The sequence below is a fragment of the Urocampus carinirostris genome, chromosome 3 (genome assembly GCF_059441175.1).
Source record: "Urocampus carinirostris isolate Australia breed hairy pipefish chromosome 3, RoL_Ucar_1.0, whole genome shotgun sequence".
Lineage (NCBI taxonomy): Eukaryota > Metazoa > Chordata > Actinopteri > Syngnathiformes > Syngnathidae > Urocampus > Urocampus carinirostris.
Genome location: NC_142351.1, coordinates 8210436 through 8282016, shown reverse-complemented (window position 1 = coordinate 8282016; position 71581 = coordinate 8210436). Strand labels below are relative to the sequence as shown.

The following is a 71581-nucleotide window of genomic DNA, read 5'->3' as shown; positions in this document are numbered from 1 at the left end:
CTTCATCTTCCCTATTAAATACATTTTACAGATAGCTCCTCTTGTGTCTACTATAACATAGTCTCACAGATATACATATTACATAGGTCAGATATCAATAATTATAATAATAACAATCATCGCATAATTTATACACTAATCATCGTAGTACCCATCTAATAATGTTATAATGCTACTAGTCACTAAATATCATAGTGACACCAATGATAAAAACAATAGCAATAATAACAGTTAATATACAATAATAGTAACAATAACAACAAGGTTAACTATAGTTGTAAACGCAGTATTTCCAATCTCTAGTATCACTCATACCCCATTTTCTTCAGCTCTGTATTCTGCCAGTAATTTTTTTTATTTCTATTTGAACACGCGAATTGTTTAATCTCGTTTTGTAAATGTATAAATCGGGTCCCTTAAAACAAAAACTAAAGGGTTCAGATATGGTTTCTTTAACAGGGCCTCTAAACAAGCAAAAGACTGTAGGTAACTTATCTTACTATAGAAAACTAAGTATTCACATTTTATTCCTCTACTTCTATTTCGGAAATATGTTTTTTTTTTGGTTTGAACAATTTTATTGACACTAGTAAGAGCAAATAAACAATGTGAGGTTTGAACAATTATTCTCGACAATCTTAACAGCAATTAAACACACAATTTCGTTATATCTGACAATATGACGTTTAAACAATTTTTTCCCGACATTTTTAACAGCAATTAAACACACAATTTCTTTATATCATATCCCAACAAGATGAGTTATTAATCGACACTTTTAACAGCAATTAAATACATTCACAATTTCATTATATCATATTCTAACAATATGAGGTTTGAACAATTTTTATCGACACTTTTAACAGCACCAATGTGTAAAGGGCAATACTACACATTTTTTTTTTGGTTTGAACAAATTTATTGACACTAATAACAGAAAACAATCTTGACAATCTCAACAGCAATCAAGGCCATTCACAATATTATATTTCAATATGACGTTTAACAGCAAACACAATGTGAGGTTTGAACAACCCATCTCGAAAATCTTAATAGCAATCAAGCGTATTCACAATTTTGTTATATAACATCTTTGTTAGTGTCAATAGATCCGTCCAGGCCAAAGTCGATTTTTTTTGTTCTGAACAAATCCACCGACACCAACAGCAGCAAAACAAACACGACAATCTCAACAACCATCAAGCATATTCACAATTTTGTTATATCTGACAATATGACGTTTTAACACCTTTTCCTGACATTTTCAACATCAATTAAACAATTTCAGAGTTATTATCTTTTAATAGTAGTTAACCAAAGTGTAAAGGGCAAAACTATTGTGCAAGGGCATAGCTCTGCCATCCCACCCTCCCAAGCAGCATCCTCCAGTCCTCTTTGTGGGTCCTCTCCCTTCTTACTTCTACTTTCCACAACCCAGGCCGTTGCTGCTACACATCTGGAAATATGTTGCTGCTATTGCAATTGTACTTTTTTTCAATGCAGTATTGTTCTGATGCACTTACCATTCAGGCCAGTCCCTATTAAATGTTTGCCTATTTATAATACCTTTATTTCTCTGTGACGTTTTTCTCTGGCATTTCTACTAAAGTGCAAGGTCTGATCGCGTTGCACCAATGTTCACTGCGTTGTAATGAATGACAATAAAGAATAGTCTATTTTATGGAATTCAAATTTAAAAGATCACTTACCTGACCGATGACTTTTAACTTGATATACTCTCCTCCATCTTTCTTATCAGCACCGTCTTGGCTCGATGGTTTTGTCTCCTACAAAAATACAAATAAAGTTTTGAAGTTGCTCGTAAAAAAAAAGCAACACAAAGAACCGACATCGTGAGCGGTGGATGATAAAATAGCAGCAGAAGCTTGTTTTTGAAAACATGTTTAAATTGTAAAGTGACAAATGACTGTTTAGAAGTTCGATCTAGATTATAAATGGGATTGTTGTTAAGAGGAGTTGAAGGCCTCTCGCTAGTTACGTGAGCTAGCAGTTAGCATAGCATAGTACACAAGTAAGCTAACACGGTGTTTCATTTCGTTAGGTACAAAACCAACAGCTATTTATAATTATTTTCATCTCACCGTATCTGACATTTTCGCCTTTTTGTTCAAAAGCAATAATAAAAATTGGCACTAAAAATCAAAAGTCTCCTTTGATCTCACATAAGCACGGTTAGCTTAGTGGAGGGATATCGTAAATGAGTCAGGCGAAACGGAAACTACGTCATGTCATCTTACTTTCAAAATAAGATTTGATTTGAAAGGGGGAAATTCAATAAACGATGTGTTTTCATAACAAACTTCTCTCGTAGCTTAAGTCATGGTTTTATTAGTCGTAAAGTTTTTAGTCACTAGTTTATTCATAAGGGGACAGTGCAATAAAAACACACACATGAAACATGGTGGGGGAAAAAAAACATATTAGCCTGAATGCTAATTTTCGTCTAACATATGCATTAAACAAATCAGACAGATCAAATATTCCAACTTTCAGGAATATTAAACTGATAAATAAATAGGCAAAATAATTATATACTAGGTTGACGAGGAATAAACAAGGACAATAAGGTATTTCCGGAACATCGCTGCACTTTCAGTATAAGACGTTTTGCGTGGCAGGCAACACGGGAAGCATCAAACGGAAACGGAGGGTTTTCAAAATAAAACTGTCAATGTCGTTCAAGATCGGATTTCAATTGTTAAGAAGTTTTATTCACTCTCCTGGTGAAAAAATAAACCCAGTAAACAAAATCAAACAATCGATACAAGCTGGGAGAACAGCTGTAGTCAAGAAAACATTAAAGAGAGTGATCAACCCAGCCCACAAAATCATGGGCTGCTCTTTGCCCAGTCAGGAGGACATTGTTGACAAAATTGTAACAAACTTGTTTTTCCTGTTATCTGGTTGCCAAGACAAAGTATATAAGGTTGTTTCCCATAAAAATAAATATACTTTGTCACTATATATGTATTTGTTGTTTTTTAGCATATTTATCAAGATGTTGGTGGTCAGAAGTGGGTAGAGTGGTCAAAAATTCTACTCAAGTAAAATCACCGTTACTTCAGAATAAAATGACTCAAGTCGAGGTAAAAAGTAGTCATCCAAATAATTACTTGAGTAAAAGTAAAAAAGTAATTGGTGAAAAAACTGCTTAAGTACAGAGTAACTCTAGCAATTTCTTATCTATTTGTTTTTTTCTTTAGGAAAATAAACATTCAGTCAACAAATTATTACGTTTATTTTAAAAAGAGATTAAAATAATCAAGATAAATCCCAGTACTTGATTAAGGAATCAAATAATAATCAAAATAATAATTTCCATACGGGGATGAATAAAGTATCTATCTATCTATCTATCTATCTATCTATCTATCTATCTATCTATCTATCTATCTATCTATCTATCTATCTATCTATATCTATCTATCGATATCTATCTATCGATATCTATCTATCTATCTATCTATCTATCTATCTATCTATCTATCTATCTATCTATCTATCTATCTATATATGGTATCTATCTATCTATCCATCCATCTATCTATCTATCTATCTATCTATCTATCTATCTATCTATCTATCTATCTATCTATCTATCTATCTATCTATCTATCTATCTATCTATCTATCTATCTATCTATCTATCTATCTATCTATCTATCTATCTATCTATCTATCTATCTATCTATCTATCTATGGTATCTATCTATCTATCTATCTATCTATCTATGGTATCTATCTATCTATCTATCTATCTATCTATCTATCTATCTATCTATCTATCTATCTATCTATCTATCTATCTATCTATCTATCGATATCTATCTATCGATATCTATCTATCAATATCTATGTATCGATATCTATCTATCTATCTATCTATCTATCTATCTATCTATCTATCTATCTATCTATCTATCTATCTATCTATCTCTCTCTCTCTCTCTCTCTCTCTCTCTCTCTCTCTCTCTCTCTCTATATATATATATCTATCTATCTATCTATCTACATGTGTGTGTCTGAGATAAAAAGACTGGGGAAACAAAGGGGAAACAAAAAAAGACTGGTTTTTGGAGGCCCCCCTCAATCTGTATACTACCCTGACTAATGTAACATTATGCATAAAATGAATATTTTAGAAAAAAAATAATTATTCTACTGAACTATCATAGTATTTATGTTTTCACTCTACCACAAGAGGTCGCTGTGTTGTGTAACTCAATTAAACCTTCAACTTTATTATATTAAGCAACTCTATTATCAACTTCAAGCAACTCAGAATCTCTAAAAAATACACACAACAAAATGTTAATTAAAATATTGACGATTCAATGCAACAACAAATAAACTGTGTGATACAAGAATCCGCTTTACATTTGTTGTGTAAACCACATTGAAATAAAAACATAGAAACCATGGATTAAAATATATACAGATGTAAAATAATATCAAATACTATTTTTTTAAAACCTTTCTTATACTCAATCACCAACACACAATTTGAGCTGGTTTGTACGAGGACAACATATCACTAATTTAGACTGGAGTGAAGTGTAAACCGCATAGACAACCACAAAGATAGACTGACATACGTACTTAAGTAACGGCTTCAATGAAGCCTAATGTAGCGGAATAAAAGTACACCTTCTTCCTCACAAATCTTCTCAAGAAAGTAGATAGTAGTAGTAGTCGAAGGTTATAACACGTCAGGTGTTTCATTGTAATTCATTCAGTTTCCTGATATTTGATTGCAAAGTAAAACTCATAACGTTGTTTTCCTCTAAACACTTTTATTTTGTTACTACCGTATAGCGATTTCCGTCACTCAATAAGAAAAAGCCAGACAGACTGACTTACGTACTCAAGTAACGGCTTCAATGTAGCCTAATGTAGCGAAATAAGAGTACACTTTCGTTCTCACAAATCTAATCAAAAAAGTAGAAAATACAGTGATTTAAAATACTCTTAGAAGTACAAAATGTCCCAAAAGTTACTCAAGTTTCCTTTTAATTATTATCATTATTTTGGTTGCGTTTAGCTACCTTTTTCCAAAGAGGTCCAATGTCATGACACATCAGTTATCATTGTAATAAACTTAATTTTCTGTTATCCGGTTGCAAAGCAAATTCAATAATATTGTTATCCATCAAAAAATGTTTAATTTGTTAATATATTTGTTCATATTTATATCATATATCTTATTATTACGGTTGTGTTTTGCTACCCTCTTCCAAAGAGGTCGAAGGTTATAACATGTCAAGCGTTTCATTGTAATACATTCAGTTTCCTGATATTTGATTGCAAAGTTAAAGCCATAATGTTGTTTTCCTTTAAATGCTTTTATTTTGTTACTACAGTATAGCGATTTCCGTCACTCAACAACAAAAATCTAACAATTGATGCTGGTTAAGGCCACAGCAAGCAAAAGCTATCGTAGTCAGCTAACCCGTCGGAAATTAGCATCAAATATTTTTCCTTTTTATTTTTATTTTTTTGCATTAAAGATATTTTAGAAGGCCCAATGCTCAATTCTATCTCGTTTTTTAGGGCTTAAAGTGCCAGTCCAGGGCCTCGTCGTCGAGTCCCGGAGCAGCTTCCGAGCGAACTTGGCCAAACTTGGGGTCTGCTCCCGGTGGTTCTCCGCAGGGTTAGGGCCGCGAGGCTCCGGCCCTGTGGTTCGGATGAACGGCTAAACTCGCTTCAGGTAAGCTAGTGTCAATACGATCAGCAATGGAGAGACATTGGTCCAGTTTGGCTCTAGCTAGCTCGACAACTTCCCTCTCCTGACAGCTAGCCGAATCTTTGCTAACCTTTATTAAAAATCTCATATTTGTATTATCATAATGTGTCATGTTGACATGGACGCGCAATTGTAGGATTCAAGTATTAGAATCTAACTAAAGTTGTCGTTCAAGTCTTTAGCTAGCCGTATCTAATCAAGCTAGCAAAACAGGCCACAATCGCCGCTGCAATGTTTTGCTGTCAGAACGAGTGTCGTGCAGAACGTGTTGGTAAAAAAGCCCTACAGTAAATTAATATCCATCCATCCATTGTCTGCACCGCTTATCCCCAGTAGGGTCGCGGGGGTGCTGGAGCCCATCCCAGCTATTTTCGGGCAGGGGACACCCTGAACTGGTTGCCAGCCAGTCGCAGGGCAAACACAGACAACTCACTCGCTCATTCACACGCAGGGAAAATGTGGACCGTCCAATTCACCTGACATGCATGTTTTTGGAATGTGGGAGGAAACCCACGCAAGCACGGGGAGAACATGCAAACTTGTTTATGGTGGTGATTGAATTGTATTAATTGTGATTGATAACATACAGTACATTGTTCGCAACAAGATGAGACACGGCACTCCTGAATAAACTCATAATAAAGATTTACAAGAGAAAAATAGGACGAAGGAATGTCACGCCAAAAACTTTTACAAGGTAGTGCTGGGTGATTGACCTAAATTTTTATAATAATGCAATGGAAAATCGCCCAACGTAACAGTAGTACAATCTGAATGAATGAAAACTTTATTTCGAACATTATAAAATAAAAACAGGACAAAAACAGTGACTTAACAACAAAAATGTTAACATAACATGTTCGAAAAGGGGTAATAAGAAGCAGACGCTTATTTCCCCTATCCCTTCATCTTCCCTATTAAATACATTTTACAGATAGCTCCTCTTGTGTCAACTATAACATAGTCTCACGGATATACATATTACATAGGTCAGATATCAAGAATTATAATAATAACAATCGTCACATAATTTATACACTAATCATCGTAGTTGTCCAATTCACGTGACATGCATGTTTTTGGAATGTGGGAGGAAACCCACGCAAGCACGGGGAGAACATGCAAACTCCACACAGGAGGTTCGATCTCATGACCTCAGAACTGTGGCGCACACGCACACTAACCACTGCACCGCCGTGCTGCCCAGTAAATGCATATGATCGCTTAAATTCTGCAGCCTTCTGCGATCGAATGGAATACGAGTAAAGGAGAGTGGGGATCGTAAGGTGAAATTGACGAATGGCGGTGGATAGAATGTTTTAGGGAACTGGCTAAAGCATTCCATACCCCCGGCACCCAAAATGGTAAACGGTCTTTTCAAGGCAATGAAAAAGCGCTTTACAGGGTGCTTCACACTTCCTCATTCACACTCACACACCAATAGGGAGTCAGCCATGCAAGGCGCCTACTAGCATATTGAGGGCATTATGGATTCAGTGTCTTGCCCAAGGACACTTCGACGTATAACACGGAGGAGTCGTGAATCGAACTTGCGACCTCTTGATCCCAAGATGAGCACTCTACCTCCTGAATACTCAAATTCTGTAGCCTTCTGCGACCGAATGGAATACGAGTCAAGGAGATACGACAGATATCATTTCTGGAGTGCTGACCGTAAGGTGAAAATGGCGTATCGCGATAAATAGAAAGTTTTAGGGAATTGGCTAATGTATTCTATACCCCGGGCAGCACGGCGGCGCAGTGGTTAGTGCATGTGCGGCACAGTTCATGTCTTGGGAACCTCCTGCGTGGGTTCAAATCCAGCTCCAGACTTCCTGTGAGGAGTTTGTATGTTCTCCCCGTGCTTGCGTGGGTTTCCTCCAGGCACTCCGGTTTCCTCCCACATTCCAAAAACATGCATTTCAGGTGAATTGGCCGGTCCAAATTGTCCCTAGGTGTGAATGAGCAAGTGAGTTGTCTGTCCCCGTGTGCCCTGCGATTGGCTGGCAACCAGTTCAGGGTGTCCCCTGCCCACTGCCCGGAGATGGCTGGGATGGGCTCCAGCAGCCCCGCGACCCTACTGAGGATAAGCGGTGTAGCTAATGAGATGAGATTCCATACCCCTGGCACCCAAGATAAAAACATTTCACACACACACACACACACACACACACACACACGTTTTTTCTTATTTTTTAGGGAAGTCTGAGTAAAGTCCCCAGCAAAGATGATAATAAAGACAAGTAACAAAATAGTTCAGTGATATAAGAATGACACCAGGAAAAGTGGGAAAACAATTTAACATGGGCAATTGAAAGGAAGCAAATACTAGAAAGGTGGTGAATGAGAAAAGATCATTTTCAAACTGTGGAAAAAGCTCAAGGAAGAATGGTTAAGAGATTAAGTATAATCAGGGTTGGGTAGGGTTACTTTAACTGGATTACTTTCAATGACTTTTGGATTACTCCAATACCAAATATGCTAATAAAAGACAAAAGAAAGTACCGTATTTTCCGCACTATAGGGCGCACCCCCCAAAAAATAGTTTTTGGTCCTATATCTTCCATGTATAAGGCGCACCGGATTGTAAGGCGCTACAATGGGAACGTGGACAAAACAGTCAGATGATTCAGTCCAACTGATTACCCCCTTAACATTCCCAAATCTTGCAAAGAAGCAAATACGTGTCGTAGACACGTGCGGATGCGGTGTCCGTACGATGTCACTCAAATGCATCGTTCCATCATTCGGAAGGTTAAAAATCTTGGGATTCAAGAAATGCCAACCATTCCTTAGTTTCTATTTACTTTTTCGCTCGCAACTTTACTGTGCATATGACAATAAACACTTGGAATTGAGTTGAATTCACTCAACTCATCACAGCAACATCAAGATCGTTCTAAAACAAGATACCGGGAAAATATAAAGCCGCATAGCTCACCTAAGTTCTCACGTTCAATAATGATACGCAACCATGGTCTTCTTACAACCGTGAGTGTAGTAAATCCAGGAGAGTCAAATATTTACAAATACAGACTAATGAAACATGTTTCTTTATGGCGTAGTTTAGCAAGCTTGCTATTCAGTCATCTTTTTCGGCCAATTGCAGGGTTTGTTTCGGCCCTCTAGCCTATCCGAGGCTCCGAATAACTTCAGCCAATAGCGATCGATTTAACGGATGATTGACACATCTTTTTTGGCCAATTGCAGGGTTTGTTTTGGCCCTCTAGCCTATCCGAGGCTCCGAATAACTTCAGCCAATAGCGATCGATTTAACGGATGATTGACACATCTTTTTCGGCCAATTGCATGGTTTGTTTTGGCCCTCTAGCCTATCCGAGGCTCCGAATAACTTTAGCCAATAGCGAATGATTCAAATGATGATTGACACATTGTTTAACCAATGAAACGCCGGTATATAAATCCCAGCATACACCGCGGAGTACTCCACGTTCGGGGGAAAATTGAGTCGGCGGCTGTTGCGTAAGTTGCGAGACCTTGCGATTTAATATTGAGCCATATATAAGGCGCACTGTATTATAAGGCGCATGGTCAGCTTTTGAAAAAAATTAAGACTTAGGTGCGCCTTATAGTGCGGAAAATACGGTAAATATGAATAAAATGATGACTCACAACACGTGGTAAGCTTTCTCTCCTGGCTTTGATCTCCGGCAAAACTAACATAAAATGCAACAGAAACAAAATGAAAATAAATCCAAACAGCTTGCCAGCATCATTTTTGCCGTTCCATGTATTCCGTTACTCCCCAAGCCTCCACAAAATGTAGTCATTTTATTCATATTTAGTTTCTTTTGTCTTTTATTAGCAAATTTGGTATTGGAGTCATCCAAAAGTCATTGAAAGTAATCCAGTTAAGGTAACCCTACCCAACCCTGAGTATAATGCATGCAATGAAAAAGAATGAGCCTCAAGTGATTAAAGATGGGAGGAATAGATTTAAATGATGGCTAGAAGACTAGATCGAGGGCTCTTCAAATAAAAGTCATTTGACCTGTGATACACGTTAACAGTGATATATTCGTGGTCTGATTTTCCCACTAGGGCAGTAGGGGCCCCATTTTCTCTGGTGTGTCTTGGGCAATTACACCCTAGTGGCGCCCATCCCTCTGCAGGCCAACATATGTTACCACCCGGTCTCGAACCAGTGACCTTCCGCATGCTAGGTTTAACAACCCTCAATCATGCGTGACACAAGGGTTCACAGTCACTCGGTTTATTGCCTGCATTCAATAAACAATACAAAGAAGTCAGGGTGTCCGTGCACGACTGCATACATCTTCAGCACGAGGTGATAGAGCTGAAGGTACGGCAAGCGTAGAAGCCCATAAAGCCCATGGCTTAACAAATGAATGCGGTACCAGAATTTTAACAGTAATGCAACAAAAACACAGATTTTGTGAGAATTAAAAAAAACTATAAACAATCAAATTTCAACTCCGTTACATACATGTTAAGTTTTAAAAATGGGAAATCGGGAGATTTTCTTTTCGACGCGGTTATTATGATGATTATTATTATTATTTGAAAAGACAACAATAAAATTCGTTTTTCAATCTACTTTATTGTTATTTTATGTTTACATGTGATTATTACAATGTTTAATTATTCCAAATTTTCTGGTGTTCTTTAACATAGTCATACGTAGCACTCTTATTCGTCTGGTGCTCTCGAAGGAATGAGATCACGTGGAGTTCGAGATTAGGATTGCCGAGTCTCGATCAAAGCTTTTTCCGGTGCAGAACGGCGAAAAAGACGATGATAAAGACTATGGATAATTCGGCTACATTTTAATCGGCAAAACTTTGTTCACATAAAAATTTCGGAGACCAAAAAAAATTTTTTTTGGGGAAATCGGTAGATGTTGCTCTCAGATCGGTAGGCGGGAGAATCGTAACCAAAGTGGTAGTCTCCCGACCAAATCGGTGTGCCGTTACATAGGCAAACGTGTTAACAACTGCACTACTCTACTATAATCCATCCTAGATCAGTGACTAAAACTAAAAAAATAAATACTTTCCTACGCATTCTAATATAATTAAAATATGGATACAACGTTAACAGTAATGGCAGTCATTTAAATGTGTGGATAATAAAGATGAGGCAGCACGGCGGCATGTGCGGCACAGTTCATGTCTTGGGAACCTCCTGCGTGGGTTCAAATCCAGCTCCAGACTTCCTGTGCGGAGTTTGTATGTTCTCCCCGTGCTTGCGTGGGTTTCCTCCGGGCACTCCGGTTTCCTCCCACATTCCAAAAACATGCATTTCAGGTGAATTGGCCGGTCCAAATTGTCCCTAGGTGTGAATGAGGGAGTGAGTTGTCTGTCCCCGTGTGCCCTGCGATTGGCTGGCAACCAGTTCAGGGTGTCCCCTGCCCACTGCCCGATGATGGCTGGGATGGGCTCCAGCACCCCCCGCGACCCTACTGAGGATAAGCAGTGTAGCTAATGAGATGAGATGAGATAATAAAGATGTATATTCAGGTCATGTTTATTCATATATCCCTTAAATCACAATAAGTCACAGACTGCATACTACCATCAGACCAGGGGTGTCAAACTCATTTTAACTCGGGGGGGGGGGGGCGCCACACGATAGAACAAACATTCTGTCAGGGGTTCAGTTTAGTACATTAAAGAGAAAGAATAAGAGAAACAGGGAGGGAAAAGGAGAGAGGGCAGGACAAAGAAAGAAAAAGAGAGAGAGAGGGAGAGAGCGTGAGAAACGAGATAAAAAGTCGTGATAGAGGGGAAAAATTAAGAGAGAGGAAAAAAGAAATCCAAAGAGAAATAGAAAGACAGAAGGAGAGAAAAGAGAAAAGAAAGCGCAAAGGGTAGGAAAAGAGAAAGAGAGAAAAGGAAAAAATTACGTTAGAGCAAAATAAGTTAAAAAGACACAGAGAGAGCAAGAAACAAACAGCAACAACGGAAGAGAAAAAGAGACACAGAGTGAAAGAGACAGAGACGGAGAGTGGGAGAAAAGGGGTGGAAGAGAGAGAGAGAGAGAGAGAGAGAGAGAGAGAAAAAGAAATGCAAGTACAGTGTCTTTGTTGGAGGCACCTGGCTTTGGCAACATCAAGTTGACATATTTCAACCTGCAGCTTGTTTTTCTCTTGCGCTTCTCTGAGTGTTGTCTCGCGGGCCGAATTCAATCCCTCAGGGGGCCTGATCCTACCCCGCGGGCCGCCTGTTTGACACCTGTGCATTAGACTATCCCCTGAACTACAACTTACCGTACATGATGGCAAGCGAAAACTCAAAAACCGCAACATGAGGTAAATGAAGAAACCAGTTAAACAATGTGCACGATTACTTGTCTACCACACCCTGAAATATGACAAACTTCAAATATATCAACTGGAACATGTAAAAAAAAAAAGAATGTTTTATTGTCTAACTTATAAATGAAGTCTATGCATTTCTCGTATGCATTATTGCTCTATGAATTGTCTAATCTTACAGGAGGAAGGAATCCCCTTGATGGGAGAATCTTCTTTCCTGGTGTCTTGGGCCAAACGTTGTGCAACTATGATGGGTATGGGTATTTATTGTTGTTGTGTTGTATCCAGGGTTAGGTAGGGTTACTTTAACTGGATTACTTTCAATGACTTTTGGATGACTCCAATACCAAATATGCTCATAAAAGACAAAAGAAACTCAATAGGAATAAAACGATGACTCACAACACGTGGTAAGCTTCTCTGCTGGCTTTGATCTCTATAAGGGGAATTAGCATTTTAGCACAATGTGCAACATCCGGCAAAACTGGATTACTTTCAATGACTTTTGGATGACTCCAATACCAAATATGCTCATAAAAGACAAAATAAACTCAATAGGAATAAAATGATGACTCACAACACGTGGTAAGCTTTCTCTCCTGGCTTTGATCTCTTTGATCTCCGGCAAAACGAACATCAAATGCGACAGAAACAAAATGAAAATAAATCCAAACAGCTTACCGACATCATTTTTGCCGTTCCATGTGTTCCGTTACTCCCCAAGCCTGCACAAAATTGAGTCATTTTATTCATGTTTAGTTTCTTTTGTCTTTTATTAGGATATTTGGTATTGGAGTAATCCAAAAGTCATTGAAGGTAATCCAGTTAAAGTAACTTTACCCAACCCTGATATCGATATCATGTTTACAGAGCCTACACTGATGATTCTAATACAATTGTCTTCATGGTCATGTATAACAACGTGGTGGACGTTGATTAGATATTGCACTTCAGTAGAAACAAGATAAACTCATACTAAAGATTTAAAAGTTATATAAAATAAAATTGGTAAAAATAGGCGAAACAATTGACAAGAGAGTGCTTGGAGACTAAGGATCGACCAATACGATACTGATTTTTAGTATTAAGAGGGGGCTCATAGTCGATATTTCGGGCCAATGTTCATCTGTTGTAAATGTTTTGATTATGCACAAAGATACAAAGAATAAGTTTAATGAATTCGAGTAAAAATTGAACAGTTCTGTGAAAACCTTTACAGTAAATGAATTAGAACTTCAATACAACTAACGTGACTAATTTTTCACTCAAACAAAACACCAACAGTGCAGGAAATAGAACTAGGCTTCATATAAAGGTACATAAAAACTTAAATAGCTCCCTGATTTTTTTTCTACAGTAGATAAATACAAATCTTAATACAACCAACATGACTTTCATTAACTTAAATCAGAAAGTGCATCAACATTTCAACAGAGTTCACTGATTGAAAAGTGTGGGCACTTTTTTGAGAGCCAGATTGAGAAACTCATGTTATGGTAACAGCTAATCACTCAGACATTCCCTTTAGGGTGCTTTTTATGCTCTTTCTCAATCACAAATTTATGATGAGAGGTAATATATCAATCTCTACCTGAAAGTGATTCCCTAAAACACGTTAACTACACTTTTTACGCTATCTCTTAATCACATGCACGCTTTTTTACCACAGACTTTTAAAAATCTCAACATTATCAGCGGTCCTGATTTACAGGCATGTTAGGACTAAAGATTTAGCAAAGCTGCTGTTATTTATCCTGCTTTAACGTTATTCTTCCTGCATCTGTGGCTCCGCGCCCTGTCACTTATCTGATCGAAAGGCGCGGGGTGGATAGCCTCCGAAAAAGGGGGAGGGAAGAGGGGGAGAGAGAGGCTCGACTGCATCTGAGCCTAAATAATCGGTCGGCGAAAAAATAAAAATGCGGTTACCGATATCCGTCAAATTCCCATAATTGATCAACCTCAATTGGAGACTAACCTTATTTGTTATCATAGTGCAAAATTAGTGCAATAACATTCATTATCAATACAATCTGAACAGTGGGGAACGAAATCAAACCTCAGTTTGTTGGTCAAATTTGAAATTGTTATGTATTGAAGTTTGGATCACAATCTGCCTTTTTTTGAACGAGTTATTTCTTTGAATGTTTATTACGAATAGATGAGGAGGCGCTGCAATCAATCATGCAGGATCTGGCAGAACTCCACCGCTCCAGCCGTCCTGCCGGCTTCCTGTCGGAACTTGGCAAACCCAAGGCCTCCTCGCCTAAGAACCTGGTAAGCTCTTTGATGGATCTTGGATTGATTGGGGGCCGCTTCCTGGAACATTTACAAGTGGTGGACCTTAAAGCCCCTGCATGTACGATATGGGAACCCCAAGTGGAATAAACGCTTCATTCATTTTCACACTGTAACTATTTTTCCCATTGCAGATATGTGAAATGGCCAAGTTTGACCATCCTGAGATTTAATTTTAAATTGCTCAGAAGAAGGTATTGAATTTTCTTTCTTTGTGGTTTGTGCAGAACGACGTCAGAGTCAAGTTTGAGTTTAAAGGAGAGAAGAGGTGAAGCTCAGGCTAACTTTTCTAACCCACATTTGCTACTTTCCTTCGCACCTCCTTAAACCTCACCCGTTGGTACTCGCAGGATTTTGCAGTTCTCTCGTCCCGTCAAGTTGGACGAGTTGAGGGAAAAAGCCAAAGTGGCTTTCGGCCAGGCCATGGATCTTCACTACAGTAACAACGAGGTATTATTCATAGTAACGATACGGTGTTTTTTGGTGCTCATTTTTGATTTGGATTTAGCTGGTGATCCCGCTGAGTGTTCAGGACGACCTGGACAAGGCTGTGGAGTTGCTCGATCGAAGCGTTCATATGAAGAGTCTAAAGATCCTGTTGGTGCTGCAGGTCCCATCCCAGGTCACTTGGGTGGAGTTTCTTGCTGTGCTAATCTTGAAGGTGCTCTTCACCTCTTTTTTCTTTTCGTTTTTAGACCTCATCCTGCAACATGGGTCTTCTGCCTTCTTGCGAGGAGTTGGACAACACAGGCTTCCTAGCCGCGGACAAGAGCCTTCCTCAGTCGTTAGGTGAGAGACATTTCTAGAGGTCTACCGATTTTTGGGTGGGCCCATTATCGACACTATATTTGGGAATTTGACGGATATTAGTATCAGCGTTTTTATTGATTCCACAATCTGATTATTTAGGCTCAGATGTGGTCAAGTCTCTCTCTCCCTGGCTTCTATTCCTCCCTTTCCCTTCTTCTCCCTCGTTGCTACCCACCCCATGCCTTCTGATTGGATAAGCGACCGGGGCGGAGCCACTGAAGCAAAAGCTGTTCCTACTCCACTCACTGCAGACTGCAAACAGCGGCAGTTCTGCTAACTCCATGGCATGCCCCGACATGCTTGAGTGTGAATCAAGCCACTAGTGTAGTTGTTTAAGGGCATAAGGTTCAGGAGGAGCCTGATATACTAGTTCTTATCATAAAATTAGTATGTCAATCAGTGTTCATTTTACCTCTGAAAAGTCGCACTGTAGAAGGAAAAAATACATGCAGATAGAATGAAGTAGAATAATACATTTTCTTATTCAAATTATGAATTCATTTTCTGCATTAAATTATCGTTGGTAATATACTGATTAAAAGGGATCACCACAAACCTCTCTTTTTTCATTTCCTCCTTTTATACTTCCTTTTTTTCTTAACTTCTTTATACAAAATCATCATTCGTAATATAATGCATCAAAGCAAGTGAGCCGTTTGAGAGACGGCTCTTTGATTAGTTGAGCCGAAAAAGCCGGTTCACTAAAAAGAGACTGACTTTCACTGCACAACTCGAACTCGAGATCGGCGTGCAGATGAAAACTCGAACCGCGAGACCAAAACAACAATGGCGGATCTGCCTGACGAAAAGTTTGGAGTGCGGTAAATCTTTGTTAAAAAATGATAATGACAATTTCAAACAGAGTTCCCGAATGTTTGATCTTACATTACACAGTCCAGCGTTTTTCCGAATTGCTCAGTCCAGCGTTTTCCGAATTGCTCAGTCCACAATTAGTAGATTTGGGAGTCCACAATTGAAAGGATTTGGGAGTACAGTCAATAAACATGCCCGATTAAAGTCGCCGTCGACGATAAAGCTCCGTTGGGGTAGTGCAAGCTGATGTTTAGCAGCGGGCAGGAGATATAGCGCTATGCTAACGTTAGCATCTGGTGAAACTGTTAGCGGTGAAAAATATACAGCAAACACAAAGAACACAGTTAACTCTCCCGGTACATAGCTAGAAACTCCATATCGAGTGAGCATTGTGTATCAATGGTTCGACTATTATTGTAGCGCGTAGTCTCCAACCCCTGTTTTTACCGGAGTTCTCGTCTCGTTCGAGCCGGTGATGTAGTGCGGCGTCGGGAAAGCCAAGACTCCGTGATGGCAAAAAAAAGTCCTCCAATTCCGGACGTTGTTTGTGGCGATCCGCAGCTCAATTCACTCATTGTGGACAGATGGATCTGGCGTTGGTTGAACATGCTTGGGAGCGCTGGTCTGTGTGGTCGCCTTCTTAGCTTAGCTCAGCCTTTGCTCCGTCGTTGTCATTGTCGGCAGGCGGCAAATCTTCCAGGGAGATCCGGTGGTCTCTGTATATCCCTCGGGATGTAGTGGATATTATTGTAAGTGCGAAGGGAGTCGAAGGGAAAATAAGAGGGATCAGGAGACACTGAAAAACAAAAGACGAACTGGAGCTCGAGCCGCAGCGTCTAGTAGACGCGCCGCCATCTTGATTAGTTATTTATTATTAGTTATTTACTGTGAAATGTTCATAGAGCTATTAACGTTTTATTCGAATTGATAACAAATATTCTTTGTTTCTTTTTTAAAATTATTAAACATTTCTTACGCCAATTTTTTAAGCTTGTACATTAAATGAATATCGGCTATCGGCCTCCACTTAATACTTCAACATCTGCAAAAATCTCCTGCAAATGTTCTATGAGACTGTTACTTTGGTGAAATGACCACTTTTTTCTCATCAATCGGGAAACGAATATTCAGAAGATAAGGCATCATTTCTCCAAAGTAAATTTTCAATTTGCTCAGAAGGGATTTCCATACAAGGTGTGAACGCTCTGCCATTCTGTTACATTTCCCCCTAAAATAAGTTCAAAGTTGTTTTAGTGATGTCTGCGCTAGTGACGTATGGAAATTCCTGCTAAACGGCAATTCATAAAAACAAGTTAAAAAAATAGATCAGAAAAGAAAATCATATTTTGCAGATTACAAGCTGCAAATAGTGAAATACTCAGTCAAAAAGCAGAAAGCGGAGGTGACGATTAGTCTGACATAAGCAACGTAAAAGCAGAAAGTGGAACGCTGCGATTGTTTACTGGTAAAAAGTGAGACCGTGAATGAACATTTCATTGGATTTAGTGATTTGGAATGAAACTTTGTAAGGATGTTATTTGTGCTAGAACTAATTAAGCCCGTCGTTCTCTTTTATTTTGAATTGCCTTTAAAGATGACTCGTGTGTTTCTGGTGTTTTATCAAATAAATTTCCCCCCAAAATGCGACTTATACCCCGTTGCGACTTATATGTTTTTTCATTCTAGAGCTCTTGTTGGTGATAGGAATGAGTGGAGAGGTCTTTTGAAAGGATAGTGGGATGTTTGGAGGCGTTCAAAGGGATGGGCAGGGCACCCGTATGATGCGGCAGGGGTAAACCAGTGAAAACTGTCGGGCCCTGTTGTTGAACAGAGAGTGTTGTGTCACCCTGACCCGAGTGACATGGCCGCTTTCTCGTGCCCTGTTTCATCTGGAGGGACGTAAGCATGACCAACTTGGGTGCCGAGATGCTTAACCTGTTTGGGCATTTGGATTGGCCATGGTCAATTTCTTTATGTGTTTTTGCTACTTTTTCCTTTTCTTTGTTTTTGTGTATGTTTGTCTTGCTGTCGGTCACCCCTCCTGAGGGATATGACCAGGGTAGATAGAACTATGCAATTTTTTGGCTTGTGCAATTTATAGTCCGGATTAATACAATACTTTGTCTGTCCATGCTGCTGTTGTTGTTGAGACACTCAAGGCGCCTAAGGTAATCCTTAATAGCGCTAGACCCGCTCGTGGGAGGCTCTGTAGTTCTCCGAAGGAGAGGGGGCTGCGACTGTCCTGTGCCGCCAGGCCTGACGGGGTGTGACCCAAGCAAACCAAGCATACGAAGCCTCTGAAGTCCTTAGTACGTTCGGACATGCATGATTTATGGAAGCCCCGTGGGCAGGTAGTACAGGTCAAGTCAAGTCAAGTCATTTTTATTTGTATAGCCCTTAATCACAATAAGTCTCTAAGGGCTTCACAGATTAGTATACTATGTTACACAGACTATTTTTCAGTCGACAAGAAGAGTAGGTTATTATTCATAAGCAATGGAGTAGAAGTGAGTTTTAAGTTTAGATTTAAACATTTCCACTGAGGTTGCGGATCGGATCTCAGGGGGAAGAGCATTCCACAGCACCGGTGCCCGAATGGAGAACGCTCTCGAACCAGCAGAACACTTCTTTGCTCTCGGGATCACCAGAAGACCGGCACTCTCAGATCGTAGGCTTCGGACCGGGACATAGGGGCAGATCAGATCTGAAAGATAAGAGGGAGCAAGTCCATGTATGATTTTGTACAATACTAAGAGAACTTTGAAGTCACATCTTTGGCTAACTGGGAGCCAGTGCAAGTTAGCCAAAATCGGTGTTATGTGATTGTACTTTTTTGTCCTAGTTAAAAGCCTCGCTGCGGCATTTTGTACTAGCTGAAGAGACTTGATTCTGGACTTCGGGAGACCGGAGAGTAGTGCATTACAGTAATCGAGACTGGAGGTAACAAATGCATGAATTATAGTTTCCGCATCAGACTGAGACAGTATTGAACGGATTTTGGCAATGTTACGAAGATGGAAGAAAGCGGTTCTAGTAATTTTCTTTACATGCATCTCAAAGGTTAGATCAGGGTCAAATATGACACCTACAGGTGATTGGGGTGTGGTCGCAGCGAACGGTTTGAAAGCACCACCGGCATTTGGACTGGGGGCCAGGGTTGCACTCGAAGTCGCCCGCCCCAAGAAGAACAGAGAGAGGAGAGGAGAAGAGAGAAAGAGAGGGACAGATAGAAAGAGAGAAAGACAGACAGAAAGAGTAAAATGCAAAAAAGGGGAAAAGAGAGTTAGAGAGGTGGGGAGAGAGTAGGAAAGAGGGATAGAGAAAATGAGAGACAAGAGTGAAAAGGGGGAAGAGAGAAAAGGAGAGACAAAAAAGGAGAGAGGACCAAGAAAGATAGAAAGAGCGAGTCTGAGTGGATTGAGTTGGATTCGTAAGGCTCCCCCAGGAGAGAGCCCTTCGCAGGACACCCCGGGAAGGTTCCTAGTCTTTGTCCTGCTGCTGCTGTTGTTTGGAGTTGACCAGCGACTGTAATTCTGTCCCAGGTTCTCATTCGGCAGATCGCAGCTCGCCCCCACCCGGTTACATTCCCGACGCACTCCAGCAAGTGGCAAGAAACGGCTCCTTCACCAGCATCAACAGTGAAGGAGAGTTCATTCCAGAAAGCATGGACCAGGTGCTTTTTCTCTTTGACGGAAATTGTCATTCTCACACGGGAAGTACGACTTGTGATTTATTTTTTCTCCTCAGATGCTCGACCCCTTAAGCATGAGCAGTCCTGAAAACTCTGCTTCCGGCAGCTGTCCTTCTTTAGACAGCCCATTGGACAGGTATATCTGAGTAAGATAACTGGGGAGGGACGCACCAAAATGAGAATTTGGGAGCCAAACTGAAAAACCGAGCAGACCAAAACAGCAACACTGGAAAAAAAGAAATCTGTGCCCTGAATTGATAAGAAGGCAAATTATAAAATGATGAGTAACCGAGATGCTTATTAGATGAGCATTTTAAATGTTTCATTCCTTAATTTCTCATCAAACAACCAAAAATGGCATTTAAGTTCTTTTAAAAATAATTTTAGGACAACAAATTGCAACAGATGAAGTTAAACTGCTGTAAGGTCTAAAATGCTTATAATACAAGCAAGTACCTTTTAGTTTTATTACTCATAATGATGATGCTGTTGTACCCTTTTTTCCGGACTGCAAATCTCTTCGGAGTATAAGTTGCACCAGCCAAACAATGCATAGTAGAATATTTGGACTATAGAGCGCACCTTATTATAAGCCGACCCAGGACATTTTAAAAATGGAAAAAACATTTTGTACATACGTACACAACATTACGTGCCCAGGCTGTCTTCAACTTCTTTGAATGTCCATTAAAATGGCTTTGTTACATCAAGGACAATCCATGAAATCCAACCGTGTAGAATTATTCCAAAACAATATAATGCAGACAAATAGGAATCTGCCTTAAACATTTCTGCTTCGTTGGAGGTTGCTTCTTTCCGTTTACAAATAAACAAACTCTTAAAATTAAACCCAAATATGGTAATATTGGTAATCGGTGTATTCTAATACAACTATTGTCTCAATGTTTGGTCGCCATAGTGAAATAATAAAACTAAATCCTCGTAGCACATAGCTTAGTGTCAGCTAGTCGACTTTAGTACTGATAGATGACTGCGGTAGTCTAATATAACAAACGAATCTCATTCGATTATTCGTCACAGTAAAATCATATACAATTCTCCTAGCTCATATCTTAGCAGCAGCCAATCGACTTCATGAATGTCACACACAAACTTATAACTGCTGGACAGTAGATGGTTAATCAAGTCAAGTCATGTTTATTTGCATGGCCCTTAATCACAAAGAGTCTCAAAGGGCTGCACAGACCACAGATTGTTGCAAACCACAGATTATCATTACACCGTCCCATGATCTAAAACCTACATGAGGGCAAGGAAAAACTCAAAAACCTCAATATGAGGAAAATGAAGAAACCTAGCTGGACTTTGGCTTATGTTTACATGCTAGAAGCTAACAAAAATGTGTAAGTAAAGGAACACACAAACTTAGATTTTCTTTCTGCAGAGCCCAAAAATGCACTTTTGGGCAAAAAACATTTGTTGATTAAAATTAATTTTTTGACGTTTCATGGTCCGTTCAGCAGCGAATACCCGAAGTCGAGGATGCCGAGGGCACAGAGTTACCCCGACAACCATCAGGACTATCCAGGTGTGTGTGCAGTGTTTTTTCCCCTCTGTTGGGAACATGTAGGCCACAATGAGGCCAGTTTTCTGATGATGTTGATGGGAAAACCATCCTTCCTCTCCAGAGTATGACATCCCCGTCTTTGACAAGTCGGGGAAAGGAGGCACTTACCCCCGACGATACGGCGTTCCCTTCGGCTTGCAAGACTACAGCGACGGTGGGCATCCCTTTCGTGGTTTTTCCTCACAACCGCTGGGATACTTAAGCATCTTATAAATTCCCCCATTTCCATTCGGCCTCAGGAAGGAAGACCTTCCCTCGCGCCCGGCGAACGCAGGCCCACGGTCTACGCTCGCCGGTCAGCTTCAGTCCAACCGAGCAGTCGCCGAGCACCAGCAGCGGCAGCAGCGTTTTCACTCCCGACCTGGAAGACGGCGCCGGGCCAGTTAGGCGGCCGCGGAGGGGGAGCGACATCGAGGCAAACCAAGCCGGTACTCCGGGCCTGTCTGTCATGGACATTAGCCCGCCCAGCCGCTGTAAGTTTTCACTTGCTCTCGCCTTGCCTTGATTGCATGACAAAGTGTCACAAAAATATACTGTTAACTCCAGTGTGTCCCATTGCATGGGAAGATTCTGGCATGCCACCAGGGTTTAATTGGTCCCTCCAGAGTCTTGTGTTATTAAAATATTCAAATGTAGGCCAGGGCGATATGACAAAAATTGTTACCACGATAAAACATTTCACATCTTTTTTTTTTCACTTTTTAAGTCTAATTTTTGCCGGGTGTTATCGTTCATCTCTTTCTCACTCATTCTGACTGTCGTGTAGTCTTTTCGCTTTCATTCTGTGTAACCCGACAATTGCTATTCCTCCAAAATGATTGGCTGAGTCCTCAACACCTTCGTCTCCTGAATGTTGGTCTAAAACTTGCGTTTTCATCGGATTAGGGCCCCTATTTTCTCTGGTGGTCGGGTGGTAATTAAGTCAAGTCAAGTCATGTTTATTTGTATAGCCCTTAATCACAAAGAGTCTCAAAGGGCTGCACAGATCAAAGATTATTGCCAACTACAGACTATTATGACACCATCCCCTCATCTAAAACCTACATGAGGGCAAATAATACACATATTATCAACATGAAATATAGGTTATTCATATGCTAAAGAGTAGAAGTGTGTTTTAAGCTTAGATTTAAACATTTCCACTGAGGTTGCCGATCGAATATCAGGGGCAAGAGCATTCCACAGCTCCAGGGCCCGGATGGAGAACGCTCTCGAACTTTGTCAATGTTCAGAGCAGTTTTTGAGTCACGGCATTTAGATGGACTAATAACTAACATTTCGGTCTTTTCAGAGTTAAGGCGCAAGAAGTTAAGTGACATCCATTCCATTATCTCAGTAAGGCAGGCCTCCAAATTTCCACAGATTTCTCCATCGAAAGCTATAGTTGAGTGTCATCTGCGTAGAAATGGAAACTGATATTATACTTGCGAATAGTATCACCTAACGGAAGCATGTCAATGCTGAAAAGACGGGGGCCAAGTACTGAACCCTGTGGAACACCACAGGTAACACTAAAGCGCTCAGATGTCATTTCACCTTATTTAACACAGTGCGTCCTATCTGAGAGGTAGGATCTGAACCATAAGAGGACGGTTCCTGAGAGACTAGTCCATTTTTCCAACCTGCACCAGAGTCATGTGTTATTAAAATATTTAAATGTAGGCCAGGGCGATATGGCAAAATTTTTATCAAGGTAAAACATTTCACATATTTTTTCCTATCACTCATTTTGAACGTCGTGTAGTCTTTTCGCTTTTACTCTGTGTAACCCTCCAACCGCTATTCCTGCAAAATGATTAGCTGAGTCCTCAACACCTTCTTCGTCTCCTCAATGTTGGTCTGAAACTTGAAAAGTTTTCATTGCATTAGGGGGCCCTATTTTCTCCGGTGGTTGGTGGTAATTACCGTTTAAACTATTTTTACTGAAGGTTTTTTTTATTTATCGTGGCAAAAATTACATTATTATGTTTTTATCACCCAGGCCTATATATATGCAAAATAATCAAAACTTATAAATATTTCACTGTATAAATATTCGCAAATGTCATGGTGTGTACTTGTGCTACGCATCTTTTGGTTTGCCCGTCCTTCCGTGCATGCACTCAGGTTGTCTTCCTGCCCCGCCTGCACTGTGACTGACTAAAAGATGACATTGACGAGCGTCCCCTTTACCCCAAATCGAACATTTTTTAACTCTCGTCGACCAAAAAAAAAAGGGCGATTACTGAGTGTTCCGTGCAGAAAACCTGCCAAGCGCCTCATCGCACTGCTGTTGTGTTCAACAGAGCATGAATAAAATTCCAAGCAATTAGAAAAATTGGCTCCGACCAGGAAAATGCTTCAGAGGACACTGGCCCTAACTGCAGCTCATTGCGTGTTATAATTACCTCCTGTAAACTATCAAAGAAGAACCTGCATCATTGCAGCAATTACAAAGTAACAGTGCTGAAAGTTAATACTTTAAAAGCCTTTACTTTTTTCAAAAGCTGACCATGCGCCTTATAATACAGTGCGCCTTATATATGGATCAATGTTAAGTCGCAAAGTCTTGAAACTAATGCACAGCCGCTGACTAGATTTTTCCTTGTAGGTGATGTGGTCCGCGGTGTATGCTGGGATTTATATACCGGCGTTTCATTGGCTGACCAATGTGTCAATCATCATTTGAATCAGTCACTATTGGCTAAAGTTATTTGGAGGTAAAGGGGGCGGATCCTTTTTATCATTTACAGGCTCGCATAGGCTAAAGGGGCGAAACAAAGCCTGCAATTGGACGAAAAAGATGAATGTGAATCTAAGTTGGGTTGCACTACGGCATAGAGAAAACATTTTTTACTATTCTGTATTTGTAAATATTTTATTCTCCTGGATTTACTACACTCACGGTTGTAAGAAGACCATGGTTACGTATCATTATTGAACGTGATGGCTGCAAGAGAACTTAGGTGAGCTATGCGGCTTTATATTTTCCCGTTATCCTGTTTTAGAACGATCTTGAGGTTTCTGTGATGAGTCTATTTTTAAACTAAATTCAATTCAAAGTGTTTATCGTCATATGCACAGTAAAGAACCCCGTTTCCCTGCACAATAAAATTCTTACTTTGCTGTCCACACAGTTGCCAGCAAAAAATAAAATGGAAACTAAGAAATCTTTGGCATTTCTTGAATCCCAAGACTTTAACTTTCCGAATGATATTTGGAACGATGCATTTGAGTGATTGGTGACATCGTACAGACACTGTTTCCGTACATGTCTGAGACACGTATTTGCTTCTTTGCAAGCTTTGGGAATGTTAAGGGGGTAATAAGTTTGACTGAATTATCTGACTGTTTTGTTGACGTTCCCATTGTAGCGCCTTATAATCCGGTGCGCCTTATGGATGGAAAATATCGGACCAAAAACTATTTTTTGGGGGTGCGCCCTATAACCCGGTGCGCCTTATAGTGCGGAAAATACGGTACTTTGTCAACCACTCCTGTTTCCACTGTTTTCAGTTTTCTCCATTTGTGTATAATGGCTCTGACAGTGGTTCGCCTTGTGCACAGCTCCACGGGCCCCCACCAACTGGCGACTGGGCAAGCTCCTGGGCCAGGGCGCCTTCGGACGGGTTTTTCTTTGCTACGACGCAGACACCGGACGAGAGCTGGCGGTCAAACAGGTCCAGTTCGACCCGGAGAGTCCAGAAACCAGCAAGGTCAGAATCTTGCTTTTTTCCCCCCTCCTATCTGAAAAAAGAGCGCGCTTTTATTTGCTGTCATCTTGAGCAGGAAGTGAGTGCATTGGAGTGCGAGATCCAGCTTTTGAAAAACCTTTGCCACGAGCGTATCGTCCAGTACTACGGTTGTCTGCGAGACTCCATGGAGCGAACACTCTCCATCTTCATGGAGCACATGCCTGGAGTAAGAGCTTGTTTTTTCTTGTGTGCCCTATCGGTTGAGAATTCTTGGTTTATGGTGTTCTACGTCCGCAGGGCTCCATAAAGGACCAAGTCAAGTCTTATGGCGCTCTGACGGAGAACGTGACGCGGCGCTACACCAGGCAGATCCTGGAAGGGGTTTCTTACCTGCACAGCAACATGATCGTTCACAGGGACATCAAAGGTACACCACTAAATAGTCCTACTTTTGGCCCCAAAAGAAATTCGACAAAATTCCTTTTACCGTGATTTCTGGACTATAAGCAGGCTTCATACGGGTGTTTCAAGGCCAGGAAAACGCTTGAACTTTGGATGTAGTGCTTGAAAACGCTTGAAATTCTTGCCGTGTTTCTCAGTAATCTGACGCATTGAAGAAAAATAAAAGTATAAAACGATAAAGTCAGCTGCGATTTCAGCGCTTTGTATGACGTGATGTGAAGCGTCATTGCCCCCTACAGGTGCATTAGGAAAGGTGCATCAGAACAGGTAAATCACAAGATGTCCAAAAATACAAACCATTGTTAAAACGTGGAATAAATCCATGAACAGCATGCTGCATAATGTGCACAGTAGAAAGCCAACTCTTCACAATGGTGGAATAAGCACTTTCTATGTTATATGTAAGGTAACTCACGGAAATGACTAGCTTAACTATGATGCTAACAATTAGCTACATGCTACACTTAAAACAGGGCACTATGAATAATAATAATAATAATAATAATTTCCTTGTATTGTCATTCTGTGTAACAATGTACACAGAACAAAATGTCGATTACACCTGACCCGTTGTAGCGAGCCGATGCAGCCGCAGCCAACAGAGGGCGCCGCCGACCATTTTTAAGTCTTAGGTATGACTCGGCCGAGGCGCGAACCACCGACCTCCCAGTCTCAAAGCGGGCGCCTTACCATCTAGGCTACTGAGCTGGTATATGAAATGTGTATTAGTGCAATGATTATGTAACAACTATCGGCATTCATTAAGGGCCATGTAAAAAAAATATTGTAGCGTTTCCCAGTGATAAATTTTAATAGGAAAAACTCCATGCAATTTTCTTTGAATTGTACTGGGAAAAAGATTGAAAGACAGCATTGAAAGTGCTTAAATTCTGTCATGAAAAAGGTGTACGAACCATGTATAAGTCAAAGTTTCTTTCATAGGTTGAGCTGGGGGTGCAACTGATATTCTGGTGCGATTAATCTGTGAAATTCTGTAAAATCCGGGCTATAAGCCGCAACTTTTTCCCCAAGCTTTCAACCCTGCGGCTTATTCAATGATGCACCTAATTATTATTATTATTATTTTTGTAATTGCAGCCAGGGGGCGCCCGGGAAATTAAGGTACGGATGAAATGGGTAGAAAATATGTGCCGAGGACGACGCTAGTTTAATATTACTTCGCATTTTGTGCAAAAATAAAACTAGCATGAACAGACCCTCAACATAGAAAAGTTCTCAATCGAAAGGGGAGCGCTAATTACCGTATGGGCATAATTGTTTGTTTGTAAACGCAAATCATGTGGGGCAGCACGGCGGCACAGTTCTGAGGTCGTGAGATCAAACCTCCTGTGTGGAGTTTGCATGTTCTCCGCGTGCTTGCTTGGGTTTCCTCCGGGCACTCCGGTTTCCTCCCACATTTCAAAAACATGTCAGGTGAATTGGCCGGTCCAAATTGTCCCTAGGTGTGAATGAGCGAGCAAATTGTCTGTCCCTGTGTGCCCTGCGACTGGCTGGCAACCAGTTCAGGGTGTCCCCTGCCCACTGCCCAAAGATAGCTGGGATGGGCCCCAGTACCCCCGCGACCCTACTGAGGATAAGCGGTGCATATAATGAATGGAAATCACCAAATTAGAACCGCTTAATTGGAAATCACCTTTCACCAGTGACTTTACAATGACAATGCTAGGAGTTTCACAAAATTCATTGCACCTTTATTTTTTTGCCTACAATGTTTGTTCATGGATTCAAAGTAGGGGACAGAAGATATATCTGGTTGTTGTTTTTTTTCCTATCCCTTTTTTAAAATATTTTTTGAGGGATGTCGTTCAGTTTGAAACATTTCTGTGCAGGGGCCAACATCCTCCGAGATTCTGTAGGAAACGTGAAACTGGGAGACTTCGGGGCCAGTCGGCGGCTGCAGACCATCTGCTTGTCGGGAACTGGAATCAAATCGGTGACGGGCACGCCTTATTGGATGAGCCCTGAAGTCATCAGCGGCGAAGGCTACGGAAGGAAGGCTGATATCTGGTAGGAACTACTTCAAATGCTCCTCTCATTGTTTTTTTTTTTGCAATTATAGTGAACCCTTGCTTATCAAAAAGGAATCCTGATCAAAGAAATCCGCAAATCTAAACCTTTTTACAATTACCATATTTTCAGGACTACAAGTCAGTTTTTTCTCATAGTTTGGCCGGAGGTGCGACTTCTACTCCAATGAGACCTGTATGTGAAATTATTAATTCATTATCATATCCATCCATCCATTATCTGTACAGCTTATCCTCAGTAGGGTCGCGGGGCTGCTGGAGCCCATCCCAGCTGTCTTCGGGCAGTGGACAGGGGACACCCTGAACTAGTTGCCAGCCAGCCGCAGGGCACACAGGGACAGACAATTCGCTCGCTCATTCACACCTAGGGAGGATTTGGACCGGCCAATTCACCTGAAATGCATGTTTTTGGAATGTGGGAGGAAACCCACGCAAGCACGGAGAGAACATACAAACTCCACACAGGAGGTTCGATCTCATGACCTCATAACTGTGCCGCACACGTGCTAACCACTGCGCCGCCGTGCTGCCACATTATTATCATTGAGTTTAATTATTTTATTCCCATTTGTACATCACTTCACATGTCATTTTCACAGTAAACCACAAGAGGGCTCTCGAGGCCTGTGTTGATCATTTTAACCATGCCCTGTTGATTGGATCATCGTCCTGGAGAAGTTATATTACTAGTATAATTTTCAAATAGCCTACTTCATTGAGATAAAAGAATTGATGTCTCTCAACTTCTTGCGCCTTAACTCTGAAAAGACAGAAATGTTAGTTATTGGTCCATCTTAATGCCATGACTTGTTCTCAAAAACGGCTCTAAACATTGATAAATGTAATTTCACCCACAGTGACTCAGCTAAAAATTTAGGTGTCGTATTTGACCCCGATCCGTCCTTTCAAACACAAGTTAAGTATATTACTAGAACAGCTCTCGTCCATCTTCGCAACATTGCTAAAATTCGTCTTATGCTGTCTCAGTCAGATGCATAGATTATAATTCACGTGTTTGTTACCTCCCGTCTCGATGACTGTAATGCACTACTCTCTGGTCTCCTGAAGTCCAAAATCAAGAGCTTTCAGCTAGTACAAAATCCTGCAGCGAGGCTTTTAACTAAGACGAGAAAGTTTGATCACATGACCCCGATTTGAGCTAACCTGCATAGGCTCCCTGTTAGCTTAAGATGTGATTTTAAGCTTCTGTTGGTAGTATACACACTCATGCATGGACTTGCTCCCTCAAATCTTTCAGATTTCATTTCCCCCTATGTTCCGGTCCGGAGCCTTTGCTCTGAAAATGCTGGTCTACTAGTAATCCCAAGAGCCAAGAAGAAATCCGCAGGTTCAGGAGCGTTTTCCATTCGGGCCCCGGTATTTTGGAATGCTCTGCCCCCTAAAATTCGATCTGCAACCTCAGTGGAAATATTTAAATCCAAGCTTAAAACACACTTCTATTCTATAGCATATGACTAACCTATATTTTATGTTGACAATACCTGTGTATTATTTGCTCTCATGTAGGTTTTAGATGAGGGGATGGTCTCATAATAGTCTGTAGTTTGCAATAGTCTGTGCAGCCCTTTGATACTCCTTGTGATTAAGGGCTGTACAAATAAACATGACTTGACTTCATTGTAACAATAGTGCGTCGAAGAGTAGTGCAAATCTAGCATTGAGCAGCAACAGAAAATCCCAAATAGGTTGCAAGATATATATATTCTCACAGTTTTGCGTGTTTGTTAATCCATGTTGTAGTGAGGGTTACCTGTATGCGACTTTCACATGTGAATGGTCTTCTGTCCACAAAAGCATTTTTTTTTAAGCGCTTCTCCATGTGGCTCTTCTTTCAGGAGCGTGGGTTGCACTGTGGTGGAGATGCTGACGCAGCGCCCCCCATGGGCAGAATTCGAGGCCATGGCAGCCATCTTTAAGATCGCCACCCAGCCCACCAATCCGGTCCTGCCCGCCAACGTGTCGGACCACTGTCGGGAGTTCCTCAAACGGATTTTCGTGGAGACCAAGCAGCGTCCTTGCGCCGACGAGTTGCTGAGGCACGTCTTTGTTCATTGACTGGAAACAAAAGCGGACCAGGAAAAAGGTCCGGCGCTTCCGGGCCTTTGCATAGAACTGCTGAAGGCCAAAGTCTTCTTTTTTGCACCTTATTTTCTCAAGCGGGGACCAGCTCCGTCCTCTTATGCGATCAGACGGATCCTTGAGAAGCATCTCCATTTTTTTAAAAAGGATTTTTCTGTTATTTTATCGTGTCCACGTGGCCAACCCGACCCCAGAATGTAGTCTGCTGCCTTTGATGGGCCTCGCTGCTGTTTGACAGCCACTTCCACTCACCTGCCTTCATCTCCTCTGTCAGTTGCCATCTCGCTTTGTGCCTTTTTTATTTGCGGCCAATCGTTTGTTTGCCAATTCTGCTCTGCTCTTCTGGTGCTATCACCCACATCGTTCAAGCAATCTGTGAACTTCCAGCAAGGCAGTGTCAAGGTCACAAAAATCTATTTCTAACACTCCTGATTGTGCCTCTCGGCCCTGTTTTAGATGCCTTTAGTCTCCTGCCAGCAGACAGGAAGGAACCATTGCGGTATCTTGTCTGCTCCCCAAGATCAACAGACATCTTTCTAAGCGGCTCTCTTATTTCAGTTGTCTGAAGCTCGAAGCAGCTGGGTAGAAGATCTTCACTCGAAGAGCATCTGGTTCCAAATTTTGTTCTTCGTGCAGTTCACCAGATTTGCCGCTAGGTCTTTTTAAAAGCCTCTGCTCCTTACAATCTTCAGTTTCACCTCAGATCTTCTGGAATTATCACTTATAGTGTCCCCACTTCAATGGCTTCTAGTTCCAGATCAGTTTTCACGTGAAGATTGCATTTCACCATCTTGGTCTTTATGAAAGCCTCTGCTCCTTAAAATCTAGAATTAAACCTCAGATCTTCTGGAATAATCAGCACTAAGGGTTCTTGCTGGAATGTCTCTCGGTTCCAGATCCAGCTCTGCCTCTGATGCTCTGTTCTACATGAAGATTGCAGTTCACCAAATTTGCCGCTAGGTCTTTTCAAGAGCCTCTCCTCCTCAAGATCTTAACATTTCACCTCTGATGGACTTGTCATTATGGTTTAGTTCCAGGTCTGGGTCTTCATTGGTTAACATAAAGAATGCAGTCCGCCAATAGGTATTTTCTAAAGCTTTTGATCCTCAAGATCTTCTATTTAAGCTTAGATCTGCTGGAATTATAGCCAATGGTACTCATTGGTGAAGTGGCTTTTTGTTCCAGGTCTGGCTCTGCTTTTAAAGTGGTCCAGTTCCAGGTCTGGCTCCCCATTTTTCAACATAGTGCCGGTAAAATATTTGCCACTTGGTCTTTTTAAACTTTCTGCTTCTCAAGACCTCATATTTCACTTCAGATCTGCTGGAATCGTCGTTAAAGGTGGTTCTCCCAGAAATGACGTCCGGTTCCAGCTCTAGATCTGCCTTTGATGCTTTGTACCGTTCCATATGAATATTGCAAAGAACCAAATTTGCCATTAGGACTTCGAAGCCTCTGCTTCTCAAGATCTACAATTCCACCTCAGATTTTTTTGGGAACTGAGGTCAATGATGGTCCAATTCCAGGTCTCTTTAAGAGTTCAGTTCAAGAGATTTGCTCCTAAATCTTCACTTTTATCTCAGATCTGCTAGAATCGTCTCCAATGGTTCTTTGGCCTTTGGTTCCAGGTCTGGGTCATCTTTTAACACTCAACCGTTCCATTTGAAGATTGCGTTTCACCAGATTTGCCATTAGCCTCTGCTCCGCAAGATCTACAATTTCACCTCAGCGATCACTCGATTTGCCACTAGATTTTATGGAAAGCCACTCAAGTTTCTCTAGGTACTTCTGAAAGCACTTAACATGCGCCATTGTGCACTCCGTTCCACATACGTAAGCCGGAATGTACCCAGGATGCATATTCAAACTGCCTGAGGTTTATTTAGTGTATGTATATGTATATATAAATGCAAATGTATGTATATTTCGGTATATGTACATTTTCCGTAGATATATGTATACATACATTGTTTTGCATGTTTGTTTACTTTCCCACACTTTGTTTGTGTCCGACGGCTTCCACTATCGGCTCGACGAGGTTGTGCGTGCGTTCGAACTACTGTCGCGGATGGAAAATCTTGTACAGATGGAAAATGGAGGTACGTTTGTTTTTTTTTTGTTTTTTCTAAAGTCTGTTTCTGTATGTCTTGTAAAAAAAAAAAGAAAGAAAAAAAGAAAAAAAAGCCATGTTTATAATTCTGATTGGTTTGTGACCAATGCGCCTGTTTCTATCAGATCTGTATATCGGTGGTATGTATAATTTTTTAATATATATATATTTTTATTTGACACGGGAGATTTTATGCATGGTTGGCCTCGACCAATGCAACGGCGCCGTTAAATGTTTTTGGCCAAATTTGGCAGTAAATGCTACAGCTTGGTGTTTATGAATATGACGGTGAGGAATAATTAAAAAAATATTTATTTCATATGCTTGCAGTTGTTTTGTGCGGGCCCGTCGACGTCCGGAGGAATGATTACGAGGTGATCGTTATTTCACAGGAGGATGAAAAAATATATGAACCTTTTGGAATTTCTGACATTTTTACCCAAATCTGATCTGATCTTCGTCAAAATTGCACAGATGAATAAACAGCGTATGCTTGAACTGAAACCACCCAAAACTGTATAAGTTTCCAGAGGATAGCATGCAAAGAAGTACCGTAAATTCCGGACTATAGAGCGCACCTGATTATAAGCCGCACCCGCTACATTTCGGGAGGAAAACCGATTTTGTACATACACAAGCCGCACCTGTATATTAGCCGCATGCGCCCACATTGAAAAAAGGCAATACAAACACGAAATTAACCCTTACCCGATACAGTCCAAAAAACACAGCCGGTAAAATGAAGGGAAAATGATACCGGTACTTAAGGTTTGATGCAGACCTGCAGAGTCCGGGTGCCCGTTGAAAGTATCCCAAGGAAAAAAGTGTATATTTCCAAAGGTAAGGGTGGGAAAAATATATATCCACTATTGTCGGCCGCGTCCACATACACGTCTCACCTTTACTCCACTTCCCGTCAGCCCGCGTTTGCCCCGCCCCTTCTTTCTTATTTGCTCGTACAAAACATATCAGAATAAGTTTCTAAAATAAATACATTACTAAATATACAGTTGCAAATACATATACATGGTTACACATATTTACAAAGAAAGACGGTACACGAAGAGAGTTTTCAAAGCTTTAATAATAATATTATAACTTTCATCCCAAACCGTGCCTGTGAAGGGTAGCAAAACGCTACAAGCAACACGCTCGCAACACAGTAAACAGCTCTGTTAAATAAATATACCGTGCTTGTAGTAAGCACGTTAAACCGCTCTCATCTTTCTCCTTATAGCTGACGCCATCAAAATCGTCTTCCTTCAATATGGGAAAGAGACGTTGTCATATAGACGTGGTCCCACGCTCCCTTATTCAAAAACACGCTAGCATCACGCTCGCAAAGTAAGTCCTATATCGGACTGCTCTACTGCGTTTAGCTTGAAAGTTGCGTCATGTGCCTTTCTTTTTGCAATTTGCATGATGAAAATATGTCTACGCTAATTTAATTTGTGCACAAGCTAATAAGTTGCGGTTTAAATCTTACCTTTTGTACTCGAGCGCCGCTGGCGGCCGATAGAAAATCTGGCCGCATCACTGAATAAGCCGCAGGGTTGAAAATTTGGGAAAAAAGTAGCGGCTTATAGTCCGGAATTTACGGTAATAATCATTTAATTTATTTTGTCCCCTTAGGCAAATTCATTTTCAGACTCTACCGGGGGGTACTGTCAGTGCTGTTGCAGCAGAACGTGCGCCAAATAACCTATTTACAGCACCTGGTATAGCCGGGCGGTCTCCCATCAGAATTCTAACAAGGACTGACCCTGCTTAGTTCACCGAGATCGGGCGTTCTCAGGGTGGTATGGCCGTAAACAGTGCAAACTATAAAAGGAGGAGAGGAATAGCAGTGTCTGAAATAACGTCTGCATATTTTACGTCGGGCGTACAACTTACAAAATGTCTCCGCCCGGGTGGCCGACAACTTTTTCTAGGAAAAATAAAAAGCAAAAGATTGTTTGCTTTAATCTGATTTCGAAATCTTCCTTCGGTTTGGAAATTTCGGAATTTTAGTTCGTTTGGCAATTTGCATACTCGGCAGCCAATCAGAAGCCCGCATCGAATAACTTCATACTTCCGGACTTTCCCGGGCGTTATAAGGTCGTGCATTTGCTTATCATTTTCCAAAGTAGACGCACAGAGAACACAAGAAAAATGGAGAAGGGGTTAGGAATCAAGCCAAAACCTCAGCCCCAGAAGAAAATTCAAAAGAAGCTAACAAAATCGACGACGCTACAAAACGTAAACATACATTAAAGCATCGTGGAAAGAGGAGTTCACGTGTCTTGGAGCAGACTACGCAACGCAAACATTGCATGAATGAAGATACAGGTACATACATATTGATAATATAAAATGTATAATTAATTAATATGATGGCAGATGGAAAACAGCCATGTCAGCAGATACATGCAATGAATGTTATAAGTAGATTTATAATAAACTTAAATTTAAAGTGTTGTTCTATTATATTTTCTGATTATCAATCCTTAATACTTTGCAACAATAAGTTTTTTTTTGCGATAAGTCGTCTTATTGTGTTACAAGTTGTGAAAAATGGGGCAGGTTAACTTTTCAGAGTTGTCTGCCCTGGTGTCCGCTATCTTTTTCTCATGAGTTTCAGACACTGGGAATAGGTAACTAAATTTGACCTGATCTGGGTCAAAATCACAAAATATGTAAACAAGTGCTCTAATTAAGCACCTAAACCTTTTATAGCTTTCTTTATTTGAATATACCTTTATTGTCATTGTTACAACATGGGTTGAATATATTGTGACAACGAAAACGGACGTGGCACTCCAGGGCCGCGTTTTACAGCGAGGATAAGGAAATCAAAGAAGATAAAGGAACAAAGAAGATGTTTGTACTGTCCTTGTTGCAGGCTTAGTTTTCCTCCGGAGTGGGGTGTATGAGGGGGTGAGGGACAGACAGAGATGGCCGGATCCAACTAGATGTTTGATCTTACTGTACACACGGTCCAGTGTTTTTTCCCTTGGTTGCTCAGTCCACGTATTGAATGAATTTGGGAAGTACAGTCCTTAAGCATGCCTGATTAAAGTCGCCGGCGACGATAAAAGCTCCGTCGGGGTGTGCGAGCTGCTGTTTATTGGTAGCAGCGGGCAGGAGATATAGCGCTATGCTAACGTTAGCATCCAATGGAACGTAAACAGAAACTACAATGACCACAGTTAGCTCTCTCGGTAGATAGAAGGGTCTACACGATACTGCTGGAAACTTTATATCGAGTGAGCAGTGTGTGTCAATGATTCGGCTGTTATTGCAGCGCATAGTCCCCCACCCCTGTTTTTACCGGAGTCTCCGTCTCGGTCGTGCCGGTGAAGCATGCGTCCTGCTAGTTGGACTGAGGCGTCGGGGAAGCCAAGACTCATTTTGTGGACGATGGATCTGGCGTTGGTCAGGAACATGCTTGGAAGCGCTGGTCTGTGTGGTCACCTTCTCGGCATAGGCCCGACCGGCAGCTTTTTACTTTTGCTCCGTCGTTGTCGGCAGGCAGATCACCCAGGGAGATCCGGTGTTCTCTGTATATCCCTCGGGATGTTGTGGATGATATGTAGTTGTGAAAGAAGTCGAAGGGAAAATATGAGGGATAAAAGAACATTGAAAAACAAAAGACAAACTGGAGACCGTGAAGCCGCTGCAATCGCGCGCGCCGCCATCTCGAAATAAATGGTACCATAAAATGCATTACTATTGACAGAAACGAGGCAAAGAGAATATTTAGCCAATCAGAATGCACGATGCAAATCAGTGAAAGTAGCGAGACCGTGAAAAATGTAATCAAATCGTCTTTTCACATGAGAAAAACAGTGCAACCAAAACATTTGTAGTGTTCCATATTTTAAAGTATGAATGTCGATAAGTTTTCTTTTTGAACACCGGACAACACAACCTATTTATTTCAACCTGTTTGAAGTTGTTCCCTGGTTAATGGTGTCTGATGCATCCCGATAAGATCTCAAATCAGGTAATCTATTTAGTTCGGAGTAAAGTACCATTCCTCAAATTAGCTGAAAAGTGTGGGGTCTAAAAAGGACCACTGACGTGTGGGAGACCTATAAAAGTTGGCTAACGCTAGAAAATACACCAGGCGTGAGATTTGTTGAGTTTTCTTTACAACTGGAGAAGAAGAGAGTCGACGAAGCCAGGAATTTACCCGCTTTCAGCTCGCCATCATACCTCCTTCTGAAAAACCCCCTCCCCCCTGCGCTGTGTTTTATTGCAGTCACAAGAGTGGAATGTCTGAGACAAAGAGAACATACCATCCCTCCTGGGACAGTACCAACACTTTTAAACAAAGACAGGAAAACTAGGAGATGCCAAAAAGGGCCATACATCGGATTATAAATACACACCTTTGAGTAAATACGTTTAAGCCAAGTCATTTTTATTTGTATAGCCCTTAATCCCAAAGAGTCTCAAAGGGCTTCACAGGTTATTACACAGACTATTTTTTCCAGACTATTATTACACCATCACCTGATCTGGAACCAACAAGAAGAACTGAGACGTTTGACTCACCAAGCTTTTTATCATTGCACCGATTATTATGAGCATCATTGTGTCCGTCCAATTTCTAACGGAATGTAGTTACTTTTTTCTTCTAATCCCTTATCTCCAGAACCGGAAGCAGGTATTCCACAACATTAAAAGTTCCTCCACTTGGGGCCAACAAGTCAATTTGGCTCACCTGAGGACACAAAACTTAGTGTGAGCACCCAACGTGAGACGGTGATATTCTACCGAGATCCTACCTAAATGGTCCATTCCATGGAGATGAGGCTCCCGGAACTTTCCGTCAAGGCTCTGCGTCTTCTTCTCGAAGACCCGCTGCAGTCCTGCTCAAATCAGAGACATGAAGACCTCGCACGTCGTTTCTGGGAAGGGGGGCAGAAGGTCTGAGAAGTTTTTGGACTCACCGGGGTGCAATCCGGCATCACGCACAGGTTGACGTTGCAGTGCATGTAGAAGCTAGTGCTGTCTATAAACTGGAACATCCGGAAGGAGAAGTAGTTGGATGTGCCCACTCCGTTGCCCACCATCTCCACAGTGCCGTCTTGGAGATTAGGGCAGCTATTTTTCGAAGCAGAAAAAAAACGTATTAGAAAAGTCTAAGGCCGACCGGGATGTAACGCGGAGGCGGCTGCAGGCGATCACCCGTCGACGACGAGGTCGTATCTCAAAGTGTCGTTGGGCGCCGGTACTTGCGTCACCCAGCAGGAATCGGTCACGATCTGGACCGTGTTGCTGTCCAGTTCATCGGCGCTGAGCTGGATCCAGATCTGCTGATTGAGCGTCAGGAAAGTGTCGGCCGCCAGGAGTTGCGTACGATCGGCGTCGGTGTACGCTTGCATGGCCAGGGTGTAGTTCTCCATCTCCGTAATCACTTGGCGCACCACGCCGCTGGGAAAGAATCAGAGGGTTAGATCTTTCTGATTCCCAGAGCCAAGAAGAAATCTGTAGGCTCGAGAGCATTCTCTATTCGGGCTTCTTCTGGTACTGTGGAATGCTCTGCCTTCTAAACTACGATGGGAAACCTCAGTGAATCTAGACTGAAGACACACTTATGTTTTATATCTTATGATTTATGTCACAGGTGTCAAACAGGCGGCCCGCGGGCCAGATCAGGCCCGCTAAGGGATTGAATCCGGCCCGCGAGACAACACTCAGAGAAGCGCAAGAGAAAAATAAACTGCAGGTTGAAATATGGCAACTTGATGTTGTCGAAGCCAGGTGCCTCGAACAAAGACACTGTACTTGTATTTATTTTTCTCTCTCTCTTTCTCTTTCTCTTTCTCTTTCTCTTTCTCTCTGTCTTTCTCTCTCTTTCTCTCTTTCTTTCTCTCTTTCTTTCTCTCTCTGGGTCTCTCTCTCTGGGTCTCTCTCTCTCTGGGTCTCTGCATCCTTTTACCTTGTTTTGCTCTTTTTTCATTTTCTCTCTCTCTTTTGCTTTTCCCTTCTCTCCTCCTCCCCTGCTCTTTTTCTCTCTTCTTTTCTCTTACTATTTCTCTTTTTAAGTCTTTTGTTTCTCATGTTCTCTCTCTCTCTCTCTCTCTCTCTGGGTCTCTCTCTGGGTCTCTCTCTCTCTCTCTCTCTCTCTCTCTCTCTCTCTCTGGGTCTCTCTCTGCGTCCTTTTACCTTGTTTTGCTCTTTTTTCATTTTCTCTCTCTCTTGCTTTTCCCTTCTCTCCTCCTCCCCTGCTCTTTTTCTCTCTTCTTTTCTCTTACTATTTCTCTTTTTAAGTCTTTTGTTTCTCATGTTCTCTCTCACTCTCTCACTCTCTCTCTCTCTCTCTCTTCCACCCCTTTTCTCCCACTCTCTGTTTTTGTCTCTTTCACTCTCTGTGTCTCTCTTTTTCTCTTCCTTTGTTGCTCTTTGTTTCTTTCTCTCTGTGTCTTTTTAACTTATTTTGCTCCTTTTTTCCCTTTCTCTCTTTTCTCTTTCTCTCTTCCTACCCGTTGCGCTTTCTCTTCTCTTTTCTCTCCCTCTGTCTTTCTGTTTCTCTTTGGATTGCCTTCTTCTTCCTCCTTTCTTTTCCCCTTCTCTCATGACATTTTATGTCTTTTGTTTCTCACGCTCTCTCCCTCTCTTTTTCTTTCTTTGTCCCGCCCTCTCTCCTTTTCCCTCCCTCTTTCTCTTATTTCTTTATCACTCTTTTTCTTTCTCTTTAATCTACTAGTCCGGCCCCCTGACAGAATGTTTCTTCTATCGTGTGGCCCCCGAGTTAAAACGAGTTTGACGCCCCTGATTTATGTTGACCTCATACTGTTCTATTGTCCTTGAAGCGGAAGGACGAACCTACAAATTTCAGTTTTTTATTTGTTCTCATCAACCAGGGTGTGTTGTAATGGTGGTCTGTGCAGCCCTTTAAGACTTTTTGTGATTAAGGGCGATGCAAATAAATGTTGTGTAGGAAAACAGTCAAATGCTATTAAAAAATCTCACGGGGGCCGGACTAGTAAATTGAAGAGAAAGAGAGAGGGAGAAAAAGAGAGAGAAGGGGGGGGAGGGAAAGAGAGAGTGATAAACAGATAGGGAGAACAAGGGAGGCAGAGGAACAGTGAGAGAAAAAGAGAGAGCAGAATAGAGATGTGAATGGAGAAGGGGGAAATCAATATAGAGAGAAAAAGAAAGTGAAAAAATAGAAAGATAATAAGAATAAGAGAAGTGAAACGACAGAAAGAGAAAGAGTCAGCAGGAGAAAAAGAGACAAAGTGAGGTGAGAGAGATAGAGAGAGAAAAAGAGAGAGAGAGATTGAGAGGTCGAAAAAGGGAAGGAACAAAGGTGAGAAAGAAAGAAAAATAGAAAAAAAAGAGAATTAAAGTGTAAATTAGAGGGAAAAAATAGAAAGAGAGCAAGAGTGAGAGAGGAATGGAGAAAATAGAAAAGGAGAGAGAAAGAGGGACTGAACAGGAGAAAGAAAAAGAGGGAGGAATAAATAAAAAAGAAGTGAGTCAGAGAGAAATGGAGAAATGCTACCACAATTGTTTTGCAAGTGTTAACTGGCTTTGGTGACATCCGGTGGAAATATTTGAAACTACAGCTCATTTTCCTCTTGCGCTTCTCTCACTGTTGTCTTCCGGGCTGGATTTAAACCATTGGTGGGCCTGACCTGGCCCGCGGGCCGCCTGTTTGACACCTGTGTTTTAGAATGTCTTCAATTCACTCGAGGCTAACACAACAACCTTCCTTTTTAGTCATCATCCTTCCGATCTCCTCTTTCTTCCACTCAGTCGCTTTACTTCCACATCCTCTCACATTTAGTGAACCTATAACTATGGTTTCGAGAGCTTTCGGTCTCCCGTCCTCCTTTCTTTGCTTTGCTGTTCCTTAGGGAGTAGAGATAGAGAGGAGAGGATCCCCAATCCCCTCGCTCCCTCCACTTTAGTCGCTTCTCCACAGTGGGAGAATTCTCACACCTCTCAGTGGGAGAACGCCCCTCACCACAGGACTATTGGTCACCCCACTTGAGGGATAAGACCAGGGTAGATAGATAGAATGTCCTTGTGGTGAAACAATTAAACCAGAGCACCTAAATGTTCATAGATTTCCAGATTTTCATGGGGACGGGGTGACGGGCAGTGTTCCCTCTAAGCTGCGCGCGTGCGCAATTGCGCACTGCTCGCACAGCGCACAAGAAAATCGAGCCAGCGCACAAAAATCAGGGCTCAAAATTACTAATTAAGAAGCGACTTAAGTCAAAGTTACAGTGCATGAAGGTCAAAATGCACGGGTTCCCCTGACGTTGTGTCCCAAATGCGTTATTTTGAAGTCGAGTCAGAGTAGAACGAAGTTGAGTAAAGTTAGTAGAGTTTGTCGGGGAACCGGCTTCTTCGGCTCGGCTCACGGAAAGGAACCGGCCCTTTTGGGTCCTAAACGGCTCTTCAGGTTGTTTTTGCTTCTTTCATCCCAACATGACCAAATATGATGTCAAATGATGCACAACATGACTTAAAGGAAGGGGGGAATAGAACAAAAAAGAAAAAAATACCTAAATGAAAAAGTAGTGAAAAGCTGAGAAAAAAAGAAACACAAGTAAGAGAAAAAAGAAGGAAAGATTTAGAAAAAAAGCCAGAAAAAAAGAAAAAGAAATGTAGGAAAAAAGTAAATAGAGAACAAAAAGAAAAAAGTAACAGCTCGGAAAAAATAAAAACACAATGGGATTTTTTCAAAAGGAATTTAAAAAAAAGTAGAAAAAAAAAACACAGAAAAAAGAAGAAAAAGTTTGTGTTGCATTCCAATAATATCCAATGATATCAAGTGAATCTTGTTGCCAACATTGTACTTTCACTGAAAATGTGATTAAATACACTTGTGTACCGTGCAACCGACTCAATAAGCCCCCGAAAATGTGAATATTATGCGACAAAATATATCAGGAAATAAAAAGAAATGGATATCTTGTGAAAGAATTGTAAAAACAAACGACGTTTTGAGGGAATCGTACATGAGTCAATTCATTCAAAAGAGAAAAATCATTTTGCATTGCCGGAAACTCCGCAAAATGTCACTTGATGTCAAGGTTTGGACATGTTTGATAATGAATTATCTTGCCCCACTTGGGATTATGGTTGCTCACTGTTGTTTCAAGCGTTGCTCACCGACTTTGTGTGAACGCTCAGACCCGTAAGGAAAATTACAGGTAACATTGGTGACAGGGTGCAGTAACTAAATGTTATACGATACAACCAGAGCTTTCATATATTAGCCTTACGCCAATAAAAGCTGTCTCGCTTGGTCACCATATTTAGGCCTTTATGCATCTTTCTACCATCAGCCTTCAAGATACAATATTGAACTATAATGTGACTTATTTGTGGCCTAGATGGTAGGGCGCCCGCTCTGACACTGGGAGGTCGCTGGTTCAAGCCTCGGCCGAGTCATACCTAAGACTTACAACTCATTGCCTCCCTGCTTGGCGTTCGGCATTAGGGGTTGGAATTGGGGGGTTTGGTCACCTAATGACTCCCAACACATCAGTTGGGTTGAGCGAGGGGGCTGGGAATCCCCTCCTCTAAATCAATCTCCCAGAAAGATTTAGAAATATGAATGTGTTCTTGACTCTAGCCTCTTCCCACTAGGGGGTAGGGCGCCGAGACTGGGAGGTCGCTGGTTCAAGCCTCGGCCGAGTCATACCTGAGACTTAAAACTTTGGTACTCATTGCCTCCCTGCTTGGTGCTCGGCATTAAGGGTTGGAATTGGGGGGTTTGGTCACCTCATGACTCCCTACACAGCAGTTGGGTTGAGCGAGGGGGCTGGGAATCCCCTCCTCCCAGAAAGAGTCAGAAAAATGAATGTGTTCTTGACTCTAGCCTCTTCCCACTAGGGGGTAGGACGTAGGGCGCCCACTCTGAGACTGGGAGGTCGCTGGTTCAAGCCTCGGCCGAGTCATACCTAAGACTTACAACATTAGTACTCATTGCCTCCCTGCTTGGTGCTCGGCATTAAGGGTTGGAATTGGGGGGGTTTCGTTCGTTGTTGGGATTGTCCATCAATTCGATGATGACCATCTTCTTTTATTTGTGAGTCTGCTGATGTTTGAACAGTCCGATCTTGGATTGTGGTCGGAGACTCAGGTAAAAGAGGATACCTGCGCAATGATGGTTTTTAAAATGGCGTAAGGGGTGCGCTTTCCCCAACGCCACTTATCTTGATTGTAAAGAAGATAGTTCCAGTGGCAAGGGAGACCCTAGATGACCGGCATCTTTCTACAACTGCAGGCGGCTAACGGGATCCAGGTCTGTAGGAAACCGCCTCAAAGCGTGCCGCCACCAGCTTTTGGGATCACTCTTAGTCTGGACTCTACCCTTCGACCTGTTCGGCTTGGGTAACCCTACCAGGAGTACGAGACTCCCGCCGACATAGCTCTAGGGGTCATGGAGACGCGCAAAGTGGCCCACCACGATAAGGTGGTGATCCGTCGGGGAGTTTGGTCACCTAATGACTCCCTACACAGCAGTTGGGTTGAGCAAGGGGGCTGGGAATCCCCTCCTCCCAGAAAGAGTCAGAAAAAGGAATGTGTTCTTGACTCTAGCCTCTTCCCACTAGGGGGTAGGACGTAGGGTGCCCACTCCGAGACTGGGAGGTCGCTAGTTCAAGCCTCGGCTGAGTCATACCTAAGACTTACAACATTGGTACTCATTGCCTCCCTGCTTGGTGCTCGGCATTAAGGGTTGGAATTGGGGGGTTTGGTCACCTAATGACTCCGAACACAGCAGTTGGGTCATCGACTCAGTTTTTGACGGCGCACAAAGTCGGCTCGAACTGCAGATCAAGATACGATCGCAGTTTTTTTTTTTGCTGGATATGCGATCATCCAGACATCAAGCGCTCGGTGCTACGACCACTCGGGAGTGTTTATTAGCCACGGACTGCTATGTCAACAAGACCCAGCGGCCTACAAAGCAGCGAAGCAGAGTGGCAAGACAGCGGCGTGACCGCCGGACGAGGAAGCGAGGTTGTCGGGCCGGGCTAACCGCTAGGCTAAAGGCTAAACCCTGCAAAACGCCTCTCCCATCCATTTTCCTCTCCAACGTTCGCTCTCTGGACAATCAACTGGACCATTTAACAACTGGAAGTGGCATCGAACCGCGAGATGACGAACTGCTGCGCTAAAATTCTGACGAAGACATGGTTAATCTTATCCATCCCGGCTGACGTTCAAAGAACCTGTGCGGGTCAGATGTATCGACATTTCGTTCTGTATACACGTGTACATGAATGACAATAAAGTAAATCTGAATCTGAAAATGGCGGCGCCCTGTTAGGCTGCAGCTACATAGGCTCGCTACAGTTCAACTGCGGGTCAGATGTATCGACATTTCGTTCTGTGTGCATGGGCGCGAGAATGACACTAAAAGTAAATTCATTCATTCATTCATTTGATAACAAATACAACAGAACTGTCAAAGTACCTGCTTTGGACTAGGAAGGTCAAGGTTTTGGTTTCCGGCTGCCTGTACACGCAGGAGAAGTTCAACTCTACCATGCTGGTGCGTGTGATCAGGGAATTGTTTTGTGGTTGTTCGCCCATCGCAATGGTGTTCTTCAAAATCACAAAACTGTTGTTCACCTGTGGAGACCGAAAAGGTTAGTGTTTGTTGTTCTCTCATCTAGACACTCATAGTCTTTATGGATTATTGTTCATGTATTATGCTTTTGCTACAAAGGTAATCCCAACCTAGGGGGAAGCCTTTACAGGGGGGGGTCTTTTTGGTGTGATCTTCTTCTATCTTGGTCAGTCCAGATGATCTTGTGACGTGAGGAGACCACTTAAGTTTCTGTCTATGCAGTTATATATATACTTATAATTTTTTTTCCTCGGGTCATACACAGGATGATTATTGCCTGGAATTCATGTATCGTTGTAGAAAATAACCTTGCATTTGTAGAATAGATTTGCATACATTTAGAAAGAAATGTAGAAAGACTTGCTTACAGTTAGGAGTAATGTTGTTTACATCTGGCGAATTAGTATAAACGATCCTCCTTAAGGGAGGACAACGGATAACGGCAAAGGGCAAGGTGACATAAACTGGCATAAACTTAAAAACACTTCCAAATAAGGATGGAACCCTGGGCATGTACGCCTTCAGGCATGAAAAGGGACGGGGCCAAACCGGGTACACGTGCTATGTTGAAAACTATAAAGACACACGCATATCTTTGATTCGCTGAGTCTCTTGTTGACATTGTGTATCAATAAAAAGAACTCCCTCTTATGTCATTTTGATTCCTGCATTTCTTTGAACACGTACGAGACGATTCAACAAATTGGTCTTATCTTCAACAGTATCTATTCTCTTTCTCTTATCCAGCACAGGATCAGTTTCAGTTGGAAAGCCCAGACCTCCCTCACCCCAGCCACTTTGTCCATCTCATCCAATGGGATCCAGAGGCGTTCCCAGGCCAGCCTAGAGAAGAAGTCTTTACATTGGGTCCTGGATTGTCCTAGGGGTGCTTCTGCCAGTAGGACATCCACAGAAAACCTTCTGAGGGAGGTTTTCCAGAAGGCATCCTTACCAGATGCCGCAGCCACCTCACCTGGCTCCTCTCCATTATGATAAATACATATTTTGAAGTACGAATCCCTTGATTGGGCGCTGGAGCAAAGCCCAGAGGTGGGGGGCATGGTGGCCTGGTTTGGCTGGGCTCATCCCAAAAGGACTTTGTGTCTTTCCAAGGGGCCACTTGCGGTAGAGGTCAAATGGGATGGGTGTGGAGAGAGCAAGGCATCAGCTATGGGAAAGGACCTTGGAGAACCTACTCTCAGCTACAGAAGCCAGCGCTTGGGACAATGCTCTATGTAGCTGATTATAATTGTTTTTATCAATTATTAGAAGAATCTAGAGTCTCAAGTTTAAGGGTCATCTAAAAATGCCCTATAGCAGCTTCTCCTATGAACAGATCTCCTCCAGAGTCTTAACAGTATATGTCAAGCATATGTTGCCAACCTACCTGCGTTTCTGTCCCACACGTGTTGCTAGAGTCAAAATTGAAGACCACCATGTGGGTGTCTTCATCCCTCTCGCCGGTGCAGTTCTCGTTTTTCAAATGCAAGGTGCTGTAGTCTATTCCATCCTCCTCGAGCAGGCAGCCCACCAGGGAGATGGATCCTCTGCCCGAGTGGCAGCTGGGAGGGTCCCCTAAACCAACGGGCATGTTAGTCCGAGCCAAGAAACTCTAAGGCGCTCGAATTAGTCGTACCGTAAGTGCCTCTCAACTTGTAGTCCGAGGCAAATATAGCTCGGCAGAGGCAGGTTTCCTTTTTGACTGCCGAATCGCCGCAGAACTCGTTGTCACTGCAATTGTGGTTCTGACAGTATCCGGTATTATCAGCTGTGGATAAACACACATCGCCATTAGTGTCCTAGAGATTCCATTCAAGCCTTTTGAATCTGCGAGCCCCTGGAAGGGGGCATCAGTCTCACGGCAGTTGACGGAGGACCTCCAGTCGCCCAGGTCGATGTCGAACTGCTGCTTGCAGACTTGGGCGTAGGCCTCGAAGAACTGGCACCCGAGATTTTCCTTCATGGGGTAGTCGGTCAGTGTGCTGTTACACGATTGCACGTAGGGTTCCACGGGAACTTTATCGTGGCATGCGGCAAACGCTGGAGAATCCAGCTGGGAGCAGCTGCCAGAGAAATTGGGAAGGTCGCTTTGGTTTGGAAAAACCAGGTCAAGTACTGTAGACCACCAGGTTACGGCTTCCCTAGCTTACCACGTCAGATGTGTTTTCTCAGCCTGTCTTTAAGGTATTTTCCCCACTATACCGTATCAACAACAAATCTGTTATTGGTCATATATAATGCTGGTCTGCTATTGGTTCGCGTCACGGCTTTAAACCCATGTCTTTCTGTCACCTGTTGTCAGTCCGTCTGTGAACCTCAGTGTACTCTAGGCAAGCTTTTTCAACCCTGACGCCCACCTGTTTCCCGGCTTTGACCCGTTTTTTTTTCCCCTGACCCTGTCTACTCTCCTTCCTGGCTTTCGACTTGTTTCCGATCCCGACCACGTTTTTTGCTCTCCTACCCCTAGCTTACCACGTCAGATGTGTTTTCTCGGCCTGTCTTTAAGGTATTTTCCCCACTATACCGTATCAACAACAAATCTGTTATTGGTCGGGGTCATATATAATGCTGGTCTGCTATTGGTTCGCGTCACGGCTTTAAACCCACGTCTTTCTGTCACCTGTTGTCAGTCCGTCTGTGAACCTCAGTGTACTCTAGGCAAGCTTTTTCAACCCTGACACCCACCTGTTTCCCGGCTTTGACCCGTTTTTTTTTCCCCGACCACGTCTACTCTCCTTCCTGGCTTTCGACTTGTTTCCGATCCCGACCACATTTTTTGCTCTCCTACCCCTAGCTTACCACGTCATATGTGTTTTCTCGGCCTGTTTTTGAGGTATTTTCCCCACTATACCGTGTCAACAACAAATGACATCTCTAAGATGCCCTTCTGTTATTGGTCAGGGTCATATATAATGCTGGTCTGCTATTGGTTCGCGTCACGGCTTTAAACCCACGTCTTTCTGTCACCTGTTGTCAGTCCGTCTGTGAACCTCAGTGTACTCTAGGCAAGCTTTTTCAACCCTAAACCCCCACCTGTTTCCCGGCTATGACCCGTTTTTTTTCCCCGACCACGTCTACTCTCCTTCCTGGCTTTCGACTTGTTTCCGATCCCGACCACGTTTTTTGCTCTCCCACCCCTAGCTTACCACGTCATATGTGTTTTCTCGGCCTGTTTTTGAGGTATTTTCCCCACTATACCGTGTCAACAACAAATGACATCTCTAAGATGCCCTTCTGTTATTGGTCGGGGTCATATATAATGCTGGTCTGCTATTGGTTCGCGTCACGGCTTTAAACCCACGTCTTTCTGTCACCTATTGTCAGTCCGTCTGTGAACCTCAGTGTACTCTAGGCAAGCTTTTTCAACCCTGATGCCCACCTGTTTCCCGGCTTTAACCGTTTTTTTTTCCCCGACCACGTCTACTCTCCTTCCTGGCTTTCGACTTGTTTCCGATCCCGACCACGTTTTTTGCTCTCCTACCCCTAGCTTACCACGTCAGATGTGTTTTCTCGGCCTGTCTTTAAGGTATTTTCCCCACTATACCGTATCAACAACAAATCTGTTATTGGTCGGGGTCATATATAATGCTGGTCTGCTATTGGTTCGCGTCACGGCTTTACACCCACGTCTTTCTGTCACCTGTTGTCAGTCCGTCTGTGAACCTCAGTGTACTCTAGGCAAGCTTTTTCAACCCTGACGCCCACCTGTTTCCCGGCTTTGACCCGTTTTTTTTTCCCCTGACCCTGTCTACTCTCCTTCCTGGCTTTCGACTTGTTTCCGATCCCGACCACGTTTTTTGCTCTCCTACCCCTAGCTTACCACGTCAGATGTGTTTTCTCGGCCTGTCTTTAAGGTATTTTCCCCACTATACCATGTCAACAACAAATTATATCTCTAAGATGCCCTTCTGTTATTGGTCGGGGTCATATATAATGCTGGTCTGCTATTGGTTCGCGTCACGGCTTCATGAAGACCCTAGCACGCCTTTCCTTCTCATTGTTCGCTTCAAAATCTCGTGTGCTTTCTGGTGACTTTCTTTGCTTAAATATGAAAGTACAGGTTTGGAAGCTGCGCAATCAAGGGAGAAAGGAAGCTGACCGACAATTTGAAATAACTGTCTTTGTTGTGCATTGAGAGTCGGCTTGACATAAGGAGAACGCATTAGGATATAAAAAGGGAAATTCCCGGCTTGTTTATCCCGGGTGTAAATGTCAGCGGATGTTATTAATGATCACCTTGGGCTGCCAAAGAATGGCATTCTTCTTTGCCAAGTCTTCTTGGCGGGGAACATGCGGTCGAGCCGACCCCAACAGCAGTTCTTGGAAATTCGAAATAGAACAAAACATTCTGTCTGGCAGCGTGCATTTTGAGATAAACACGTGCGAGGGGGACGGGCGAAAGTAATACGAGATGCTGTATTAGGATATAAAAAGCCAATTGTCCCTGAAGACGAACGAGACTTCTGTTTTGTATGCTGATGAAGATAATTAAATGAGTTCTCTCTCTCACGCCAAGACTCCTTGCATCTTGTTGTTTACATATTTTGGGGCATTTTTGCTGTTTACTACTTCCGGCACCGTCGCGAAGGGCAGCCACTCCAGCAGCTCCCGTGTTATTTTTATGTGAAATTCCCTGCGGGGATGAATAAAGTATCTAACTATCTATCTCTATCTAGACATCAAAGTACACATCTATCTATCTACCTATCTATCTATGGTATCTATCCATCTACCTAGACATCTATTTATCTAGACATCTGCATTGGGTCATCGGGTCAGATGCAATCGACATTTCGTTCTGTGTACATTGTTACACAGAATGACAATACAAGGAAATTATTATTATTATTATTATTATTATCTAAGTACACATATATCTCTATCTATCTAGACATCTAAGTACACATCTATCTATCTATCTAGATATCTATCTATGTATATATCTAGACATCTATCTATCTATGTATCTATCTAGACATCTAAGTACACATCTATCTATCTATCTAGACATCTAAGTACACATCTATCTATCTCTATCTAGACATCAAAGTACACATCTATCTATCTATCTAGTCATCTAAGTACACATCTATCTTATCTATCTAGACATCAAAGTACACATCTATCTTATCTATCTAGACATCAAAGTACACATCTATCTATCTTTCTAGACATCAAAGTACACATCTATCTATCTCTCTAGACATCTAAGTACACATCTATCTATCTATCTAGATATCTATCTATGTATATATCTAGACATCTATCTATCTATGTATCTATCTAGACATCTAAGTACACATCTATCTATCTATCTAGACATCTAAGTACACATCTCTCTATCTATCTAGGCATCTAAGTACACATCTATCTCTATCTATCTAGGCATCTAAGTACACATCTATCTATCTCTATCTAGACATCAAAGTACACATCTATCTATCTATCTAGTCATCTAAGTACACATCTATCTATCTATCTAGACATCAAAGTACACATCTATCTATCTTTCTAGACATCAAAGTACACATCTATCTATCTCTCTAGACATCTAAGTACACATCTATCTATCTATCTATCTATCTATGGTATCTATCCATCTACCTAGACATCTATCCTTTTAGACATCTAAGTACACATATATTTCTATCTATCTAGACATCTAAGTACACATCTATCTATCTAGACATCAAAGTACACATCTATCTATCTCTATCTAGACATCAAAGTACACATCTATCTATCTATCTATCTATCTATGGTATCTATCCATCTACCTAGACATCTATCCATCTAGACATCTAAGTACACATATATTTCTATCTATCTAGACATCTAAGTACACATCTATCTATCTAGACATCAAAGTACACATCTATCTATCTCTATCTAGACATCAAAGTACACATCTATCTATCTATCTAGACATCTAAGTACACATATATCTCTATCTATCTAGACATCTAAGTACACATCTATCTAGACATCAAAGTACACATTTATCCATCTATCTAAGTACACATCTATCTAAGTACACATCTATCTATCTATCTATCTATCTATCTATCTATCTCTATCTATCTATCTATCTAAGTACACATCTATCTATCTTGACATCAAAGTACACATCTATCTATCTATCTATCTATCTATCTATCTAGACATCAAAGTACACATCTATCTATCTCTATCTAGACATCAAAGTACACATCTATCTATCTATCTATCTAGACATCTAAGTACACATCTATCTATCTAAGTACACATCTATCTATCTCTCTATCTAAGTACACATCTATCTATCTAAGTACACATCTATCTATCTATCTATCTATCTAAGTACACATCTATCTATCTATCTATCTATCTATCTAAGTACACATCTATCTATCTATCTAAGTACACATCTATCTATCTAGACATCTAAGTACACATCTATCTATCTAGACATCTAAGTACACATCTAGACATCTATCTATCTAGACATCTAAGTACACATCTATCTATCTATCTATCTATCTAGACATCTAGACATCTAAGTACACATCTATCTATCTATCTAAGTACACATCTATCTATCTATCTATCTATCTAGACATCTAGACATCTATCTAGACATCTAGACATCTAAGTACACATCTATCTATCAATCTTGGCTTTATTTAGTCAAAGTAGACAAAAAACCCATCATCAGTCATTGAACAAAATATAACCAACATCACATGATTCAGAATTTTTCTAGGCCAGCAGAAAAGGCCTTGCAGGCCCCCACGGCCCACCGCTACTATTTTCTCGTTTTAAGGTTTGATTAGCTAATTAGCATATGTTGTTTTTGTTCTTCCCCTGTCAATTTCACTTTACGATCCCTACCTCGGAACGTCTTCGTGCCGTATCGGGGCTCTAGCAAAATATCTTTCGGTGATTTATTTCTTACTGTTGTAATGCTTGGGTGGCGTTGATCCCGATGATGTTGTTACCCGCTCTGGGCATGATCTCGCATCTGGGGGCCACAAAAATGAGGGCATCAGAAAGGAAAAGGAAATACATATTTTGAAGGCGCTTACCCGGAAAAGCTTTGGCCATCGGAGACGAGGGTCGGAGAGTAGTTGGAATCGCTCGGGTTCCCGCATAAACCCTGCAGGGAGGCTCCATCGGATACTGTCGGGAACGGAATTGTGCGCATTGAATTAAAATATTCAGTGGCTTATCCTCAGTAGGGTCACGGGAGTGCTGGAGACCGTCCCAGGTATCTTCGGGCAGTGGGCAGGGGACACCAGCCAATCACAGGGCACACAGGGACAGACAATTCGCTCGCTCATTCATGCCCAGGGGCATTTACTCATTCGCTCATTTACACCTAGGGACAATTTGGACCAACCAATTTACCTGAAATGCATGTTTTTGGAATGTGGGAGGAAACTGGAGTGCCCGGAGGAAACCCACGCAAGCACGGGGAGAACATGCAAACTCCACACAGGAGGTTCGATCTCAGACAACTCACTCGCTCACTCCCACCGAGGGACAATTTGGACCGGCCAATTCACCTGAAATGCATGTTTTTGGAACGTGGGAGGAAACTGGAGTGCCCTGGAGGAAACCCACGCAAGCATGGGGAGAACATGCAAACTCCACACAGGAGATTCGATCTCAGACAACTCACTCGCTCATTCTCACCGAGGGACAATTTGGACCGGCCAATTCACCTGAAATGCATGTTTTTGGAATGTGGGAGGAAACTGGAGTGCCCTGGAGGAAACCCACGCAAGCATGGGGAGAACATGCAAACTCCACACAGGAGATTCGATCTCAGACAACTCACTCGCTCATTCTCACCGAGGGACAATTTGGACCGGCCAATTCACCTGAAATGCATGTTTTTGGAACGTGGGAGGAAACCGGAGTGCCCGGAGGAAACCCACGCAAGCATGGGGAGAAAATGCAAACTCCGCACAGGAAGGTTCGATCTCACGACCTCAGAACTGTGCTGCACACACGCTAACCACTGCGCCGCCGTGCCGCCCCACCTTGTTTAAATGAATGACTTTTTACCACCAGGAAGCTCTTAAGAATACACACTGTCCCTTTAAACTTTCATATCAAAGCGGGGGCCCTTCACTGTCCTCCCGCGGGTCGTATTTTGCCCCCGGGCCGCAAGTTTGAGACATCTGCTTTAAATTGATCGTTTTGAGATTTTAGGATGCTAAATTAAAGTGAGGTCTTTCATAAATCAAATAAAAATTGCATTTTTCTTAGACAATAGTTACAGAATTATGTTGTTAAAAGTAGGGCTGCAACAACCAATCGATACGTCTCAATTTGCAACCAATGAGCTCGTCGATGCGTTGTATCACGTGATTTATGACCCACTCAGTACATTACATTACATTTTAGCGTTTTTTTTTTCCCTGACCTTATTAATACCGGTCCTTTTTCCTTCAAGTAAATAAGAATAAAAAAATGAATAAAAATAGGTATTATGTTCTGCTGTCTGCATATCAGATCACTTCTCTAATTTGTTAAAAATAAATATAATAAAACTGTCATGATTACTGATACACCTGTGCCCGCTCGTTTGGCACCAACTGCCTCGGACTCTGATTGGCTCCCTGTCGCTATTTAAACCTATGTCTTTCTGTCACCTGTTGTCAGTCCGTCTGCAAACCTCAGTTTACTCTAGGCAAGCTTTTTCGACCATTTTTTCCCCGTCTTCGACTTGTTGTTTGATCCTGACCCCCTCTCCTCTCCTGGCTTCCGACTTGTTTCTGATCCCGACCACGTTTTTTTGCTCTCCTGTCTCGGCTACTGACCCGTTTTTTTCTGTTCCCGACCCCGCCATCGCTCGCCACGGAAGTCCCACTTCCGCGTTCAGAGCGACCTGTTTCCCGCGTCCAGCGATCACCGGATCACCGTGCTGCCCATAAAAGGAATCGTAGTTGCCAACGCTTTTCATCTCATCTCATCAGCTGCACCGCTTATCCTCAGTAGGGTCGCGGGGGTGCTGGAGCCCATCCCAGCAATCATCGGACAGTGGGCAGGGGACAACCTGAACTGGTTGCCACCCAATTTCAGGGCACACAGGGACAGACAACTCGCTCATTCACACCTAGGGACAATTTGGACCGGCCAATTCACCTGAAATGCATGTTTTTGGAACGTGGTCGGAAACCGGAGTGCCCGGAGGAAACCCACGCAAGCACGGGGAGAACATGCAAACTCCACACAGGACGTTCGATCTCAGACAACTCACTCGCCCATTGACACCTAGGGACAATTTGAACCGGCCAATTCACCTGGAATACATGTTTTTGGAATGTGGGAGGAAACCAGCGTGCCCGGAGGAAACCCACGCAAGCACGGGGAGAACATGCAAACTCCACACAGGAGGTTCGATCTCAGACAACTCACTCGCTCATTGACACCTAGGGACAATTTGGACCGGCCAATTCACCTTAAATGCATGTTTTTGGAACGTGGGAGGAAACCGGAGTGCCCGGAGGAAACCCACGCAAGCACGGGGAGAACATACAAACTCCGCACAGGTAGTCCGGTAGCTGGATTTGAACCCACACGGGAGGTTCCCAATACCTTAGAACTGTGCCTAACCACTGCGCCGCCGTGCTGCCCGCCAACGCTTCTAATAATCAATACAGTATTCATGGAGTGTATCGATGAGTTGTTGCAGCCCTCCAATCATTATTAACCGAATATAAAAAGCGAAACCTTTGACGGTCGCGGTAGAGCCGTCGAAAAAAACGGACACGTGGGCGTCGGAAATGGCGGCGTTGTCGATCTCCAGAGTGACCCCGGCCTCGTTCCTGGAGACGCTAACTCCGTGGAGCTGGCTGGCGGTGGTGCCCACCGTCTGGAGCTCCCCGTTCGCCTGGGTTAAGAGAAACCATGTCAGGAAAAATGGTACATTTTAAAGAAGGGGGAGCTCAACAGTGGATTCACCAATATGTTTGGTGCTATTCCTTAGAGAACCTCAAGGGATTTTGAGGTATTTTTGACTGCTAGCTGACTCAAGTAGTCAGGAAACCAGAAGAGGCGTCAGGATTGGGTTTTTAAGGCTTTTTAGGCTTTCCAAGGAGGGATTGTTGTTAGGATTTTTAAATCTTTTGAGGGTTTCGAAATAGGGTTTGGGTTTTGTATTAGGGTTTTAAAAGCTTTTTGGGGGTTTGGAACAAACATTTGGGTTTAATGTTAAGGTTTTAAAGCTCTTTCACGCTATTGAACTATGATTTGGGTTTGAATTAGTGTTTAAAACCCCTTTTATGTTTTAACTTGGGTTTTGAATTAGGCTTTGGTTTTGATAGTAGGGTTTTAAAGCTTTTTGGGAGTTTGGAACAAGCATTTGGGTTTAATGTTAAGGTTTTAAAGCTCTTTCACGCTATTGAACTATGATTTGGGTTTGAATTAGTGTTTTAAAACCCTTTTATGTTTTAACTTGGGTTTTGAATTAGGCTTTGGTTTTGATATTAGGGTTTTAAAGCTTTTTTGGGGTTTTTAAACAAGCATTTGGGTTTGATATTAGGGGTTTAAAGTCTTTTTAGGCTTTCTAACTGGGTTAGGTTTGGGGTTAATATTATGGTTTTAAAGTCTTTTTAGGGTTTCTAACTGGGTCGGTGTTGATATGAGGGTTTTAAAGGCTTTTTAAGGTTTCGAACAAAAATTTGGGTTTGATGGTGCAGTTTTAAAGCCTTTGTTGGCTATTGAACTATGGTTTGGGTTTGAATTTGTGTTTTAAAATAGGCTTTGGTTTTGAAATTAGGGGTTTAAAGCTTTTTTGGGGTTTTTAAACAAGCATTTGGGTTTGATATTAGGGGTTTAAAGTCTTTTTAGGCTTTCTAACTGGGTTAGGGTTGGGGTTAATACATTATGGTTTTAAAATATTTTTAGGGTTTGGAACTAGAACTTTGGTTTAATATTGAGGGTTTAAAGCCTGTTTAGGCTTCATAACTGGGTTGGTGTTGATATGAGGTTCTTAAAGGCTTTTTAAGGTTTTGAACAAGAATTTGGGTTTGATGGTAAGGTTTTAAAGCTCTTTCACGCTATTGAACTGTGATTTGGGTTTGAATTAGTGTTTTAAAACCCTTTTATGTTTTAACTTGGGTTTTGAATTAGGCTTTGGTTTTGATATTAGGGTTTTCAAAGCTTTTTGGGGTTTTTAAACGAGCATTTGGGTTTGATGTTAGGGGTTTAAAGTCTATTTAGGCTTTCTAACTGGGTTAGGGTTGGGGTTAATATTATGGTTTTAAAGTCTTTTTAGGGTTTGGAAGTAGAATTTCGGATTAATATTGAGGGTTTAAAGCCTTTTCAGGCTTTATGACTCGGTTGGTGTTGATATGAGGATTTTAAAGGCTTTTTAAGGTTTTGAATGAGGATTTGGGTTTGATAAGGTTTTAAAGCCCTTTCAGGCTTTTGAACTATGATTTGGGTTGTTATTAGGGTTTTAAAACCCTTTTACGTATTAACTAGGATTTTGAATTAGGGTTTGGTTTTGATATTATATTAGGGTTTTAAAGCTTTTTGGGGGTTTGGAAGAAGCATTTGGGTTTGATGTTAAGGTTTTAAAGCTCTTTTACGCTATTGAACTGTGATTTGGGTTTGGATTAGTGTTTTAAAACCCTTTTATGTTTTAACTTGGGTTTTGAATTAGGCTTTGGTTTTGATATTAGGGTTTTAAAGCTTTTTTGGGGTTTTTAAACAAGCATTTGGGTTTGATATTAGGGGTTTAAAGTCTTTTTAGGCTTTCAAACTGGGTTAGGTTTGGGGTTAATATTATGGTTTTAAAGTCTTTTTAGGGTTTGAAACTAGAAATTCTAATTAATATTGAGGGTTTAAAGCCTTTTTAGGCTTTCTAACTGGGTTGGGTTAATATGAAGGTTTTTAAAGGCTTTTTAAGGTTTCGAATGAGAATTTGGGTTTGATGGTAAGGTTATAAAGCCCTCTCAGGCCTTTGAACTATGATTTGGGTTATTAGTGTTTTGAAACCCTTCCATGTTTTAACTTGGGTTTTGAATTAAGCTTTGGTTTTGATATTAGGGTTTTCAAAGCTTTTTGGGGTTTTTAAACAAGCATTTGGGTTTGATATTAGGGGTTTAAAGTCTATTTAGGCTTTCTAACTGGGTTAGGGTTGGGGATAATATTATAGTTTTAAAGTCTTTTTAGGGTTTGAAACTAGAAATTCTAATTAATATTGAGGGTTTAAAGCCTTTTTAGGCTTTCTAACTGGGTTGGGTTAATATGAAGGTTTTTAAAGGCTTTTTAAGGTTTCGAATGAGAATTTGGGTTTGATGGTAAGGTTATAAAGCCCTCTCAGGCCTTTGAACTATGATTTGGGTTATTAGTGTTTTGAAACCCTTCCATGTTTTAACTTGGGTTTTGAATTAGGGTTTTGTTTTGATATTTGGGTTTTAAAGCTTTTGGGGGTTTTTAAACGAGTATTTGGGTTTGATATTAGGGGTTTAAAGTCTTTTTAGGCTTTCAAACTGGGTTAGGTTTGGGGTTAATATTATGGTTTTAAAGTCTTTTTAGGGTTTCTAACTGGGTCGGTGTTGAAATGAGGGTTTTAAAGGCTTTTTAAGGTTTCGAACAAAAATTTGGGTTTGATGGTGCAGTTTTAAAGCCTTTGTTGGCTATTGAACTATGGTTTGGGTTTGAATTTGTGTTTTAAGATAGGCTTTGGTTTTGATATTAGGGTTTTAAAGCTTTTTGGGGTTTTTAAACGAGTATTTGGGTTTAATATTAGGGGTTTAAAGTCTTTTTAGGCTTTCTAACTGGGTTAGGGTTGGGGTTAATATTATGGTTTTAAAGTCTTTTTAGGGTTTGGAAGTAGAATTCCGGATTAATATTGAGGGTTTAAAGCCTTTTCAGGCTTTTATAACTCAGTTGGTGTTTAAAGGCTTTTTAAGGTTACTAACGAGAATTTGGGTTGGATAGTACAGTTTTAAAGCCTTTTTAGGCTATTGAACTATTATTTGGGTTTGAATTAGTGTTTTAAAACCCTTTTATGTTTTAATTTGGGTTTTGAACTAGGTTTTGATATTAGGGTTTTAAAGCTTTTTGGGGATTTTAAACGAGCATTTGGGTTTAATATTAGGGTTTTAAAGTCCTTTTAGGCTCTCTAAATGGGTTAGGGTTGGGTTTAATATTATGGTTTTAAAGTCTTTTTAGGGTTTGGAAGTAGAATTTCGGATTAATATTGAGGGTTTAAAGTCTTTTCAGGCTTTTATAACTCGGTTGGTGTTGATATGAGGTTTTTAAATGCTTTTTAAGGTTTCAGACGAGAATTTGGGTTGGATAGTACGGTGTTCAAGCCTTTTGAGGCTATTGAACTATGATTTGGGTTTGAATTAGTGTTTTAAAACCCTTTTATCTTTTAACTTGGGTTTTAAATTAGACTTTGGTTTTGATATTAGGGTTCTAAAGCTTTTTTGGGGTTTTTAAACGAGCATTTGGGTTTGATATTAGGGGTTTAAGGTATTTTTAGGGTTTCTAACTGGGTTGGAGTTGGGGATAATATTATAGTTTTAAAGTCTTTTTAGGGTTTGAAACTAGAAATTCTAATTAATATTGAGGGTTTAAAGCCTTTTTTAGCCTTTCTAACTGGGTTGGGGTAATATGAGGGCTTTTAAAGGCTTTTTAAGGTTTCGAATGAGAATTTGGGTTTGATGGTAAGGTTTTAAAGCCCTTTCAGGCTTTTGAACTATGATTTGGGTTATTATTGTTTTAAAACCCTTCCATGTTTTAACTTGGGTTTTGAATTAGGGTTTTGTTTTGATATTGGGGTTTTTAAACAAGCAATTGGGTTTAATATTAGGGGTTTAACGTCTTTTTAGGCTTTCTAACTGGGTTAGGTTTGGGGTTTATATTATGGTTTTAAAGTCTTTTTAGGGTTTGGAACTAGAATTTTGGTTTAATATTGAGGGTTTAACGCCTATTCAGGCTTTCTATCTGGGTTGGAGTTGATATGAGGGTTTTAGGGGCTTTTTAAGGTTTCGAACGAGAATTTGGGTTTAATGGTAAGGTTTTAAAGCCCTTTCAGGCTTTTAAACTATGATCTGGGTTTGAATTAGGGTTTAAACTAGGGTTTAGATATAGGCTTTGGTTTTGATACTAGGGTTTTAAAGCTTTTTAAGGGTTTTGAACGAAGGTTTGGTTTTGATAATAGGGTTTTTAAACCCTTTTTGTGTCTAAGCTAGGGTTTCAAACTAGGGTTTGGGCTTGAAATCGGGGTTAGAAAGCCATTTGGTATTTTAAACGTGGTTTGGGTTTGATATCAGGATTTCTAAAGCCTTTTAGGGTTAAGAACTAGGTGTTGGGATTGATATTAGGGTTTTCAAGCTTTTTTTAAGGTTTAGAACCCTGGTTGGGCCTTGATCTTAAGGTTTTAAATCCTTTTGGGGGTTTTGAACTATGATTTGAGTTTGGTTGTAGTGTTTTAAAGCCTTTTTAGGATTTCAAACTAGGGATTGGACTTGATATTAGAATTTAAAGGACTTTTGAGGGTTTCCAACCAGGGTTTGGGTTATATTGGAGTTTTAAGGGTGTTTTAGGGTTTTGAACGATCATTTGGCTTTAATATTTGGGGTTTAAAGTCTTTTTAGGGTTTCTAATTGGGTTAAGGTTAGGGTTGCGGTTGATATACCAGCTCAGTAGCCTAGATGGTAAGGCGCCCACTTTGAGACTGGGAGGTCGGTGGTTCGCGCCCCGGCCGAGTCATTCCTAAGACTTAAAAAGTGGTCGGCGGCGCCCTATGTTGGCTGCGGCTGCATCGGCTCGCTACAACGGGTCAGGTGCAATCGACATTTCGTTCTGTGTACATTGTTACACAGAATGACAATACAAGGAAATTATTATTATTATTATTATTATATAAGAGTTTTAAAGTTCTCTAAGGTTTAAAACAAGAATTTGAGTTCACTAGAAGGGTTTTACAGCCTTTTTAGGGTTTCAAACTATGATTTGGGTTTGATATTAGGGTTTAAAACCTTTCTAAGGTATTGATATTATGGTTGTAAAACCGTTTTAGGGTTCCAAACTACGGTTTGGACTTGATATCAGGGTTATAAAGCCATTTTGGTTTTTGAACTTGATTTGGGTTTAAGGATTGTTAAAGCCTTTTTAAGGTTAAAAACTAGGGGTCGGGTTTGGTATTGGGGTTTCAAGCTTTTTTTAAGGTTTCAAACTGATTTTAAGGCTTTTAAAGCTTTTTAAGGTTTCAAACTATGATTTGAGTTTGATATTAGGGTTTAAAACCTTTCTAAGGTTTTGATATTATGGTTGTAAAACCGTTTTAGGGTTCCAAACTACGGTTAGGACTTGATATCAGGGTTATAAAGCCATTTTGGTTTTTGAACTTGATTTGGGTTTAAGGATTGTTAAAGCCTTCTTAGGGTTAAAAACTAGGGGCTGGGTTTAGTATTGGGGTTCTCAAGGTTTTTTTAAGGTTCCAAACTCAGGTTTCGATTTGATTTGATGGTTTATGGACTTGATTTGGGTTTAAGGATAGTTAAGGCCTTCTTAGGGTTAAAAACTAGGGGCTGGGTCTAGTATTGGGGTTCTCAAGGTTTTTTTAAGGTTCCAAACTCAGGTTTGGATTTGATTTGATGGTTTTTGGACTTGATTTGGGTTTAAGGATTGTTAAAGCCTTCTTAGGGTTAAAAACTAGGGGTCGGGTTTGGTATTGGGGTTCTCAAGGTTTTTTTAAGGTTCTAAACTCAGGTTTGAATTTGATTTGATGGTTTTTGGACTTGATTTGGGTTTAAGAATTGTTAAAGCCTTCTTAGGGTTAAAAACTAGGGGCTGGGTTTAGTATTGGGGTTCTCAAGGTTTTTTTAAGGTTCCAAACTCAGGTTTCGATTTGATTTGATGGTTTTTGGACTTGATTTGGGTTTAAGGATTGTTAAAGCCTTCTTAGGGTTAAAAACTAGGGGTCGGGTTTGGTATTGGGGTTTTCAAGGTTTTTTTAAGGTTCCAAAATCAGGTTTGGATTTGATTTGATGGTTTTTGGACTTGATTTGGGTTTAAGGATTGTTAAAGCCTTTTTAGGGTTAAAAACTAGGGGTCGGGTTTGGTACTGGGGTTTTCAAGGTTTTTTTTAAGGTTCCAAACTCAGGTTTGAATTTGATTTGATGGTGTTTGGACTTGATTTGGGTTTAAGGATTGTTAAAGCCTTCTTAGGGTTAAAAACTAGGGGCTGGGTTTAGTATTGGGGTTCTCAAGGTTTTTTTAAGGTTCCAAACTCAGGTTTCGATTTGATTTGATGGATTTTAAAGCTTTTTAGGGTTTTAAACTGGGACTTGGGCTTAGTTTTAGGGTTTTAGAGCCTGGTGTTTTAGAAGAGGTGACGGGTGTAGAACACAAGCGAGTACGTGAAAGGTGAACCGCCTTATAGCAAGGGAGTACTGTACAGCCCATAGTCCGAGTCTCCACGTGGTGGCAATTCTCTTACCCGAACTCTGCCGCTGGTATCGATAGAGATGGTAGCATTGGCCGAGTTCAGTTCCAGATCCAGCCGGTCCAGGAAAGTCACCAGCAGACTGCGGCGGTCTTCGAACGTCCCCAACAATTTGAAATTGTTTCCTGTGGACGGCTCCAGAAGGCTGTAAGTGCAGCGGTCTGGAACGGAGGACACTCGGCCAAAAAACTGGATCACTTGGCTGCCGGTCAACGTACAGACCCGATGCGTGGGTTGGCACCTGAATGAGACGGAACCGGGTTGGTACATTTGCTAATCCAGTGTTTTTTTAAATAAAATTTACAAGTTGGTGGCGTCGCAGGTCTCCAAAGATCCGCATTGAGGATTCTCAACAGTTTGAGCTTGAGCATTGCAGGAAGAGTCGACACAGTTTTGGGTGAGGACGGTGGCGGAAGCCGGGAAGACCACTTGGCCTGTGCGGGAGAACGGTTCTTGTTAGCATGGCATCCTATCCATGAGGAGCTGCAAATGGACCCCGAGTCAGAGTCCCCTTACCCTGGATCCTACAGCCACTTAGATCCAAGTATTTGCCGGCCACTCCTTCGGCATTGGGGAAGCTAACGTTGAAACCGCTGATGGTGTCGAGAGACTGCACCACCTGCGTTGAAGGAAAACACATGACGTCAGACGTCTTTTTGATCATTTTTCCAAATCCGTCTCGTGCACCGTATTTTCCGCACTATAAGGCGCACCGGGTTATAGGGCGCACCCCCAACAAATACTTTTTGGTCCTATATTTTCCATACATAAGGCGCACCGGATTATAAGGCGCTACGATGGGAACGTCGACAAAACAGTCAGATGGTTCAGTCCAACTGATTACCCCCTTAACATTCCCAAAGCTTGCAAAGAAGCAAATACGTGTCACGAGGTGGACCGGACCAGAACGGAGGCAGGAGGCAGGAAGGGGGAACTCAATTGCGTTGACGATCAAAACTTTTATTTACCAAAATAAAAGTCGTCCAAAACCTCAGGGACAAGACAGAACAAATAGGCTTTAACAAAAAAACGTGCAAACACAGGTTTCTTCCGACTCAAACAAAACAGGACAGAGCCAAACAGAACGGGAAATGCAGACAGAAAATGCAAAACAGAAAATGCAATGAGCCAGCACCCGCAAAACCCAAAACCCCCCTTAAGAAGCAAACGCGCAGATTAAGCGATCTGCTTCAGCTGTTGCCCAGGGGGCGGGGCCAGCCGGTTGCCACGGCGACCATGCTGGACACGACAATACGTGTCTCAGACATGTACAGAAACAGTGTGTACGATGTCACTCAAATGCATCGTTCCAAATATCATTCGGAAGGTTAAAGTCTTGGGATTCAAGAAATGCCAACCATTCCTTAGTTTCTATTTTCTTTTTCGCTCGCAACTTTACTGTGCATATGACAATAATCACTTGGGATTGAGTTGAATTCACTCAACTCATCACAGCAAAATCAAGATCGTTCTAAAACAAGATACCGGGAAAATATAAAGCCGCATAGCTCACCTAAGTTCTCTTGCAGCCATCACCTTCAATAATGATACGTAACCATGGTCTTCTTACAACCGTGAGTGTAGTCAATCCAGGAGAGTCAAATATTTACAAATACAGAATAGTAAAAAATGTTTTCTCTATGCCGTAGAGCAACCCGACGTGTGATTCGCGTTCATCTTTTTTGGCCAATTGCAGGCTTTGTTTCGCCCCTTTAGCCTACGCGAGCCTGTAAATGATAAAAAGGATCCGCCCCCTTTACCTCCGAATAACTTTAGCCAATAGTGACTGATTCAAATAATGATTGACACATTGGTTAGGAAATGAAACGCCGGTATATAAATCCCAGCATACACCGCGGACCACATCGCCTACGAGGAAAAATCGAGTCGGCGGCAGCTTGCCTTTGTTGCGAGACCTTGCGACTTAATATTGATCCATATATAAGGCGCACTGTATTATAAGGCGCATGGTCAGCTTTTGAAAAAAATAAAGGCTTTTAGGTGCGCCTTATAGTGCGGAAAATACGGTACTTACTATAATGGGATTCTGGAAGGAGATCAGTTGCACACTCAAGGCCGTTTGGTCTGTGAAACTGATGAAAGTCACGGTCATCTGAGGGCAGAAACAGTTTCAATGACTTATCCTGTGGACATTTTTTGGACATCCGACGTCTTACGTTGTCTTGGCCGTTGGTGGACAAGGCGATTTTCAGATAGCAGTTAGGGTTGCCCACAATCTGTGGAAGTTCCGCCTTGACTGCAGCTTCCATTCCACTGTCCACGGTCCCTATCTCCTCGGTCCCCGTGAATTCTGTGGCACCGGAGACTTGGATGCATTCCGTGACTGCCATATTGGCTCCCGTGAAACAGAATTGGGTGAAGTCGGTTGTCGGGTTGATCTGGAAGGATGGGGAAACACCGTTTGCATTAGTATGTGGCACAACATTTTTCCCTGACCATGGCCGACCTAAATGCCCAAATACCCAAACAAGTCTAATGAGGTTGGCGACCACTTTGGGAAGAGGTTTTTGCTCAATTTTGCCTTAGGACCAGATAACAGATGGCTTAGGGTCCTTTGATTAAAAAAAATGGTGGCAAAGAACCCTCGAACAATTCAGTCTCATATTTCAAGGCCCTGTTCCAGGTCCCCGCCGCTTCTGGACCCCCTGTTCCGGTAGCCCCGCCACGTGTGGACCCGCTGTTCTGGATCTATGACACCTTCGGTCGCTTGTTCCGGATTCCACCATCTCTGGACCCCTCTTCTGGATCCCTGCCACGTCGCACCCCTATCCCGGATAACTACCACGTCAGACCCTTATTCCCAATAGTCGCCACTTCGGAACCCCTGTTCCCAATCGACGCCACTTCGGAACCCCTGTTCCCTATCCCTGCCACCTACAGACCCCTGTTTCGCATCCCAGCCACCCTCAGACTCCCAATCCTGATCCCTGACCCTTTCTGGATACGTGTTTTCGATCTTTGCGGCTTCCCTGATCCCTGTTCCTGATCCTCATCTCCTCCTGGACCACTGTTACTGATCCCAGTCATCTCCCAATCCCCACAGCCTCCCGGACCCTTTGATTTTGATCCCTGCTGCCTCCTGGACCCCTGTTATCCAGCTCTGCCGCCTCCCAGACCCCTGTTTCTGATCTCAGCAGCCCCTCGGACACCTGTTCTAGAAACCTTTCACACGCAGACCCCTGTTCCCAATCGCTCCATCTACAGACGTTTTTTTCTACTTTTTAAAAAAATTCCTTTAAAAAAAATCTCATTGTGTTTATTTTTTCCAAGCTGTTACTTTTTTCTTTTTGTTCTCTTTTTACTTTTTTCCTACATTTCTTTCTTTTCTTTTTTTCTGGCTTTTTTCTAAATTTTTCCTTCTTTTTTTCCTCTTCCTTTTGTTTCTTTTTTCTCAGCTTTTCACTACTTTTTCATTTTGGTATTTTTTTTCTTTGTTGTTCTATTCCCCCCTTCCTTTAAGTCATTTTGTGCATCATTTTACATCATATTTGGTCATGTTGGGATGAAAGAAGCAAAAACAACCCGAAGAGCCGTTTAGGACCCGAAAGAGCCGGTTCCTTTTAGTGAGCCGAGCCGAAGGAGCCGGTTCTCGACAAACTCTACTAACTTTACTCAACTTCGTTCTCCTTCGACTCGACTTCAAAATACGGCATTTAGGACACAACGTCAGGGGGACCCAAGTATTTTCATGCACTGTAACTTTGACTTAATTTGCTTCTTAATTAGTAATTTCGAGCCCTGATTTTTGTGCGGCAGCTAGATTTTCTTGTGCGCTGAGAATGGGCGAGCAGTGCGCAATTGCAGCTTAGAGGGAACACTTGACATCCAGCACGTTAATGTCAGGGTCTGGCATATGTCTCTAGAGGGTACCCAACCTGTAAAGACTGGCCTGTGCCCCTTTTTTCAATTATACGCTCACCTGCTTATTGGGGGTATTAGGGGTTCAGTGTCTTACCCAAGGATACTTCGACACGTAACACGGACGAGCCGAGATTCGAACCGGGATCCCTTGATCCTGAGACGAGCGCTCTACCTCCTGAGCCAATGCCGCCCGAATAAACTCAACTCCGGGAATCAAACCTGCGATTTCTTGATCCCAAGACGAGCGCTCTACCTCCTGAGCTAATGCCGGTGTTAGAGCAAAATAAGTTAAAAAGACACAGAGAGAGAAAGAGACAGAGAGAAAAGGTTTGCGAGAGAGAGAGAGAGAGAGAGAGAGAGAGAGAGAGAGAGAGAGAGAGAGAGAGAGAGAGAGAGAGAGAGAGAGAGAGAGAGAGAGAGAGAGAGAAATACAAGTACAGTGTCTTTGTGCGAGGCACCTGGCTTTGGCAACATCAAGTGGACATATTTCAACCTGCAGCTTGTTTTTCTCGTGTGCTTCTCTGAGTGTCTGTGTTCTACACGATCTGTACCTCTTTTACGAAAAAGGAGTATCCCCATACACCAGTGCTGATCTAAAATCCTAGATGCTTACCAGTACTTCATATCTGGGACGCTATACTTTGCTTTGACATGTAACACGGACAAGCCGGGATTTGAACCGGGATCCCTTAATCCCGAGACGAGCGCTCTACCTCACAGGTGTCAAACTGGCGGCCTACGGGCCGGATCAGGCCCGCTAGGGGATTGGATCCGGCCCGCGCGACAACGCTCAGAGAAGCGCAAGAGAAAGAGAGCTATAGGTTGAAATAGGTCCACTTGATGTTGCCAAAGCCAGGTGCCTCTCACAAACGCTGCACTTGTATTTCTCTCTCTCTCTTATCTCTCTTTCTCTCTCTCTCTCTCTCTCTTCCTCCATTTTTCTATCTCTCTCTATCTCTCTCTCTTTCACTCTCTGTCTCTTTTTCTCTTATTTTGTTCCTTTTTGTCTTTCTCTGTCTTTTTACCTTCTTTTGCTCTCTCTTCATTTTTACCCTTCACTCTCTTTCTCTCTTGCTTTCCCCTTCTGCCTTTCCCCTTTCTCTCTTTCTCACCTCCCCTCTCCTCTCCTCTTTTTCTCTCTTTCTCTTTGGATTTCATTCTTTCTCTCTCTTTCCCCCTCTCCCACTATTTCTGTTTTTATCTCTTGTTTCTCACGCTCGCTCTCTCTCTGTCTCTATTTCTCTCTCTCTCTCTCTCTCTTCCTCCATTTTTCTATCTCTCTCTATCTCTCTCTCTTTCACTCTCTGTCTCTTTTTCTCTTATTTTGTTCCTTTTTGTCTTTCTCTGTCTTTTTACCTTCTTTTGCTCTCTCTTCATTTTTTCCCTTCACTCTCTTTCTCTCTGCCTTTCCCCTTTTTCTCTTTCTCACCTCCCCTCTTCTCTCCTCTTTTTCTCTCTTTCTCTTTGGATTTCATTCTTTCTCTCTTTCCCCCTCTCCCACTATTTCTGTTTTTATCTCTTGTTTCTCACGCTCGCTCTCTCTCTCTTTTTTTGTCCCACCCTCTCTACCTTTCTCTTATCTTTCTCTTATTTCTTTCTTTTTTTCGTTCTCTCTAATCTACTAAACCGGCCCCCCGAGAGAATGTTTGTTCTATCGTGTGGCCCCCGAGCTTAAATGAGTTTGACGCCCCTGCTCTACCTCCTGAGCTCCTACCCGAATCTTATGGGCGACTCACCTGTAATGTGGTTGGGGTTTCTCCAAAAAGGCTGAGAGAACAGTTGGACAGATCGATTTGAGCGTGGATTTGGCCCAACTGGCTGCAGACAGCTGTAGTGGAAAAAAATATAAATGTCAAGTTATGATTTTTTTTTTCTCCATTAGAAAATCAAAAAAACTTCTCACCTGCCAGCAGGACGAGCAGCGAATTGGCCTTCATCACTGAAATGGGAAAACCTCCATTTAGTCCCCATGCGATATCGATCCGATATCGATCTCCGTATCTGATTTCGATGGATTTCTTGGAAAAATACCTGATATGATATCTGATATTCTTATAAGTGGGGTGCATTCTAGATCAGGGGTGTCAAACTCTTTATAACTCCGCGTTCTTTCGGGGGGCCGGACGAGTAGATTAAAGAGAAAGAGAAAGAAAAGAGAAAGAGGGAGGGAAAAGGAGAGAGGGCAGGATAAAGAAAGAAAAAGAGAGAGAGCGAGAGAAACAAAAGAGATAAAAAGTCGTGAGAGAGGGGAAAAATAAGGAAGTAGGAAATCCAAAGAGAAATAGGAAATCAGAAGGAGAGAAAAGAGAAAAGAAAAGGGGAAGGGTAGGAAGAGAAAAAGTGAAAAGAGAGAAAAGGAAAAAAGGACAAAGAGAGAAAAGAGAAAAGAAAGCGGGAAGGGTAGGAAGAGAACAAGTGAAAAGAGGGAAAAGGAAAAAAGGACAAAGAGAGAAAGAGAAAAGAGAGAAAAGAGAGAAAAGAGAAAAGAAAGCGGGAAGGGTAGGAAGAGAAAAAGTGAAAAGAGAGAAAAGGAAAAAAGGACAAAGAGAGAAAGAGAAAAAAGAGAAAAGAGAAAGGAAAGCGCGAAGGGTAGGAAGAGAAAAAGTGAAAAGAGAGAAAAGGAAAAAAGGACAAAGAGAGAAAGAGAAAAGAGAGAAAAGAGAAAAGAAAGCGCGAAGGGTAGGAAGAGAAAAAGTGAAAAGAGAGAAAAGGAAAAAAGGACAAAGAGAGAAAGGGAAAAGAGAGAAAAGAGAGAAAAGAAAGCGTGAAGGGTAGGAAAAGAAAAAGTGAAAAGAGAGAAAAGGAAAAAAGGACAAAGAGAGAAAGAGAAAAGAGAAAAGAAAGCGCAAAGGGTAGGAAGAGAAAAAGTGAAGAGATAAAAGGAAAAAAGGACAAAGAGAGAAAGAGAAAAGAGAGAAAAGAGAAAAGAAAGCACGAAGGGTAGGAAGAGAAAAAGTGAAAAGAGAGAAAAGGAAAAAAGGACAAAGAGAGAAAGAGAAAAGAGAGAAAAGAGAGAAAAGAGAAAAGAAAGCGGGAAGGGTAGGAAGAGAAAAAATGAAAAGAGAGAAAAGGAAAAAAGGACAAAGAGAGAAAGAGAAAAGAGAGAAAAGAGAAAAAAGGAAGTTAGCGCAAAATAAGTTAAAAATTATATTTTCGTTCAATATTTGTAAAGATTTCCTTTTCATTTTATATGACTTGGATATATTTTATATTTTTGAAGAATCACAATATTTGCATTCAAACCGTTTAAAAAATCTGTATATAAAAATATATTTTATATGAATAGAAGGTTAAGCTCAATTCAAACAAGGTTTTTATTTAGGGGCATCGTTAATTCTATCAAAATATTATTTTTGTATTCATAATTTTATTATTTTCCGTTATAGTCTGCATTTATATATTTATTTCAATTATTACTCCACATTTTTCCTATTTAGTTCGATAAAACCACACATTCGACTTTCTCATCTCATCTCATTAGCTGCACCGCTTATCCTCAGTAGGGTCGCGGGGGTGCTGGAGCCCATCCCAGCAATCATCGGGCAGTGGGCAGGGGACACCCTGAACTGGTTGCCAGCCAATTGCAGGGCACACAGGGACAGACAACTCGCTCATTCACACTTAGGGACAATTTGGACCGGCCAATTGACCTGAAATGCATGTCTTTGGAATGTGGTAGGAAACCGGAGTGCCCGGGAGAAACCCACGCAAGCATGGGGAGAACATGCAAACTCCACACAGGAGGTTCGATCTCAGACAACTCACTCGCTCATTCACACCTAGGGACAATTTGGACCGGCCAATTCACCTGAAATGCATGTTTTTGGAACGTGGGAGGAAACCGGAGTGCCCAGAGGAAACCCACGTAAGCACGGGGAGAACATGCAAACTCCACTCAGGAGGTTCGATCTCAGACAACTCACTCGCTCATTCACACCTAGGGACCATTTGGACCGGCCAATTCACCTGAAACGCATGTCTTTGGAATGTGGTAGGAAACCGGAGTGCCCGGACGAAACCCACCCAAGCACGGGGAGAACATGCAAACTCCGCACAGGAAGTCTGGAGCTGGATTTGTGCTGCCCACATTCGACTTTAATCCATTCTAAAATTTGCAATTCCATTTGTATGTTTCACTTACCGTTTTCGGGGTGTGTGTAGTTCGAGCAATGATCAAAAGATGAGTCAGGGGCGCCCAAGACTCCTACGTGGCTATCGGCTTTTATGCGCTCCTTTCGTACGCACGCCCACCGACGGGACACATTTTTCGAATTTTTTTTTCGATTTCGAGAATGAGAAGACCTCCCGAACTGGATTTTCAACAAAAAAACAACCCATAATTGTCATTTTGAAAATATGTCTTCAATTGCCCGGATAATTGAGGCTCGGACGAATGGGTAATTGATGAAAACAATGGTGCATGCCGGGAGGGGTATCAGACTCGTTTTAGCTCGAGGGTCACACGATAAGAAAAACAAATCTCTCGGGGAAGAACTAGTACATGAGAGAGGAAGGAGGGAGAGGAATAAGAGTAAAAGAGAGGGAGAGAAAAGAGGAAGGAGGGAGAGGAATAAGAGTAAAAGAGAGGGAGAGAAAAGAGGAAGGAAGGAGAGGATTAAGAGTAAAAGAGAGGGAGAGAAAAGAGGAAGGAAGGAGAGGAATAAGAGTAAAAGAGAGGGAGAGAAAAGAGGAAGGAGGGAGAGGAATAAGAGTAAAAGAGAGGGAGAGAAAAGAGGAAGGAGGGAGAGGAATAAGAGTAAAAGAGAGGGAGAGAAAAGAGGAAGGAAGGAGAGGAATAAGAGTAAAAGAGAGGGAGAGAAAAGAGGAAGGAAGGAGAGGAATAAGAGTAAAAGAGAGGGAGAGAAAAGAGGAAGGAAGGAGAGGAATAAGAGTAAAAGAGACGGAGAGAAAAGAGGAAGGAAGGAGAGGAATGAGAGTAAAAGAGAGGGAGAGAAAAGAGGAAGGAAGGAGAGGAATGAGAGTAAAAGACAGGGAGAGAAAAGAGGAAGGAAGGAGAGGAATAAGAGTAAAAGAGAGGGAGAGAAAAGAGGAAGGAAGGAGAGGAATAAGAGTAAAAGAGAGGGAGAGAAAAGAGGAAGGAAGGAGAGGAATAAGAGTAAAAGAGAGGGAGAGAAAAGAGGAAGGAAGGAGAGGAATAAGAGTAAAAGAGAGGGAGAGAAAAGAGGAAGGAAGGAGAGGAATAAGAGTAAAAGAGAGGGAGAGAAAAGAGGAAGGAAGGAGAGGAATAAGAGTAAAAGAGAGGGAGAGAAAAGAGGAAGGAAGGAGAGGAATAAGAGTAAAAGAGAGGGAGAGAAAAGAGGAAGGAAGGAGAGGAATAAGAGTAAAAGAGAGGGAGAGAAAAGAGGAAGGAAGGAGAGGAATAAGAGTAAAAGAGAGGGAGAGAAAAGAGGAAGGAAGGAGAGGAATAAGAGTAAAAGAGAGGGAGAGAAAAGAGGAAGGAGGGAGAGGAATAAGAGTAAAAGAGAGGGAGAGAAAAGAGGATGGAAGGAGAGGAATAAGAGTAAAAAAGAGGGAGAGAAAAGAGGAAGGAAGGAGAGGAATAAGAGTAAAAGAGAGGGAGAGAAAAGAGGAAGGAAGGAGAGGAATAAGAGTAAAAGAGAGGGAGAGAAAAGAGGAAGGAAGGAGAGGAATAAGAGTAAAAGAGAGGGAGAGAAAAGAGGAAGGAAGGAGAGGAATAAGAGTAAAAGCGAGGGAGAGAAAAGAGGAAGGAAGGAGAGGAATAAGAGTAAAAGCGAGGGAGAGAAAAGAGGAAGGAAGGAGAGGAATAAGAGTAAAAGAGAGGGAGAGAAAAGAGGAAGGAGGGAGAGGAATAAGAGTAAAAGAGAGGTAGAGAAAAGAGGAAGAAAGGAGAGGAATAAGAGTAAAAGAGAGGGAGAGAAAAGAGGAAGGAAGGAGAGGAATAAGAGTAAAAGGCAGGGAGAGAAGAGCAAGAGACAGAGAAAAAATAAGAGAGAAAGAGTGTGAGAGAAAGAAAGAAAAAGAGAGAATGAGTGAGAGTAAGAAGGACAGTAAGAGAGAGGGGGATTGAGGGGCGAGAGAAAGAAAGAAGAGAGAGCGAGAGAGAGGTCGGACATGTTTAATTGTGACGCCCTTAATCGCAAGGAGTCTCAAAGGTCTGTACAGACTACAGACTACTATGACACCATCCCCTGATCTAAAACCAACATGAGGGCAAGGAAAAACTCGAAAACCTCAAGTCATGTTTATTTGTGACGCCATTAATCACAAGGAGTATCAAAGGGCTGCACAGAATACAGACTATTATGACAGCATCCCCTGATCTAAAACTTACAGGAAGGCAAGGAAAACTCAAAACCCTCAAGTCAAGTCAAGACATGTTTATTTGTGGCGCTATAATCACAAGGAGTCTCAAAGGGCTGCACAGACTACAGACTATTACAGGCTATGATGACACCATCCCCTGATCTAAAACCTACATAAGGGCAAGGGAAAACTCAAAAATCTCAAGTCAAGTCAATTCCCGTTTATTTGTGAGGCCCTTAATCACAAGGAGTCTCAAAGGGCTGCACAGACTAAGGCAAACCACAGACTATTATGACAACATCCCCTGATCTAAAACCTACATGAGGGCAAGGAAAAACTCAAAGACCTCAAGTCAGGTCCTGTTTATTTGTGAAACCCTTAATCACAAGGAGTCTCAAACAGCTTCACAGACTATTATGACACCCTTGCCTGATCTAAAACCTACATGAGGGCAAGGAAAAACTCAAAGACCTCAAGTCTTGTTCATTTGTATAGCCCTTAAACACAAGGAGTCTCAAAGGCGCTAGACCAGACCACTGACTATTTTAAACTGCAGACTTTTATGACAACATCCCCTGATCTAAAACCTACATGAGGGCGAGGAAAAACTCCAAAACCTCAAGTCAAGTCATGTTTATTTGTGACGCCCTTAATCACAAAGAGTCTCAAAGAGCTGCACAGACCACAGACTAGATTTCAACAATTCCACTCAGGTTGCAGATGGAGTTTCAGGGGGAAGCGCATTCCACCGCACCAGGGCCCGAATGGAGAACGCTCTCCAACCTGCGGATTTCTTCTTGGCTCTTGGGATCACCAGTAGACTCATTTTCCGCAGGGGGAAGTTAAATCTAAATTCAAACATGTCTAAAAAAATAAATAACCAATTTTTGAATTAAAACAATAACGATCATTCAAAATTTAATATTTTTTCTTAGAAAACATTAACTAAAATAGGGACTGTGTAAAAGAGAAAAAAAAAGAAAGTGAAAGCATGAGAATGAAAGAGAGAGAGAGAGAGAGAGGCAGTGAAAGAGTAAAAGCAAGAGAAGACAAAAATGAAAGTGAAAGGGAGCAAAAGAGAGGAGAGAGGGGTAAAGAAACAAAGAGAGAGAGAGAGAGACAAAGAGAGACAAAGACCAAGAAATTGAGCGAGTGAGAGACAGTGAGAGAGAGAAAGGGAGCAAATAGAGAGAAGGATAAGATAAGGAAAGAGGGAAAGTAAGAAAAAGATGGAGAAAGTATAGAAAAAGGAAAAGAGAGAACAAAAAGAGAGAGAGAGAGGGACAAAGAAACAAAGACGTAGCGAAATGGAGAAAAAGAGGGAACAATCAAGTGGCAGAGAGGGAGAAAACGAGGGAACAAATGAGTGGCAGAGAGGAAGAGAAAGAGCAAAAAGAGGGAACAAACGAATGTCAGAGAGAGAGAAAGAGGGAACAAACCAGTGGCAGAAAGGGAAAAAAGAGGGAACAAACGAGTGGCAGAGAGGGAGAAAAAAAGGGAACGAACGAGTGGCAGAGAGGGAGAGAAAGAGGAAAAGAGACGGAACAAATGAGTGGCAGAAAGGGAGAAAACGAGGGAACAAATGACAGGCAGAGAGGAAAAGAAAGAGTAAAAAAGAGGGAACAAACGAATGTCAGAGAGAGAGAGAGAGAGAGAGAGAGAGAGAGAGAGAGAGAGAAAGCAGGAGAAGATGAGAAGGAAAGAGAAAGGGAGCA

The 71581-nt window shown here is 41.9% G+C and overlaps 3 protein-coding genes across 3 annotated transcripts in view; 1 reads left to right on the top strand and 2 right to left on the bottom strand.

Moving 5' to 3' along the window:
- The window catches only part of sumo1 (small ubiquitin like modifier 1), an 8124-nt gene extending 5865 nt beyond the window's left edge, over positions 1–2259 (bottom strand). Inside the window, exons 1-2 of the mRNA XM_088329751.1 lie at positions 2103–2259; positions 1710–1787 (exon numbers count right to left, since the gene is read on the bottom strand). Coding sequence (XP_088185877.1) covers positions 1710–1787; positions 2103–2114 — 90 coding nt within the window. The 5' untranslated portion in view covers positions 2115–2259. The remainder of the gene's footprint in view (positions 1–1709; positions 1788–2102) is intronic.
- A 3168-nt stretch (positions 2260–5427) lies between these two features.
- On the top strand, positions 5428–31969 carry map3k2 (mitogen-activated protein kinase kinase kinase 2). The gene is made up of 17 exons (XM_088330554.1): positions 5428–5728; positions 12244–12316; positions 14221–14336; positions 14585–14625; positions 14708–14807; positions 14866–14979; positions 15053–15146; positions 19523–19653; positions 19728–19807; positions 21156–21220; positions 21321–21413; positions 21499–21732; positions 24806–24954; positions 25028–25159; positions 25231–25360; positions 27246–27423; positions 29300–31969. Exons 2-17 carry the CDS (start codon positions 12262–12264, stop codon positions 29517–29519), a joined length of 1932 nt encoding a protein of 643 aa, XP_088186680.1. The 5' UTR covers positions 5428–5728; positions 12244–12261; the 3' UTR covers positions 29520–31969.
- Positions 31970–36422: 4453 nt separating this feature from the next.
- LOC148368570 (alpha-tectorin-like) lies at positions 36423–65650 on the bottom strand. The gene is made up of 17 exons (XM_088329709.1): positions 65485–65650; positions 65318–65409; positions 61877–62098; positions 61735–61812; positions 60216–60318; positions 60004–60133; positions 59694–59940; positions 52961–53120; positions 50305–50398; positions 50175–50240; positions 45101–45303; positions 44877–45008; positions 44628–44815; positions 43085–43242; positions 36826–37071; positions 36588–36741; positions 36423–36506 (listed from the first exon to the last, which is right to left on the bottom strand). Exons 1-17 carry the CDS (start codon positions 65648–65650, stop codon positions 36423–36425), a joined length of 2523 nt encoding a protein of 840 aa, XP_088185835.1.
- Positions 65651–71581: the final 5931 nt, after the last annotated feature.

Coding starts and splice junctions, on each gene's coding strand:
- LOC148368570 (XM_088329709.1), bottom strand. CDS start 65,650: ATGCACCCCACTTATAAGAATATCAGATATCATATCAGGTATTTTTCC. Junction 43,243..44,627: donor CGTGTGGGACAGAAACGCAG/GTAGGTTGGCAA, acceptor CGGTCTCCACAG/GTGAACAACAGTTTTGTGAT. Junction 36,742..36,825: donor TACGACCTCGTCGTCGACGG/GTGATCGCCTGC, acceptor TTCGAAAAATAG/CTGCCCTAATCTCCAAGACG.
- map3k2 (XM_088330554.1), top strand. CDS start 12,262: ATGGGAGAATCTTCTTTCCTGGTGTCTTGGGCCAAACGTTGTGCAACT. Junction 21,733..24,805: donor CATTAGCCCGCCCAGCCGCT/GTAAGTTTTCAC, acceptor CCTTGTGCACAG/CTCCACGGGCCCCCACCAAC. Junction 24,955..25,027: donor AGAGTCCAGAAACCAGCAAG/GTCAGAATCTTG, acceptor CATCTTGAGCAG/GAAGTGAGTGCATTGGAGTG.